A 72,089-nucleotide genomic window follows, 5' to 3' on the forward strand; every position below is an offset into this window, starting at 1 on the left:
TATCTTCACTTGAAGAACTCGTGCTGAACAATGAGTGACTTAACTAAGCATCTCGAGCAACCAAAGAGAAATCGATATGCCAAAAATATAAATGACATGAGGAGAGTTTCCTTCCTTATATAGATGTTGTGGATCACTTTTCCCTCCAATTCTTCCTCAATCATGGGCCCTCACTTAACCATATCCATGCAAAACTTAACCACAACCAAAATAACTTTTCCTAAGTCTAATCTCCTAATAAAATCGGATGGTACCCACTAACTCCAAAATTGGCTTAATAATACAAAAATTAAGCTTGTTCCAAAATAATTTAGGAAGGGACATGATAGCCCTCCCCTCCCAAATATTTCTTGTCCCCAAGCAACTTCAATGTTGAATGCTCGAGTATGTGATTCCCTTCCTAAGTGGCATCCTCATCTAGTAAATTCCTCCAACACACCCATACTCTATGATCACCCTACTTTTGAGCTTCCTCTCCTTGGTCTCTAACATGGCTTCTAGTTCTAACATCAAATTCCCCTCATCATCGAGTGGAGGAAACTCCATAGCTATTGTAACCTGCTACCCCAAGACCCTTTTCAGGCATGACACATGAAATATGTTATGGATCTTACTCCCTAGTGGTAGCTCCAACTTGTAAGCCACCTCTCCAACCTTCCTAATCATTATGTAAGGCCTAAATAATCTCAGCTACAACTTTTTGACCCCCTTATGCTTTAGCAGGGATGAATAGTAAGGTTGCAATTGAAGTTCGACCAAGTCCCCCTCCTTGAAATGTCTCTCTACTTGATGTCGGTCAACATACATCTTCTATTGGTTTTGGGTTGTTTGTAAGTTATCCTTAAGAGCCTTGAGGATACCTTGGCTCTCTAGGATCCAATCCTTTGTCTTTGGGGCCTTGCTGTCTCCAAAATAAATGTCAATAAAAGACAAAGCATCATAACCATATAAATCACGGAAAGGAGTCATACCAATGGACATGTGATGGGTGGTTTTGCACCAATACTCTCCTAGATGAAACCATTGAATCCAAGCCTGCTTCTACCCTGTCACATAGTTCTTAAGATAGCCCTCTAAGCACTGGTTCACCCTCTTTGTCTATCCATCAGTCTTTGGATGATAGCTGGTGCTCAGGGTGAGATTGGTGCGGACTAGCCTGAAGAGATCCTGCCAAAATCATCCCATGAATCAGATATCTCGTTCACTAACTATAGTATTAGGGTGTCTGTGTAGATGAAAGACCTCCACGGAGAACAAATCTACCACCTGTGATGTTGAATATCATGTTGGTATGGAAAATAAGTGTGAAAACATGGTCGATCAATCGACCTCCACAAAAATGAAATCCTTCACTTGCACCGAGGGAAGTCTGGCGATGAAGTCCATGGATATGCTCTCCCATTTCCCCTCAGGGATGGGAAGAGGCTGCAACAATCCTGCTAGATGGGTCAGCTCTCCATTTTTCCTCTGGCATGCTTCACACTCCTGCACATGCCTAAACACGTCTCCTTTGAGGCCCTTCTAAGTGAAGCATTCTCTCACTACCATATAAGTCTTCCTAAACCCCTAGTTCTCAGACAAGGGAGAACCATGAGCTGCTCAAAGGATGCACTCTCTCAATTGGGATCCTAGAACCAAAAATATGTTCCCCTTATAATAAGTAACCTCATCCATCACCCTGTAGTGCTCATCTGCATAACTACTCTCTAATATCTCGCACACCTAACGATCCTTGGAGTACTCTACCAATAACTAAGCCTTCCAATCATGACAAATTCTCATGAGTGAAAGGCTGACTAGTCTTCTAGAAAGTGCATCAGCCACCACATCACGCTTCCCATCTCTGTTGTCTTTCATTGAGGCCTTGCTGCCCCATGAAATGGCGAAGACTTTTGTGATCTGTCTTCACCCAAAATCAGTTCCCCATCAATTATTGTTTAAACTTGGACAATGCATGCATTATGGCCAACATCTCCTTACCGTAAATGGAATACGACATCTCATGAGGTATAAGCTTCTGAATCTTGAAAGAAATGGGGTGCCCTCCTTGGGACAAGACTGCCCCTATCCCCACACCTGATGCATCACACTTGAAAGTGAAAGGCTGATAAAAATATGGAAGTGCCAACACTGGGAAACAACTCATCACCTTCTTGAGGCAATAAAATGTTTCCTGAGCTCCCTCTATCCATGCAAAATTCCCCTTCTTAGTTAGATCAGTAAGGGGTGCCACCAACTAGAAGCCTTTCGTGAACTTCCAATAATAGGTAAAGATGCCCAAAAATCCTCTCAATGTTGTCACATCTCAAAGCTCTGTCCAATCGTGAGTGGCCCAAATATTCTCCTCATGCACCTTGACCCCATCTGCACCTATGATATGTCCCCAGTAAAGCATATTTTTCAGTCTAAACTCACACTTGGACATCTTGGCGTAGAATTGTTGCTCCTCCAATATACACAAGACTATCTCTAAGGGTTGCAGGTGCTCCCCCCATGTCCTATTGTAGATCAAGATTTCATCAAAGAGTACTAGTACAAACCTACCCAACTAGATTTTGAACACATGGTTCATGCATGAATGAAAAATAGTTAGTGTATTGGTCAACCCAAAAGGCATGACCAGGAACTCGAAATGCCCATAATGACATATGAAATTTGTCTTCGGGATGTCCTACTCTCTCACCTGAATCTGATGATACCCTCACTACAAATCTATCATAGTGTTGGCTTGTTGGGGTCTGACCCAGGTTTGGATTTAATTAGCCAAACAAATCCCTGTACTACTGGCCCTTTTGGCAAGAGTCCGTAGAGCGCGGACTTAGGTCTCACCCAAAGTAGTATGGGGGGGTGTTGGAACCAGGTTTCCGCACCCTTGAGATGTCTGAGGGTTTGATTTGGTCCAAATGTTAGTCCTTGTGCACAGGTTACTTTGCACACTTCCTTGGCCTTCATGGCCAGACATAATCGCCTTTGCGCAGCCCTAACTAGTGGTTGTAGGGCTTTCACACTGCTGGAGCAACATTCTGTACCAACTCCCTTATCTTCTTATACTAGTTAGTTATCTCGGCATAAATGGATGCCTTATGTTATATTTATTTATACATCACATTCATATGAGTTCACGCAGCAAATAAACAGTAAACTTGTAATTCATACCTAATAATACATAAAACAGGAAAAGATATACAAAAATATGGTATAACTTCTCTTTTATTAATTCTTCCCATGTTTACAGACTCGACTTGCCCTGTGCACTCAGCTGCAGGGGTCTGCGCACTCAGCTGTGGACTACTAGGCCTTTGCGCACTTAGTTGCACAGACTTCTCCTACTCTATGACCAAAAGACACAACTTACCCTTCGACTCAATCACTTCCTTAGACTCATCATGCTTCTATCTTATTAACTGTTTTCTACACTTAGAGCCTCACTCTATTTATACAATCCAATGGTTCACAGACCATAGGTGGATCTTTCAAGCCGACATTACATTACAAAAACAGGGGCGAACAACCCTGTGAATCTATTATGACTTCACGCTCTGCGCCCACAAATCGCGAATTATTTATAATGGACTTGGTCAAAACTTGGGCTTTAAGCCCCAAAACATGCCTTAGGGGGCATTCCATGCCCAACAGGCCCCCAACACAAACATCGTGACTCATCCTCGAGTCACTCTGTCGATGCAGAGATCTTCGCGCAGAGTCCCTCTAACCCTACTCGAACTGCTGCAAGGTCGGTAGTGCACTAAGCGACTGCCTGCTAAATCTCCTATACCCATTTTTCTGAGACCGCGGTGTTGTAACTGCTTCCCTAGATCTGTTCCTACGTCCCCTACATCTGTTTATAGTCTCGCACCTTCTTCCGGCTACTTGGAGCACAAAGACTGTGCTTTTATCGGTTAGCCAGATAGCTAGGCCACCCATGTATGGCTTCAATCGACTGCCATTCACTTTTCCAGGGAAAGGTTCTCCATTTAGCTTTACCAGCTACACCGTGCCTCCATCTGTGACCTCCTTAAAAACATATGGTCCCAGCCAATACATTCTGAACTTTCCCGGGAATTTATCAAACTTACTGTCATACAGTAACACTAAATCGTTTACCTTGAAGGTGCACAACTTAATATGGTGATCGTGCCAGACCTTTTCATGTTGCTTTTGTACCTGCTGATGGAAGCTAGCCAAGAACCATTCTTCTTCCAGTTCTTCCAACTACGTGAGCCTCTCTTCTAGGGCTCCGTGGTCTGTCATACCTGTGAGTGCTACAATGGGCAGACTAGGCATAATATACTCCATTGGCATGACAACTTTTAAACCATAGACCAACCGGAAAGGTGTCTATCCTGTTAGTTTCTTACACGTTGTCCTACAAGCCCATAATACTGCATGAATGCGCAGGTCCCAATCACTTCGCCGTGCATTGCAGACTTTGGTCAATGTGGTCTCTAGTATTTTGTTGAATGCTTCTACCATCCCATTGGCTTGTGGGTGATACGATGTGCTTTTCTGATGATACACCTGAAACTCTTCTGTTAGCACACTGATTGTTTTGTTCAGGAAACGCGTACCACGATCACTCATCAAGATCTTCGGACATCCAAATCGAGTCAATATGTCTTCGAACAGAAACTTCGCTTCCATGACAGTCATGCAATCTTTGACCGGCTACGCTTCTGCCTAATGAGTCAGGTACTCTGTCGCGGTGATAATGTATCTCGTGCCCGTTTTTCCTTGAGGTTTGATAGGTCCTACAAAGTCGATTGCCCACTTTTCAAAGGGCTGCAACGTCATTTACGGATTCAAAAGTATCTCATTCCTTCATGACGGTTTACCTATTCTTTGACATATATCACAGGCCTTATAGTGTGCTTTTGAATCCTGATGAAGAGTTGGCCACCACAACCTTGCACGGAGAATATTTTGCATGGTCACTCACTTTGCATAGTTTCCTCCTTCAGTGCTCACATGCGCTTCGATAAGGATCTAACTTCGTTCGAATTCAGGTACATACCTTCACAATATCTCGTCATTGCCCATCTTATATAGGTGCCTTGCGATGACAGAAAAATCAGCCGCGCGCACCACCAGTTCCTTCTTCTACTGGACAAAGTATTCTTTCGGTGCAATCCCCATTGTTAGAAAGTGGATTATATCTTCAAAGTGTCCATACGCTACACACACAACAAAGAGATGTGCGTCAAGTAGTCCTTCTTCCCCCATCTCAATGTGTGACAAGTGATTAGGTCTCGTGTTTAGGCATCCAAGCTTCACAAAGACCTCAAAATCATATTATTGGAACAATAAGAGCCACCTGCATATGCACCCCCCCGAAACAAGCTTATTGACCAAGTATTTCAACGCGGAGTGATCTGTAAACATCTTGAAGTGTCCTCCTAGAAAATAGTGCTGATATTTTTGGAGTGCGTACACCATAGCCAATCCCTCGCGTTCAGTTGTGGAATAGTTCTTTTCAGCTTTAGACAACCTACAACTCACAAACATGATAGGGTGATCCAAGCCCTTTCCACCCTCCTATGTTAGTACCACTCCCAGTGCTATACATGATGCATTTACATGGACATGAAACTCCACATCCCATTTTGGGAAGACCAGGATTGGCACATAGGCCAATTTCTCTTTTAGTACATCCAGGATCTTCATGCAATCATCATTCCAGCAAAATGTGACATCCTTTTTCAAAAATTTCTCCATTGGTGCGGTGATATAGGCATAGCTTTTGATGAACTTCCTGTAGTACCCTGTATGTTCTAGGGTAGCACGTAACTATTTGAAACTTTGCGGCACTTCCAAATTCAGACTCACTGTAATCTTTGCGGGGTCTACCATCAGTCCCTGTTTGCAAACCACATGTCCCAATAGGTTCCCAAAGGGAACGAAGAATGTACATTTCTTGAGGTTCAGCGCGATTTGGTGTCATCATAGGTATCAAGCGTCAAGTGTAAGCTTGCTATATGGTGCTTAACCAATCCAAATATAGTCCAATCATCCAACTAAACCTCCAGGAACTTATGGATATATTATTTGAATGCTACAACAACTATGCGCAAAAAGATGGCCGCCGCATTCTTCAACCCAAACGGCATAATGGTGTATTGAAAGAAGCCCCATTCAGTCACAAAGGTCATTTTACTCCTATCTTCCGGCATGATTTTGATCTGGTGGTACCCTGAGAATTAGTTAGTGAAAGAATATGTTTCCTGCCCCCCGACATTTTCCAGTACTTCATCTGTGAACGGAGTTGGGAATGGGTCATGCACACATGCGTCATTAAAGTTTCTAAGGTCCACGCATATTCGTATCTCGCCCTTCTACTTCTTTTCCTACACCACCATAGGGATTACCCAGTCAGATTCTTCCACTGGCTCAATGATTCTAGCTATGAGCATTTTGTCTAGTTCTATGCGGACCTTTTCCTTGTACTTCAGATTCAAGCAGTAAGGCCTCTACTTAACTGGCTTCACGTTGGGTTTTAAGGTGATCTTCATCATCCCTAAATCACCAACAATTCCCTTTAAATCTGTGATCTTGGTTGGGAATAAGTGTTGGTACTCGCGGAGTAAATCAACGACCTTATTCACAGTCGCGGCATCCTATTAGTCACTGAGCGTTGCATACTGAGGTTCAGCTTCCATACCAATGTTCACCTTCTTTGTCTTTACCATCACGATTATGTTAGAGTTTTCAATCAATGGCCCTTGAACCTCACGATAGCCTTTAGTTTCTGGAATTTTAACTTTTCGCGAATATTCGTCATGTTCTTCAATATTTACGTTGTAACACTCTAGCGCGCAACTCAGTTGGGTGGCCCATTTAGGCTGAATCACTTCTATTGGCTCCTGGGGTATTTTAAAGATAGTTGTTTTTATCTCTTGTAGTGCATCATCAACAGTATCCCACCAACGATCCTCAAACGTGAAGGTTAATAGGCACCCTTCGCGTAAGATATCCCATTCACTCATCCCATGGCAGAGATCCATCTCTATATACCAATTCATGGGTATAACATCTAGGGTATGATAGAACAGGTGCACCCACTCAAGTTGCGGCTCTTCCCCATAGACCTTTGTCCACTTGGCGAGGTGTGCATGTGGATCATCCTGTCCTTCATACTTGTCTTTCAGTCACCTCTGGGGCTTCCCAAACCATATGCAGATCATCCTCCTACATTCACACCAGTCCTCAAAGCTTCCTTGGTGCACACTCCACCACCTCGTGGGCGTAGCGCGCAATACCCATTTTAAAGACTCAAAGCGTTGTTGTTTCGGCACCTCCCTTTCGAATCTATTCAGGAAGTCATCTACCGTGCTTAACCCATCATACATAGGTAGATCCCTTACCTTCATTGATACATAATGCAATGATCTCATCATCATGTTGTAGTTCAGCATGGTTACCTTGTGTAACCTGCTCTACCATCATTCTATCTCCTCGTCAGAATCCAATGTGCAAGAGCTTTTGCGATCCCATGAGATTCGTCCATTCGTAGTTGGATTTACCCAATCTTGTTCTCATGCAATTATCTTGTAGATACAGTCCAAGTCATTGTCGCTTTCATAGTCGTGCACTAGCTCTGTGTAGTGTGATCCTTCTGCAGGGTCCAAAGGTAAAAGTACGCGCAGAGACTTTTTCTCAAAAATCATCTTGTGCTTCTTCACATTTATCACCCTATTCATGTTAGTGGCCCAATCTATCCCTAATAGCGTAGGGTAGGGATTGCTATCATCAACAATCTCTATCACTTCGAAATCTACTAGCACGCTTGCTCCTTCAATATCTACTGTGATTCCCTGCAATCTTCCCATAGGAAGGATATTTTGTTGGTTCACCATTCATAGATAGATAGGAGACCATTGCAGCGTAGGCCTCCCCATGTGCTCCCATGTCTGCTTCGGCAGAACGTTCGCATCTGATCCTAGGTCCAGAATCCCTTGGTCCATCTCATATTCTCCAATCTGTGTGGTCAATCTCATCTCCCTTCCCATCTTCGTCACGTGCTTTCTGAGCTTCCGGACTACACGCGATTCTCCTGGCGCAGTTGCAATGCATTTATTTATGAATTCCTGCAGCCCCTTTATAGCCTTGTTGTCACGTAGTAGCTTCATGTATGTTTCCAAAAACGTTGTGAGCATTGAGGGGTCCATTTCCAGCTCTAGTTTTCCTTTGCTTCCTAAAGTGGAGGCATCAGCGAAGCTATTCTTGGCTTCCATGAAGGTTTCGTTAGCGTGCTCCAAATCAAACTCTAGTTCTTTTGCCAGAGCCTTGAAAACCCAAGTACTATATTTAGGCTGCTTGCCTTTGTCATCCCCTATTGTAATTCCACTTCGGAGCACAATATTCACATTAGGGTCTTCCTTACGTAGCTCAGACCTCATCATTTGCAAGTTCTAAGTCGGGGGAGGTTGGAGCACTCCTTTATCGCGCAACCTCACTATTAGTGTGGGGAAATCCTCCATCTCATGATCAAACAATGTACAATATAGGCATGATGGATGTGTTGGATTCGAACAATCATGGGCATAATTTCCTGACCCTCCGCAATTGTAACATATTAGATTTTCGTGACCTCTTCTAGGTCCTCCTCCACCTCAGCCTCATCTGCACCCTTGAAATCCGGTTCATGCCATCCCTGCATTCTAGTCAAGGGGTTACGTTTTGGCCTGAACTCTGTAGGTAGGAGTCCTATCCATCATCATCTCATAACTTCTACAGGTGTGCTCATCATGTCCCACTGATCTACAAAAATTACAGAGCAACTGTTGTGAATTCTGCGTGTACTTTTTCAATAGATGGCAGTTGTCTGTAGCATACTTTCCCCCTATTTGACAAGTCGCGCACCATAATGCAAGTGCTACACTAGGTCTTGCTTGTGCCTCTGGTCTCAATGGCATTGGTCCTCCTCCCATGAGGTAATTCGTGAACACTGGGCAGTGGTCCTTTTCATGTCCCTGACCCTTGTACTTTACGCACCATACCTCATTGTGAACTTCTGGGTGAGCTGTCCTGTCTTGTTTCAGACTCTACATCTCAAAGCAATTTTTTTTCAACTGCACATGAATCTGCTAAACTCCTAGGTTGGGATCCTATATTAGGGTCTCGCGCAGTCTCATCGCGATCTCCAAGGCCTCGGCATGAGTTGTTAGCCTTTGTTGTGACAGTGCATTCCTTAGATGCGGCGTTAATGATGCTACAAACCATTCACGGTGTTGTCCATCCGTCAATGTCATGTTAGCTTCACAAATTGTGCACTTCAGTCTTTGATCTAGCTCCCAAGGGGTCTCGCTTGGTAGCATTGTCATTTCCTTTAACCCAATGATCGACTGTGCCTCTGACTTCAGCCTGCTAAATTATTTGTTTAGCGTAGTTTGGATATCGACGATCCCCACATTCGGATCATCATCGGAATGCTTAATCTACCAGGTCAGTGCGCGATCCTGCAGAGCACTGACCAACATTGTTTTCTTTATATTATCATCCATAACTCCCTGCGCTTCCCATACAACTTTTATCACGAACCAAAATTGGTCCAGATCTTCATTTCCTACTCCCTTGAACATTGGCAACTTTATCGTGCTTGCCATATTGACTCACGGTGGTGGCGGAGGTGGCATGGGTGAATATGGGGTTGAAGACGGTGAAATTGGTGGTGGTGTGGGTGGGGGTGGCATGCGCATAATCCTATGCTTATCAAATTGATCACACTTCTTGTTGAGATCTTCACGACCTCTTCCCCATCCCCTCGCTGAGGTGAAATCAAGGGGCTAGTTTCTATTTCTGCACTACCTTCCTTTCTATAAATTCTCCCACTTCGCATAGCCCCAAACATCAATTTATTTGCATAACCCGTTTTTCACACAGTAGCATTTTCATCCAAGTGTTCAAAGACTTAACATACTTACCTCGCGGTCCTTTGAGGAACTGTTGCTCTGCCTTACTATAGCTGACTGAAGTATCTACCGCGAACTCAGTGATGAATCCTTCTATAATTTGATTAAGCTAGTGATCAACAATGCACATGATCCTATCCTCTGATACTTCCAATCTGTGCACCAATTCTGGAGTCCACACAATAGGTCTATCGAGCTTGCACCTTCCTTGGCTATTTGTTAGCTTCACGATCCACTCGTATAGCTCAGTAGGTAAATATGCAAAGAAAATTTCATGGATCTCTACGTATAAGTAGTAGTCTAACCAATCTTCTTTTGATAGTCTCGGATTCCTGTTCTCCTGTGCCGCGAACTCATGGATCTTCCTATCCAACCAATCCTCAATTCCTTTCTTAGTTGGATTCCAATGATACGACATCAGACATCTCTACGCAGATCCCGATCTCGGGAATGGAACCATTTGTTGGCTTGTTGGGGCTTGATCTAGGTTCAGAGTTAATTACCCAAATAAATCCCTATAATACTGGCCCTTTTGGGAATATTCCATGGAGCGTGGACTGAGGTTTCACCCAAAGTAGTATGGGGTGGTGCTAGAACCAGGTTTCTGCACCCTTGAGATGTCTAAGGGTTTGATTCGATCCAACTATTTGTCCCTGTGCACAGGTTACTTCGCGCACTTCCTTGGCCTTTGTGGCTGGATATATCCGCCTTCGCGCAGCCTTAACCAGGGGTTGTGGGGCTTCCACGCTACTGGAGCAACTTTTTGTACCAACTCCCTTATCTTCTTATACTAGTTAGTTATCTTCACGTAAATGGATGCCTTATGTTATATTTGTTTATACAGCACATTCATATGAGTTCGCATAGCAAATAAACAGTAAACTTGCAATTCATACCCAATAATACATAAAACAAGAAAATATACATAGAAATCCGGTATAACTTCTCTTTCATTAATTCTTCCCATGGTTACAAACTCGACCTGCCCTACGCACTCAACTGCACGGGTCGATGCACTCAGCTGCAAACTACTAGGCCTCTGTGCACTTAGCTGCAGAGCCTTCTCCTACTCTACGACCCAAAGACACGACTTACACTTTGACTCAATCACTTCCTTAGACTCATCATGCTTCTATCTTATTAACTATTTTCTACACCTAGAGCCTCGCTCTATTTATACAATCCCATGGTCTGCAGACCATGGGTAGATCTTTCAAGCTGACATTACATTACAAAAACAAGGGCGGACAACCCTATGACTCTATTATGACTTTGCGCTCCGTGCCCACAAATCGTGGAGTCTTTACAATGGACTTGGTTAAAACTTGGGCTTTAAGCCCAAAAACATGCCTTGGGGGGATTCCACGCCCAACAAACCCCCAACACAAACATCGTGACTCATCCTCGAGTCACTCTGTCGGTGAAGAGATCTTCGCGCAGAGTCCCTCCAACTCTGCTCGAACTGCTACAAGGTCAGCAATGCACTGAGTGGTTGCCTACTGAATCTCCTGTTCCCATTGTTCTGAGACCGCGGTGTTAGAACTTCTTCCCTAGATCTGTTCATGTGTCCCCTGCATCTATTTATAGTCTCGGCCCTTCTTCTGGCTACTTGGAGTGCGAAGACTATACTTATCTCCTCTAAGCTCATCGTTCAACTCATAAATGCGTGGAATGGGATACATGTTCTTCAACATCTTCTTGTTGAGGGCCCTGTAGTCAATACACATGTGAAGAGTCTCGTCCTTATTCTTCATCAACACAACCAAAGAAGCAAATGGACTGGAACTCGGTCTGATGTGACCCAATGCCAATAACTCCTTGATGGCCCTCTCGATATCATCTATATAGGCCTTGGGATGATTTTAGGGTTTAGTAATGACTACCTTCACACCTGACTCCAGCTCTGTAGTGTGCTCGAACCCCCTGCCAAGTGGTTTTCCTGGTGGTATATCTCCAAAGACTACTAGATATCTATCTAGTACTACTTGTATGTCTGGATGTGGTGGCATGTTGCTCCCCCGAGCCCCTAAAATCCTAAGCTCTACTGCCCATGTTATGTCTCCATTCCTTAAATTGGCCTCCATCATGTGGGTCAAAATTGTCTGAGGGGGGTACAAGTGCATGCCCCGAAGAAATATTGGCTTTCCATCTAGTCCAAAAAACTCCATCCCAAGCTGCTTCCAATCGATGGTTAACTAGCCAAGGGAATACAACCATTGGACACCCAACACCACATTAGTTTCTGGTACATGCATGAAAAAAAAGTCGTATGTCATCGAATAGTTCCCCATACTCATTGTCAGAGTTGGAACATATCTAGTGCACTACATAGTCTTGTCTCCTAGTATTAGGACTGAAAACCCCTCAAACTTTGCAGTGCTTATGCCCCTCCTCTGGACCAAATGAGCATCAATAAAATTGTGGGTCCAACTATGTACTAAAACTGAAACACATTGCCCCTACATCGTACCTATGATCCTCATGGTAAAAAATTTGGGAATCCCACACAAAGAATTTATGAATCCCTTGGCTGGTGTGAAATATGCTCCTCCCTATGGTGGTGGTGGACCCCTCCCTGCTAGATCCTCTCTATCTCCTCCACCAAATTCCAACTCCCCATCATTCTCCTGGTCATTATCTGATAAGAACTCGATGTAATGGGCCTTGCCCGCTGTGTACCAATGACTTGGTGCCTAAGGCTCTCAGCATGTAAAACACAACTTCCTCCTACTAAGGTTTCTCCTCATCTCGTCATCCAACTTACCCCACCCTTAGGTTTCTCTCTGCGCTATGGGTGATCTAGTGTCACTTCCGTTTTGAGGGTAGGGAGTGCATGAAGGAAATGGAGCTTGGGTCTTGGGAATATACCCCTGTAAAGCTCGAGTGCAAGATACCACCTCCAGAAGAGTAGATGGTTTTCATGACCTCGCCAGTCCTCGCAATGGCTCTGTCAACCCCTCCACAAATGTTTATACTCTCCTCGCATCTGAAAAATTAGGTACCATGACTCATACCCACAAAAAAACTGAGATATAATGCTCCAGATTCCATGTCCATATGAGTTGGATCAACTCCCTTAAGTGGGCCTCTGGATCCCTCTGATCAAAGTTATCCACTACTCTCAGCATGAAGTCCTCATTGGAGGTCATGCTGGCATGCCCTAGAGTGGGAAAACCATGAAACCACCAATCATATGCCTCCTCCTCTAGGTGCAATGTGGGAATCTTGATGGCCTCTAACTCCATCATAGGGTTCAATTAGAAGTATGTTTCCATCTTCTCTACCCACGCACGTGTTGTGCACTTGGTAATGCCATCAAAGGTAGGAAAATGCATTTTCCCAATAGAACAATGTAGCTCATAGTTCTGCATTCCATAGCCCTTCCCCTTTTCATTCTGTTTGAGCATGCAAAAGCCTCTGAAGGTTAGAGCCTCTTTGAAGTCTTCCCTCATGGATTGTCACTCTCATAAATGCTCCCCCATCAATGATAGATCCTCTCCTCCACCAGTTTCACCATGCAACAAAGGTATAAAAGAACATAAAGCATCTTGAGTTGGATCACTTCAAGATGGTCGTTGTGTAGTAGGTGAAATGTGATCGAACGACTGGGAGGCCCCTAAAGTCTTTCCAAATATAAACTCCCAGTGAGTGCGCCGCTCCTGGTTCTGCATCTTGATCTCGTCCTGCATCTCCTTCTACCCTTTTGCCAAATCACTCAAGGAATTCAAGAGACTATTAAAGGCCATTTCTTCCCTACTCTTGGGCTCACCCATATATTATGCTACCATAGTCTTCCCATGATCCTATGTATCTAGAGTAATCTCCAACTCCCTTTCCCTCCTCTGGTACCTCTGCCCCTTGTAAGTAATATTCGGTTAGTCCTCCTCACTCATAGAAAATTTCTCCTATGTATGAACCAAAATCTAAGCTTTGAAACCAATATAATGTTTCAATATTAAACAAAGAGTGATATGCAAAATAAAAAACTGTTTATGCACTAGAAAAAATTAAACAATCAACAAATGCTCAATACACTCCAAAAATGAGAACGAGCTGAGCCATTTTATTAATGAGATGGAGAAAATATAATAGTATGGAGAAATACACCTAGGCTTACCTCAAGGGCAAGCTTGAAAGAGCCCAAGTCATAAAAAATAATCTCAAAGCTAGAAAATAACTGCTCCTCTAATGCTTTGTGCTATCCCCTAGAAACTACACTACTCGCTGAAAAGGAACTACTATAAATCTTGTCTTTGGTGCTCAAAAAATGTTGAAACTTTATATCTATGATCCTTTCCAAAACATAGAAAAACCAAGAAATGGTTTGGCCGGATTTTGACCTCCCAAATTTGGCCTCCAATAGGCCCTACGCCCTCAAAACTACTCAAGAATACGGCTTGTAAGGAACACCAACGAAATCCTCCTCCAAGCTCCGAAAATGCAACAATCATATCTCCAATTATATCCCTTAAAATCCAAGGTAAATTTCAACCTCGAAGATTAATACTCTACCCCTCATGTGAACACCTAGTGCTACCTCTACTCTGGCCCAGGAACTGAGAAAGTCACCCTACAAGGTAGCACACTCCTCCAGCTCCAAAACTCTCCCAAATGTCAATAATCCTCCTATGCCTCCTCTCCTGAAAATATCTCACCCAAACTCCATTGCAAGGAACCACAAGGAAACTCAGCCTCCTCTTCACTGCATCCTCTAGTAATACACAACACCTACAAATGAATGCAATCACTGGAAATAACAATGAGATCCTCCTCCTGAAGAAATGAGTAAAAACCTTCCTAGGGTGGCACTCGAGGTACCTTGAATAAAGGGTGAGATCTTCGCTTGAAGAACTTATGCTGAACAACGAGTGAGTCAGCTAAGTAGCTCGAGCAACCAAAGAGGAATCGATATGCCAAAAATATGAATGAGATGAGGAGAGTTGTCTTCCTTATATAGATTTTGTGGAGCACTTTTCCCTCTAATTCTTCCTCCATCGTGGGCCCTTACTTAATCATATCCATGAAAAACTTAACCACAAAGAAAATAACTTTTCCTAAGTCTAATCTCCTAATAAAATCAGATGGGACCCACTAACTCCAAAATTGGCCATATAATATAAAAATAAATCTTGTTCCAAAATAATTTAGGAAGGGACATGACAAATTGATAGTCTCTATACAGTCTTACAAACTTGAGGCAAAATTGAGGCAAAGGAATAACTTCTTGGGACATAAAAATGGCAGAGAACACATGACTTACTGGGCATAAAATGTGGGGTTGGCTGTGGTACCATGTCAGGCCAAGAGGTAACCCCATAATTTGAATTGTGCTTTGTATTAAGAAGGAACATGAATGTATACACAGAGAGGCAAACTATTGGGTTTCATCTCGCAATGTCTCTTCATCTTCCTATTCTCTTTATTTTTATATTTACAATATTTATATAGATTTACCTAATCCCAAAGATTAGGTGTCAGCAAGTGGTTTCAAATGCTAAAGCCTAGATCATAATTAAGGGAAATCCCGAGGAAATTCTAGTAAAGATTTAAGATCTTTTTCTCTATATTTTAATAGATATCCCTCGAGGAATTTAAGTCTCCTAAATTCTCCTAAAATCAATCCTCAAAACAAGTCAACATGGTATTCTTCCCATAACTTTCTTTCTGAGATGTTCTAGACTAGGAAACTTGGAGGAGAGAGAAAAAATATATTAAGGTACCTATGGTGTAAATTTTAGACTTTGGTCCTATATAATTTCCAGATTATACTATATGGAATATTTGGGTTTGAGTGAAATAAACAGTGCACACAAACTATTTGATGAAATTCCCCACCAAAATGTGGTTTTTTGGATGGTAATTAAATCATGTGTGGGAACTATTTGATAAAATTCTTAGATAAAATGTGATTTCCGACAACTCTCATGAAGGATTTGGGTTTGGGTGTGTTACATAGTACTACCAGAGGTAAATCGTGAAGAAGAAGAAATTTCATACCCCATATCATTAATCAAGCATTAAGGCACCATGTATGTTATGCTAAATTTTATTTTGTTAATGAACCTAATTGTGCAATTAATCAATAGATTTAATAAATTTTTTAGGAATTAAGTTACAAGTCTTAGGTTTGCAGGAAAATTAATAAATGACATAGATATGAATCCTAATAAAAGTTTTCTTAAAAAATTATAAGTTAAAAGAAAAAATCCATTATGTGAATAATAACAAGAACAAGATATTTTGGTAATGTAATTTGCATAAAATAAATTGTAGAATAAATATGGGATTTTGATGCCTATGCATTACTCCTTGTTGCATTTGTATTACCAAGGAATTTATATATGATTCGTCTTAATCTCCTAGAAGTGACTACATTTCCCCCAAAATCTGTTGGGATCTTGACAATATTGAGAGGGGGGGTGAATCTGTATTGTGCCATATGGAACATCTATTTCAACTTTTCACCAATTCTTTACAAATAACTAAAGTATGAATTAAATAACTAGTACCACAATATATGAATCAGGAGATGCATATGTATAATCACATGAGTAGAAAACAACACTTGAACAAATGAACCATGAAAGAAACACATAGAACATCATCAACATATGGACACCAAATATTAGATGGAAACCCCTTTGGGAGGAAAACCAATAAATTCTTCATCTTCTTATTCTTCTTATCAATCTTATTTTACAATATACTTCCACCAATGAGTATGAAAGCATTGACTTGTGAGATAAACATGCACCCACTCACTCTAGGCCAGTACCTAATGGAAGGGCCCACTTCCAAAAACATATGCAAACACCCATGTGTTCAAGGCATTGACCCACAAATAGTTTCTTATGCCACCTCCTAAAGGAACCCACTACGACTTGATTAGCAAGCCACCACTTTCTCTAAACCCCCCAACCTTCAATAACCACTTTGGACCATGATTTCATACATTTTCACACTATATCCACAAAATCTCTCTACTCAATAATAACATAAAGACACTAAAAACCTCTTTGCTGACACAAACCATAGATCAACAACTTCCTCTACACAATACATCTACATCTGTGTACTCCACTCAACCATGCCCTCAAAACATAGCAATAATACATATTACATGGCATCTCACAAATATATTCACACACACTAAAAATAACAACCTTCCTCGACCATATAGGACACTAACAACAACATCATAACAATAACATGACAATCTAATCTAGGAGCAACATAAACACATACTTAGATCAAGAATAAATAAGTAAATTCAGCAACCCTCTATGTATACTATCTCAACCCTAGCAACATCAAACACATTGATCATTCAACTCAACAACTCTCTCATCATCATACAAGTAGCATCTAGTCACATCATTAATGCATATTTTGTCCTCTTATCTCGACCTATAATAGTCATACAAGTAAACCCTGAAAATATATCAACAACACATGAAATATGAGAATCTACAACAATGCAACTATGTCATATGTCATCAACAATTTCATCATGATTAGCATATCTATAGTCTCTATTCTTCATGATAATAACAATCCAAAATCTAACAAATGCACTAGAAAACACTTGTCTTTGGTCCATATCTAATACATACAACAATAAAAAAATTGGTCCATCATCTTCAACATTTACAAAAATTAGCAGCTATAACAACTAAACAATGTGCACACTGAACCAATGTAATATACATCAATCAGATCCATATTTCCAATGATCCTTGCACATATATATTCAATTTTCCTTCAAATCATGCATCAATATATGCAACTAACATAGTCGTACTAGCATTCCATTTCTCTCTCCATACACGAAAAATGAAATTTGTAGCACACATAATCCATTACAGATCACATAGGTCGATATTCTTCTCCACACTAGCCATATTTATTACACAATCATATCACACTCCATACACACAAATACATTTCTCAAAATCGTGCTGCATTTTCTCTATAAGAAACCATTGATCAACATCACTTCCAAATCACTCAATGCATAGGTATAATTAATCATCCTCAAAATATAGTGTATTTAAGCTCTATCTAATCCACAACATATCATATTTAATATAGTTTCCCAACACACCAAAATAGACCAATTCAATACATTGATTATTTTCCACTACTTGATAAATGCTTTGGACCAAATCAAATGACTCCATCATACCCAAAACATTGGGAAATTTCCACGGCATAGCCCGAGGTTTTCCTTTTGCAATCTACAGGATATAGGCACAAATTACCCACTAGTAATCTGGGCTTCATACTCTAATTGATAACAGGAAATTTGGGCTACAAAATCTACAAAAATAGATTACCCATTCTTAATCAATGTCTGCTACCTAATTTGGGGAAAATCAAACTTTCTTTACCTAGATCTACTCACACCTTCAACATAACATCCATTGGCATTATGGATAATGTGTTGCACTTGATGGAAACTTGCTTGATAATTTTTTCCTATATGTCAACCTCGATGACTGGGGAACTAATGGAAATTGGTACATATGTTACATATGATATTGACAAAGAAATGACAGTTCAGTGACAAATGGATGATAAAAGTGATATTTGAGAAAGTATACACAGATATTATGAAGAAGGGTCATGTAAATAATATGTATTCTTAATAAAAGCTGCATGTAGAATCCAAACCATGGTAATCTAGATACCAGGGGTCATTACCATTGTATTGGCCCATAGTAATTGGAGCAACAACAATTATTTGATCCCGTCAAATAATTCTACCAACATTACCAAGGGATGTACCTAAGGTATTGGATAAGGCTAAAAATATAGAAGGGGATGGAGATCAAGGTGTTATGTGTGCAAATAAATGATCTATCTTCATGTGATTTGATTTGGAATAGGTGTGCGTCAGGAAGCAAGGAGATAGTTCAGATTTAACAAATATGAAAAGGTTGTGAAGACTAATGAAAATACTTGCTTCATCTATTTACACTTATAATGCTATATCTATAGCTATGATGCTAGTTTTATCTAAACATAGCGATGAATGTTGATATCTAGGGTTAAAAGATGTTTTGAATTGCAACAAAGGTTTGATTCAGGAATTTCAATATATGTACATAGGTTTGCTTCTAATTTATCGCATACATACGCAGACCTGGTTCAATAAAGTAGCATATAAATGTTACGATAATTTACTTAGTGTATTGAAACATATACGCAGATCTTAGGTTTGGTAGTCAGGTACATACACTGACTTGTTCTATGGAAGTCATGTATATGTGTTAGGGTTTGTAGTGCACCTTGATAATTACACTTAATGAGTTATGCTCTATTTTCTGTTGTTTGTCTATGATGTCTCTATCTTGATGATTTGTGTCTAATAGTGATGATTGGGTTGACTGTTTAGCAATGATGCTATAATGTGGGGATCTGTAATTGGTCCAGTAACCTATGATTGATCTATGTATGGTCAAGCGATTGATTTTGTATTATAGTCATTCATGATTCAAGCTTTTAGTAGTTTAAGATCTGTACACATGTGTTATTCAGAAGAAGCGCGTACACATGCGAGTTTTATTCAGTACAATTGCACACATATTCTGATATATATCTTTTTCTATTTGGTTTCTACATTTACTGGTTTGATCCTTTAGAAATTCATTTGATTTACAATGCTTCAGTGATTCAGATTCAGTATTTCAGTTTGTCATGTCAGTTTGGGTTTATTAATGATATGGGTCCAATTTGAAAATATGATGAAAGGTGGTGTACATGTTGTTTGATTATTGTTCTACAGGTGGATCCAATTTGAAACATTTTGAAAAGTGGTCCACAAGGAGCTAAGGGTTGCAACCTTCATAAAGGTGGTAGGAACTCCCTTCCGGTAGAAGATGATAAAAGAGTTTAGGGGTCGTGGCTTCCTTCTAGGGAGTTCTAGGGAATGAGTGGAGGGTGTAGCCTCCTGCATGTGGGCACTTGTGTACTAATAAGAGTCTGAATTAGTACAAAAATGTAATGAAGAATTTCTTTATATTATAAGAGAGAAGAAAAATACAACGATAATGGTGGTTTTCTTCCACATTGGGTTTCCACCTAAAACCCTAGTGTTCTATGTATGTTACTTATATGTTGTCATTTTTTTGTTTCTTACTACATACTAGAAAGTTATTTATTTACTGATGTGATGGTTAAATATAATCATTTGATGAAAAATTAGTAAACTGGATATATGTTGTTTTCCTTCTCTTGAGTTGTCTACATACAGAGGTTTCTCTAAGAACAATAGCGTACATAATTCAAAATATAAATTTGAAATTTAAAGTAAATTAATATACGGATTCACAAACCCCACCCCAATTATTTTTCCCAACAATTGGAATTAGAGAACTTCCCTTAAAAGACCTTCATTTCTTAAAGGTAGATCCATCGATATGAGCAACCAAGAGGGAGTATCTTCTATTATTCCACCTTTGTTTAATGGAAGTAACTTTGTATTTTAGAAAATCAGATTGAGAACATATTTGTAGGCACTAGGAGTAGATGTATGGACAATTTTTGAAGGTGGATATCAATACTCGGCCTCCATTCCTATAGATGATGCAGAGAAGAAAAAGTATGTGATCAATGCAAAGGTTGTAAATGTTATTTTGGGAAGTTTGGGTGAATAGGAGTTTGTGAAAGTCATGTAGTTGAACATCACAAAGGCTATATGGGACAAGCTTGTTCAAAGCTTTGAAGGTGACACTAAGGCAAAAAGAGCTAAACTTCAAACATTTAGAATTCAATATGAGACTCTTAGAATGCATGATGATGAAAGTATTACAAGATTTTTCCTTAGAGTAGACGAAGTTGTTAATTCTATGAAAAATCATGGTGATGAAATAAAGCATGCTACTATTGTTGAAAATATTTTGAGATCTCTAATTCCAAGGTTTGATTCCAAAGTTTACACTGTTGAAGAAATGTAATATTTGAAGAATCTTACTATTGGACAACTCGATGGCATCTTAATAGCTTATGGGATGAGAAAAGTAGCTCCATTAGATATCACAGAAGAAACTTTCAAAGCCACAAACAAAGGGAAAGAAAAAGAAGAGCCTAAGAAAACAAGTCATGTTTCAGACGAAGAAGAAGATGAATTTGTGAAGAAACTCCAAGTAGGAACTAGTAGTTTCAAAGGTAAGTTTTCTTTTAAATGTTTTTCTTGTGGACGGGTAGGTCACTATGCTGCTAAATGTCCTTATAAAAAAGAATGTTCCAAAGAGGAATCTTAGAAGAAATTTTGATAACAATACAAGTTTTTATACTCATGAAGATAATGAATATTCCTCCAATAATGAGGATGATCAATAATATCAGGTGTTGTCTTGAGGGGGTCTCAACCCAGGTTCAGAGTTAGCTGTGCCAACCAACAAAACCCTACACTGCCGACCCTTTCGGCAACAAACCGCATAGCATAGGCTGCAATCTCACTCGAGGAAGTATTGGGGGATGAAAGAACCAGGCTTCTACATCTAGAGATCTATGTGATGTGTTTCCGTCTCTTCTAGGGTTTTCTTCCGACCTTCATGAACCCTAACCCTTAAAATGTGGAAATTACAATAACTTACAGATAACAGATTCTAACTCCATGTTGATTGATCTAAACATTCATAACATCAAGTAAGCTAACATATCTACTATTTATGCGCATCTATTAAGTATTTTTCAAGATAAATCCAGTAAATAGTGTGAATACATAGTAAATGTAGAAGTAAAGAATAATACACAGATACAAAAGTTCTACTCCAAAATATCCTTTTATTATTCTTTGATATTATGTTACAGACTCTTCCTTTCCTACACACACAGCTGCAGGGGGCCCGCGCACTCAGCTGCAGACTTACCAAGGTCTCCACGCACACAGCTACAGGAGCCTTTCCCTTTGCCTAAGTACAGAAAATAGACTCTTCTGACTTAGGTTACTTGCTTAGAGATTCATCTATTCATTATTTTATTTCTCATATGACTCTCTATGACTTCTTTATATATTTTTCTTTTACAATACCATGCTCCGCAAACCATGGGCAGGTCATAAAACAACTTTACTCTTAACAAACTAAGGGGATTTGAGATTCCTAAAGCCCCTTTGACTCCTATGGCCTTCGCGCTCCACTCCTCAAAATGCGGAGGCTTTACAAAAAGGTATTTTCAAAAAATTTACCCCAGGGGACCCTGTCCCAACATCAAGATTATCCTTTACTTATGGAATTTGAAGAACAATGTGTAGCTGAATCCAAGGATATATTTATGGATGCTCTATAATAAATTGATAGACTTTGGTTTATAAACAAGAACCAAGAGAAGGAAATTAACATGTAAAAGGAAAACACTCTTGTTGAAGAAATAACTCAGCTTAAAATATGTCTAGAAGAAGCTAAATTATATGAACAAGTTCTAGAAAAATAAGGGCACTGTGAAAACTTAGAGCTTGAAATTGTGGGTCTAAGAAAGGAACTTGAGAAAACAAAGGCTCTAAATATTAGATTTGCTAAAGGATCTGAAACTTTAGAAGAAATCATTAAAGTGCAACACTCCCCTCTAATCAAGATAGGTCTTAGATATAATTCAAATGGTGAAACATAAAAAATATGAAATATTCTGAAACAAGTATAGGAAGTTACGTCAATGTAGCAAAAGGAAGGAATGATCAGAATGATAGACCTCAACAAAAGAATGAATGATCAAATCCTTCCCATGCAAAAAAACTTTATCATGGAAAAAAGGTTAGTTACTCAAGAAGATATTATACCTCCCAACATTCTTACTTTAATGGTCAATGCTTCACTTGTCAAAATTTTGGTCACAAAGCAGTTCATTGTGTTTCTTATAAAAACATTATGACTAGAGAAGCAATAAAAAAAAGAATGAGATCGAGGCAAAGAAATATTCTTATAATTATTTCTCACATATTGAGAATGAGATTGAATGTTCTATTTGAAATAAATTTTGTCATGAAGAAACTTAATGTATAATTAGGATGAATTCATCTTACCAGCATGAACAGAAGACAATACCACCCAAGGTATGGAAAAAGAAAATTATTGTCTCTAAAAATTGCGGTCTAGCATTATATGAAGGAGATCAAGAGAATCTATGGTACATTAACAATGGATGTTCAAAGCATATGACAGGTGATAGAGATAAGTTTGTTTCTTTTAATGAAATAAAGAAAGAAAATAATGTAACTTTTGGTAATAACTCACCTACTGCTATAAAAGGGAAAGGAACTGTAATTTTAAAGAAAAAGGTAAAGGTTGGAAATGTATTATGTTTTGATGGGTTAAGACATAACTTGTTAAGGGCATGAATTTATTTTCAGATCAAGGATTTGTGTGGTAAGAAAGTTTGATACAGGTAAGATCATAATAAAAGGTATGAGAACTCCAGAAAATGTCTATTTCCTTGAAGGTGGCCAAGAGCATTGTTATTTAAGAAATATGAAGCAATATGGCTTTGGCACAAAAGCTTGGGGCACCTTAGCTTTTATCAATTATAAAAATCAACTAGGATGGTAGAAGTTCATGATTTCCCCAACATCTCTCCACCTGAAAATAACATTTGCAAATCATGTCAATTTGGTAAGAAAACTAGAGTTTAGTTTAAATCTAAATAAGGTACTTCAAGTAAGCCACTTGAACTTATTCACACCGATTTATGTGGTCCTATGAGAAATACGTCTCGTTGTGGTGAACAAAGTTTCATATTATTCATTGATGACCTTACAAGGATGTGTTGGATTTGATTAATTTGATAGAGGAGGACAGTTTATATCAGATGAGTTTTTCAATTTTTGTGAACAACATGGCATCAAAAGATAGTTATCCATAGCTAAAAATGCTTAACAAAATGGAGTGGTAGAAAGAATGAACATGATAGTTCAAAAAATGTCATGTGCCATGCTCAATGAGTCAAGAACACCTCACACATTCTAGGGAGAAGCAGTACATACAACCGTGTATATACTTAAGAAATATCATGTTAGAGTTAACAGTAATAAAACTCCACACGAACTCTTGGTAATCTTGCAACTGTCAAAGACTTTACAAATTTTGGAAGTAAATGTTTCATAAAAATAAATTAAGATAATATTCGAAAATGTGAACCTAGAGTTGATGAAGGAATCCTCCAAGGATACTCCTTTAGAAGCAAAGGATATAAATGTTACAATAAAAGGATTAAAAATATTGTTGAATGCATAGATGTTGTGATTGATGAAGCATCCACATGTAACAAAAGAGAAGCACAATTAGATGATTAACCTCTCCCTACTACAAGTCATGAAGTTGTAGGAGAAGAAAGAGAAGCATCACGGGAAGGAAAAGTAAATACATGTATGTCAAAAAAGGCACCATCAATGTATGTTCAAAAAATCATCTTGAATCTCAAATTTTGGGTAATAAGGATGTAAAGATACAAACTAGAAGAACCTTTGTTGGGACTTCTAGCCACTTAGTCATACTATCTACAATTGAGCCTCAAAATGTGAATCAAACAAGAAACGATGAATTTTGGGTTAAAGCAATGCATGAAGAACTTGATCAAATATAAAATAGTCATACATGGGAAACTGTACCAAGGCCTCATGATAAAAGTGTAATTGGGACAAAGTGGGTGTTCAAGAACAAACTAAATGAAAATGGAGAAATAATTAGAAATAAAGAAAGACTTGTATGTAAAGGATATTCTCAATGGGAAGGGGTAGACTTTGAAGAAAAATTTGCACTTGTATCTAGACTTGAAGCAATAGTAATGTTTCTTACATTTTTAGGCTTTCATAACTTTAAGGTATATCAAATGGCTGTTAAATCTAAATTTTTAAATGGGGACTAAAAGAAGAAGTTTATATTGAACACCCTGAATGATTCATCCTTTGAAATGATAAAAATCATGTTTGCAAGATTAAGGAAGCATTTTATGAGTTGAAACAAGATCCTTGTGCATGATATTATAGTCTTCACACGTATCTTCGGCAACAAGGGTTCAAAAAGGGGTTTGCAGATAGAAATTTATATATCAAATTTGATCAAAATAAAAACTTTTGATGGTAGTCGCTTATGTAGATGACATCATATTTGGAAGCAATGAAGAATCTATGAGTCAAGGATTTACTTTAGTTATGCAACAAGAATTTTAAATGTATGTACTTGGTGAACTAACATACTTTATCAGTATTCAAGTTCAATAAACTAAAGATGGTATTTTTCTCTCTCAAACCAAGTATCTCAAACAAATTATGAATAAATATGGAATGGAAGACTACAAGCTTGTATACACACCAATGGTAACAATCTGATGCAATATTAGTCAAAATGATGATTCTCCTTCAATTAATCAACCAAAATACATATATATGATTAACAACTTGATGACCAAACATTATGCATGCAGTTGGCATTGTTGGACGATTTCATGAAAATCCAAAGGAATCTAATCTTCAAGTAGTGAAGAGGATTTTCAAGTATCTGCAAGGCACTAAAGATTTTTTCTATGGTATCCCAAAAATGCATACTTTTCACTTCATGCTTACACAAATTAATTTTGGGCAGATAATGTTGATGACTGCAAAAGTACTAGTGGAGGAGAATTTTGTTTTGGACCTCACTTAGTTTCTTGGTTCAATAAGAAACAAAGTTCTCTCACCTTATCTACTATTGAGGCATAATATGTTGTTGGTGCATCTTTTTGTACTCAACTTCTATGGATGATCCAAACATTGCAAGGCATGAAAGTAACATTTCCTCAACTAGTACCTATTCACTGTGGCAATACTAGTGCCATAAGTATATCAAAAAATCTTGTCACGCACTAAAAAACCAAGTATATTCCAATCAAGTGACCATTTTCTGAGAGAGAAGGTGCTTGAACAAAAGGTAAAACTGGAATATGTTCCTTCAAAGGAACATGTTGTAGACAAATTTACAAAGCCTCTTCCATGTGATTCCTTTGAATATCTCAGACAAAAAATAGGAATGATTCTTTCCTCTTCACTCAGCTAATTGTTCTAACGCATATGTCATGTTCAAGGGGAGTTGTGGTTTTAAACTCCTATAGTTTACTTTTTGTATGTGGTTGGTATGGAATACAATCTCGTATATCTGTTGTTTTTTAGTTAGATAATCATGTATACATCATTGTAATGGAAAATGAGTTGAACAAATTCAAGGGGACATTCCTACATGCTTTCATCATTTTATTATTGGTATTATGGTTTTGACATTGATTCGCTGCATTTTGTTGGTGATACTCTCATGCTGCTTAGGAATGATGATTGGTTCATGATATTGCTACAATGGTTGTTGTTTGAATATTTGTTGATTTCCGATGAATATAATGTGATCAAAATTGGATCAGGTTTAGGGGGAGCATCTTTTATTCCTCTACCAGTCCATTTTTGGCATTATAGTCTCTAGAGCATAAGGATGTTTATGATTAAATTTATGTTTCACTGTCATTACTTCTTCGTACTAAGGAAGTTCATGCTACTGATGTTATGAATTCTATGATGTTTCTATCAAATGTTTATGTTACAAATTCCTATATGGTGCATGGTGGTTTTTTATCACTGTCACGGTCTTGCTATCTCAATATTGAGGTTCCTGTGTTTGATTATAAATGTCATGTGTATCTCTTGATGTAAAGGTCATGAAAAATCCCCATGTTGTAAAACATTGTAAAATTCAATCATGTATGGGCTATTGGGATCAATTCATCTCATGTATGTAATCCCATGATTTTGGGATATTGATGTAAATATTTAGTGAACTATGTAAACCCAATAAGTTTGGTTTCTGATGTATTCATATTGTCAGTGGTGATAGGAAAAGTCATGTTTTATTGGGCCATAAAGTCTTATACTCTATATCCTCAAAAGGTTTAGCATATGCTCAGGGTAGCATGGTCAGTATGTAGATTCCATGATTCATACTCAATAGATCAAAACTACAAGGGAAGTACTTCATTCAGCCTAGTTTAGCCCTTTTCCCTTGATGTCAAAAAGGGGGTGAAGCTTGGTGCTTTGAGAGAAGTGTTTATAATATTTGGTGTTTGTAGGTGTGTTTGAAAATTTTTGCAGGTGATGGCCAAAGACCAAAGTGGTTGCCATGAAGTCCAAAGGGGGAGATTGTTGGAATTATGGCTAATGTGTTGTCCTTGATGGAAACCTTCTTAATAAAGTTGTCCCTGATATCAAACTTGATGAATGAGGAACTAATGCAGATTGGTACATATGCTACAGATGTTATGGACAAAGAAATGATAGTTCAGTGATAGATGGATGATAAAAGTGAAATTTGAGAAAGTATACGTGGATCCTATGGAGAAGGGTAATGCACATACGTGGGTCTTCTTAATGAAAGTCGTGTATAGAATATGAACCATGGTAACTTGAATATCAGGGTTCATTACCATGGTATTAGCCCATATTAATTGGAGTGAAAATGGTTATTTGATCCCATCAAAGAATTCTACCAACATTACCAAGGGATTTACCTAAGGTATTAGCTAAGTCTTAAACTATATAAGGAGATGGAGAACAAGGTGTTATGTGTGAAAATAAATGATCTATCTTTATGTGATTTGATTTGGAACATGTGCACATAAGGAAGAAAGGAGATAATTCAGGTCTAACATATATAAAAGGGTTTTGAAGACTAATGAAAATACTTGCTTGATCTATTTATTATTATACTATTAGATCTATAGCTATGATGATGGTTTGATCTAAACATAATGATGTGTGTCAAGATCTGGGGTTAATAGATGTTGTGAATTGTAAGTAAGGTTTCTTGTAATTTTTTTCATGCATATGCAGACCTGGTTAGTAAAGTAACGTAAAAATTTTGTGATAATTTGCGTAGTATACCAAAATATATACATAGATGTCAGGTGTGGTAGTTGCGTACATACACTAACTTGTTCTATAGAAGTTGTGTATATATGTTATGGTTTGTAGTGTGCCTTGATAATGACACTTAATGAGTTCTGATCTATTTTCTGTTGTCTGCCAATGATGTCTCTATCTTGATGATCTGTGTCTAATATTGATGATTGTATTTAATTTTTGGCAATGATGTTGCAATGTGGGGATCTGTAATTGGTTCAATAATATGTGATTGATCTATATATGGTATAGTGATCAATTCAGTATTACAATCATTCATGATTCAATTTTCAGTAGGTTAATATTTGTACACAAGAGTTATTAAGAAGAAGCACATACATACGTGAGTTTTATTTAGTACAGTCAAGTACATGTTCTAATATTTATTTTTTTTGGTTGGGTTATACATTAAGTGGTTTGAACCTTCCTAAATTTAGTTGATTTATAGTGCTTTAGTGATTCAAATTCAGTATTTCATTTTTTCATTTCATTTTGGTTTTATTATTGATATGGGTCTAGTTTGAAAATATGATGAAAGGTGGCCTATAGGTTGTTTGATGATTGTTTGATAGGTGGATTCAGTTGAAACATTCTGAAATGCAGTCCACAAGGATTTAACGGTTGCAACCTTCAAAAAGGGGGTAGGAGCTCCCATTCAGTAAAATATGGTAAATGAGTTTAGGGGATTGTGTCTCCCTTCCAGTGGATGCTAGAGAACGAGTGGAGGTTGTAGCCTCCTGTAGGTGGGTGTCTGCGTACTGATAAGAGTCTGCATCAAAACAAAAATGTAATGAAGAATTTATCTATATAATAAGATAGAAGACATAGGAAGCAACGACAGTGGTTTTCTACCACATTAGGCTTCCACCTAAAATCCTGGTGTTTTTTGTGTGTTGCTTACATAGTGTGTTTTTTCTATTTCTTACTACATAATGGAAATTTATTTATTCACTAATGCAATGGTTAAAGATAACCATATGATGAAAATTAATAAACTGGATATATGTTGTTTTCCTTCTCTAAAGTTACGCACATACACAGGTTTCTTTAAGAAAAATAACGTACAAAATTCAGAATATGTAATTGAAGGTTAAAATAAATTAAAAAATCGATTCACCCCCGCCCTCTCCCACCAACACCCCCCCCCGCCCCTCTTATTATTTTTCTTGAAAACATCTTCAAGAACCTCTACAACACCAAAACACATCAAACATGCATTAGACCATCATGCACACATCCTATAGTTGTTGTCAATAATGCCAAGACAAGCTGACTCAAATTTTAACATCAACCCCAGCATCATGCAACCAAAAAAATTATTTATAAGGTTCTCCATTACAATTACCACAGATTTCATAGTTGTTCATTCATTAGGTCAATATTTTTAGAAAAGAAAACTTACTCACAACAAAGAAAGTAATTATATACATTTTTTTCTTCAAATTCATATCCATCCACCTCGCTAAAATACTTAAGTGAAATGCTTCCTTCACTATGTTTGGAAACATTAGCTTTACTCACTTATGAAAGTTTACATCTTCAAAAATGTTGGGTTGTGTTATATTCTTTCCACGACTAGCCGATGTAGAAGGGGGGCAGAGTGTTATAGACATTTTTGGGCCCTAAAAACCCAAACATGAAATGTCCATAAACCAAGGGCTCCTAAGTCCATAAAAGTGTTTTTCTAACCCCTAAAGGAACAAGGTCAATAGATTACAGCTTCTCCCAGAAGTTCTCCATGAAAAACTGCTCAGAATTGGTCAAAACAGGATCATTTCAGCTGCTCCACTGGCTAAGTGCGTTGCATCTCACCTAAATACACTGTGAGGGTGCGCTGCATTTTAGAAAGCCCTTCTATGGGGTGCGATGGGTGAGAAATGACAAATGGCAGTGTCATTCCGCGAGGTGGAGAGGCAATGGAAGCTTCCGGAATCTTCTCCTGTGACACTTGCCTCACTGAATTCGACCAAGCATGAGTAAGAGATCATCAATCTCCAAGTGGAAGCAAGAACTATTAGAGGGACGACCCTAATGAAATCACAAGCTGACTCATCTCCATTACAGATATCTATATATGGATCCCTCATCCCAGAGATCCAGAGGCTGGAATTTTGCATATTGTAAGGAATTGCTGTTGGTTTCTTGAGACAAACATCAGATTGTTGGGTGATCTAAGCTTTGTTTGAGGTGAAGAGGGGCTTTTTAGCTAGGAGGTTGATGCTGGGTCAGAACAACTGGTTGTAACTCTTCTTGGCTCTTTCTTGTTTATCAATAAAAGCTATTCAAGTTTTCCTCCATGCTTTTGTGTCATTGATGCTTGCTACATTTGTATGGTCAATTTACATCTGATCCTAGGTTGTTTATGATTATAGATCCATGTCTTTGTATAGTGCTATGCTACTGTGATCTTACAGGTACTTTGTGAAGCTGGGCGTGCAAGGGAGCAGGTAGACAAAGACTATCAAAGAAGAGAGGAATCAAATGAGGAGATTAGCGCAAGATAGAGGTTGGTCTTTCTGTTCTTCTCTATCTATAATTCATAAAGGAAAAATGAAAGTAGCTTTTCTTTGTTTGTTTCTAAGGCAACTGTCACACCTTAGTGGGATAGAGCAGTTCTATATAGACACTTTTCCCTGTAACAAAATGGCGACTCCACTGGGTACGAATTAGTTTGTTTGTTTATCATTCTTTGTTGTTTGTTTCATAAACTTACAGGTAGTATTCTAACTGCATTTGCCATAACAAATTCAAAGTAGATAAATTCTACTTCAATCCATCTACTGGATCTGTTTATGATTTAAACAACTGATTCACAAACTATCTGATTGCCCTTGTGATAGCTCTTAGATCCTCCTTAGATCTACCCCTGATTGTTGCATTACTGATTACTTTTTGCTCGGCCAAAACCCAAGAACTGAACTGCAAACTGTGACCCGGAACACAAACAGAGTCTCGTTTCTGGCCCAGCGCAGGTACTGTTCAGAGAATCTAAACTTCAACGCACTTCCCGAGTGGACAAGGTGCGCTGCATTTCAAATTCTCTGTGTTACAGGTGCGCTTATCAGACTAGGCTCTGTGGAGTTGGTTTCTGTGATTCATTCTTTTCAGTTCTATTCCTGAATTTTGCTGCCTATGATCGGTATATGTCTGTTTGAAACCCCTTTTCCTTGCTGTTATTCCGCCTCCTTTGTACAAAAGAACTGTAAATGTTTTTGTGTGTTTGTTGAGTCATTTTCAGTTCTCCTTTGCAAAAAGTAGCATAATCGTACTGTCGTCCTTTGATTTGAAACTGTCGCAAGTGTCGATTTCAATCGTAGGAAAGAGTTTGATTGCTGTTGATGGTCGATTATCCTGTTACTATTGCTTTTGGTCTGAATTTGTAATTTTCTAGTGCCAAGAACAAGTATTCATTTCAAAATCGTAAGGTGTTGTGATCGTCTCCATTTTTGATTTCGAAAAGAAACTTGTTGATATTTGTCGCTTGAAAAGAAATTCAGATTTGTGCATCAACTTTCTTTTTAGCATTCATATACTAAGAAAGTCGAAAACAAATACATGCATGTGCATTTGCATGTAGACAGTCTGATTGGCTTGATTTAGGAAAGTGCATTTAGAGTGTTCTCTTTGCTCTTTGTGAAAAGATTCTGTCTTTCTTTTCCTTAGTAGCTAGGATTTTCATTGCACAAAGAAGATAAAAAGTTTGTTTATCATCTTAGATTGCATTTTAAGAATTACATCCACATCTCGCGGTGAACCGGAAAGGCAAACTTCATAAGCAAGATCAACTTAAAATAAATTCAATGAATCTAACAACGCTTTGGAACTTAACGCACAACATTTAGAAGTCTAGGCTAGAGATGTATTTCGGCGTCGTAAAGCCTGGTAACTGTTGTTCTCACTGATGGTTGGGTGATTCCTCCACTTTGAGACGATAAGTGCCAGTACGGACTTGTGCTCCCACGTACCGTCGAGTATATTTTGGGAGACCCCAATAGGCTTAATCCTTTATCCATAGGAAGCCGTGTCTACCGCCCTATCGATCGGAATGCACTGAACACAACATTCAGGAAGATTGACTGCCGTACCGTAAAAGGTATTCTGTAGTTTTGCGATTGGTTTGGTAATCCCTCTACCTAGATTTCCAGAGCAGTCCATTTCGTTCATTTTCAGACTCCTTAACAGAAAAGGTCCATCTGAGCACTTGCCACTTCAGGCTCATTAAAAATCGAAGGAGACTAGAGTCATCTTTTGTTTTTTCTCGACTCTTAAAAACTGAAAAAACAAGTTGTGTCAAAGCGTCTAAAATTCATTTAATTCGGAAACATACTTCCCCTTTATTTTAGTTGATCGAGTAATCTGCAATCGTGGAAGAAATTCAATTGAAACCCCTTCGTTTACGGAGGCTTACGAGTCAACCGTCTTTGTCTCCGTAATCGAAGATAGCACAGACAAAGAGAACTCGTTTAACCGGTTCCAAATCTCCTGTTAAAGTTAGAACAAGTGTTCCAACAACATCAGAGACTCCGTTACTCCAAACATTTCTAGAATCCCTGCCTCTACAGAAGAAGTTCAGCAGCCACAGAAGGACAGTAATACTAATCCTAGTCTGAGAGTAAACACTTGTGTTACCGAACAAGTTCCATTTACAACCGGTTCGGAGAGTCTTGCTCTTCAAACGTCTGTCGTTGCCAATTCCATACCTTCTTCGGCACCAGAAATATTCTACGGTCCTGACGATCTTCCCCTTCCACCTGGTCTGATTGCATAGAGATTTCGACACTACGTCCTCTTTTGAAAAACTACCATTCTGTCAGATTGCAACCCCATGACTTATATATTGTCGCGACAGTTGCTGGGGGGAAAATATTCAAAATGGATAGCAATCCTACAAGAGTTTGATTTGGAATTTGTAAAATCCAAGTCAAAGAAAGCTCTGGTTTTCGCAGAATTATTATGCGATCTCCCATTGTCGTCCAACAATTAAACATCCGATGAAACAATCGTGGACGAGAGTTTGTTTCTGATATCTAAAAGTAATCAGTGGTATGGGGATATAATCATTTATCTCAAAACCCAAAAATATAGGCCAAATACCTCTCGCTTTGAACAAAAATGTATTCGATACCAAGCAAAAGACTACATTATCGTCAGTGATACACTTTACCGTCACGGTATTGATATAGTTCTGAGAAGGTGCCTCACCTATGAGGAGGCCGAAAAAGTCCTGAATGATTGTCATTCGGGCGCGTGTGGGGGGCATCAATCCGGTTATGCTACAACGCAAAAAGTCTTACGAGCAGGATACTTTTGGCCAACAATGTTCAAAGATTGCTTAACCACAGTCAGAAGTTGCCATGCTTGTCAAATTTTCGATAGCAAAACCAGAAGACCACTCGCACCTCTGCAGCCAATAGTTGCTGTCGGGCCATTCGCCAAATGGGGCATCGATTTCATGACATGTAACCCCACCTCAACTGGGGGGCATGGGTATATCATAGTCGCAGTTGACTATTTTACCAAATGGGTCGAGGCGATGCCTACATTAGACAATACTGGTGAAACAGCTGCCCTCTTATTTTTCAATCATGTAGTCGCTAGATTCGGCGTACCACAAGCTATAGTCACAGATCATGGATCACATTTTCGCAATCACATGATGGTTGAATTAGCTGCCAAACTAGGGTTGTCTCACGACAGCTCTACTCCATATTACCCGCAAGCCAACAGACAAGTTGAAGCAATCAACAAGGTCCTGAAACGCATGCTGCAAAGGATGATTGGAGTTCACAAAAGAAGATGGCACCTAATCCTGTACTCAGCTTTGTGGGCTTATCGAACATCGGTAAGGAATGAAACCGGGTTTACACCTTTCCAACTAGTATATGGCCTGGAAGTAGTCTTACCAATCTAATGCGAAATCTCGTTGCTCAAACTCGCAATTGATCTCCTCCCCAGAAATTCAGAAGAAGAAGCTTGCTTCTTGGAACTAATCCAATTGGATGAAACCTGTCGTGATGCCGCTTTGGCTAACGAAGCCCATAAGAAACGAGTCAAAGCACAGTTCGACAAAAATGTCAAACCCCGTGTCTTCTCAGAAGGTGACTTGGTCTTGCTTTATGACTAAGAATCCGATAAATTGGGAGCAGGTAAATTTAAGTCTTTATGGATGGGCCCCTATATTGTTAAGCGGGTGTTAGCAAAAGGAGCTTATGAGTTAATGGATTATGACGAAATTCCACTGGCACAACCTCGTAACGGGTTGTACCTCAAGCGTTACTATGCGTAATGGTAACCTGTATGCTTTTGTTATGTTTTTGTTTTCGCTAAAGTGTTTATTTTGGTAAAGTAATCCACTTTTTACATTTATTGCAGATGTCAAACCTATTGGAGTCATGTGTTGGATATGCCGACGGAGCGAGTCATAGTTCGCGGAACCTATCTTCCGCGGCCTGGGCCATTTTTGATCCAAGCGGTGAGTTAGTAAGTTTCAGAGGGGTATGTATTGGTCGATCAACAAATAACATCGCTGAATATAGCGTGTTGATAGAACTTCTCTCTGATGCCATCACACGTGGTATACGCTGACTGATTGTCAGGCTAGACTCACAACTCGTCATACTACAACTCACTGGTATCTATTCTGTTCGAAATCCAGCTATTTATCACATGTTCCTAAGGGTTAAGATTTTGGAAAGACAATTTGATTTTATTCAATATCAACATATTTCCAGAAACTTAAAAACATTAACTGACTCATTGGCAAATTATGTGTTAGATAGACATTTGCAACATTTATAAAAAGAAACATACCATCAATGTTTACATTTGGATCATGTAACTTAACCAAAATAAAACTCCGAAAATCAAAAATATATATAACTGTTTATGGTTTACACATAATGTTCTGTAACCAAGACAAAATCGGTCAATTGACCAAAAACTCAAAATGCTAGGGGGCACCCTAGTCTAATGATGCTCGTGATAGCAAGTCACAGCCTGTGCGATCATGCGTAAGAGACGAGTCCATCGTCTTGGCACACCAGTAGTATGCTGCTGTAACCTCAAGGGCAGCTTGTCGGTCCTCACATCTGGAATACCAAGAGTAAGGCCCTCAACCTGCTCCTGTAATGCTGTGAGAGTCTCGGCCACATCGAGGTCATGAAGGCTAGCCCTTCCAACAGCCTCTCCTGCTGGGGCGGCAGCTGGCACTCTCAGGCGTACTACGGGCCGAACATGACCAACCTCTGCGTGTACACACGAGTTTGATTAAAGTGTTGATAGAATAAAGCACAAGGACATTATAAATGAAAAACGATAAACAGGAATATGGTCAAAGAATTTACCAGTGGCGCCCCACTGTTCGCCATCTGACAGTACTAAATCTGGATCACCCCGGAAGTCCATGCCAGCATATGGATACTCGGAATAAACCATCTCCTGATGATCAAACCACCTGAAGAAGGTATCAGAAGATGAAATCTGAGACTGACCGGCATGCCTAGACATATGGTCAACCCATCTCTGCATACGTGGTTCAGTAGGTGAAGGTAAATCGAGTGCAATATACTGCGGCTGCATCAGTGGTATCTTCTCCAAAGCAAAGGCGGTCAAAATAGAACCATACCCAAAGTTCTTCAACCTCCCACTCTTTATCTTGGTCAACTGTTCTTTCATCACAAGAAGTACTGCGTCGCACCAGTTGAACACCTTCGGTTGGAGGCATTCCAAGGCATACTGCATGTAAGATCGGTTGGCTACATGAAGAGCCGCACCACCAGCCATCCTACCAAATGTAAACAGAATAGTCTTGAGGGACCTGTCAGTGACATCACGGATGATGATCTTATCGTCTTTACTCGGCTGAGATCCCTCTCTGCAATACCGGCGAACATAATCTCTCACAGAGTCACCTCCTCGGGCCGAACCCGATAAGGAGATGGGGGCACCCTGCCTCGACAAGCCAGTCAAGAAATAGATGTCTACTACAGTCAAGGGGATATATTTTCCCCTGATCTGGAACACCTGGTTGGTAGGATCCCAAGCATCAAGAAAATACTGCAGTAAGTTGATCTGTTGTCTCAATCTAGAAATGCGGAAAAACTTCAGCAAGCCACAGGTCCGCAGTGCGTTTACTGTAACCGGATCATGTAGGGCAAGCATGTCCTCTTCTTCATGTTCACGTTCTCGCCATGTAATGGTCATCTTACTCCAAAGATCTCTGAAAAACAAACAAGAGAAGAGTTAGATCCTGATTTTGGTAAGAAACAGGCAAAATTTCCATCAAAAACTGTGCATAAAATTCCTTCTCTGCGCCCATCACACCTACAGTAGTGCTCTGGGTGTGTTGCATGTCAGATGGCCGTTAGACAGGCCAACATCCAACGCACCTTTCAATACACAGAGGGTGCGCTGAAGGCAGAACGAGTTTTTCAAACCCCAGAGGCTCAGAAAAACCAGGAATCAAGCTCAGAATGTAAAATGGAAAACATGAAATGAAAGAGCTCAAGTTTAGCTCCTACCTGGTCCAGACGGCGCCGAGAATCGTCCACAGAATCTCCAGAAATCAGCTCATGAAAATCAAAGGGGGAAAGCACCTCCAAAGCTCCAACAAACCAAAGTTCAAATGAAATGGTAAAATGAGAGGTAAAAACACTTTTTCATTACTTTTTACGTAGTTCAAAAAATATTAGTGTTCTAACTCGTTTTTCAACCATATATTGTTCGTTTCTAACTAGTTTGATGAAGCATTTGAAAATACAGTACGATCTTTGAAAGAACAAAGCTATTTATGGTAAAGACAAAAAGAGACCATTCAATCGAACAGTTTTAGCACATAGTTCAAGCTCGTTAAAAAATAAACATAAGCCATGAGCAAATGTTTCCCCCCGCGTTTAAGCTCGTTAAAAAATGAACTATTCCCCGATAAATAACCATCGTGAATGTAGTACTTTAGCCATTAAAGCCTTGGTCGTGTTTGCACCGTCACCTCCACTTTTGCATTGGCCGATCATTCACCTCCATTTGATTGTTTACCCATTTTGAGGAATAGTTGCGAAGAGTGATTTCACTAGCCATCCTTGTAACACTGCCGTGATTGGAAAATTCCAAACCTTACCTGGAATCAGTTGCTATCCATTTTATCACTCGTTCCTCAAAAGACGAGTCTCCTTTAAGCTCTTTCCAACTGACTCATAAAATATGAAAAGATTGCTGAGCCATTGGCCTCTCCAACTCGTTAAAGGGATAGGAAGTGCTATCCCTCCTCTAAATTTTAATCTTTTTGGACCTGAGGGATTATTACACAAAAAGATCGAGCGCTTGTTTTTTTCGGCTCGTTAAAACTATCGAAAATTCATCCCTTCTGTATTGTTTTATACTTTTTCGGACTTAAGGGATTAGATGACGAAAAAGGAATTTTGGAGTTACCTTTACGTTCCTTTTCAGACTCTCTAAAATTGAAAAGGACCAAGTTATCTTTGTCGTTAAGCTCGTTAAAATTTTAATAGCGACAAACTTGTCTGTAGACGAGAACGAGTTTCACTATCGCTAGGCTCGTTAAAACATAGCGATGGGTTTGCCCGAAGGGAAAATTATAGAAGAAGCATATGTTATCCTCCTCAAGCTTGACAAAAATAAAGAGGTACTGGTCAGCAATGACTGGGGAAAATTGGGAAGAAAACTTGAAGAAACTTTGTTGGTAGCAAATCGCTCTTGAAAATGACACTTCCACTCCGTGTCTGAGTTGAGTTGGGTTGTTTCATTCACCAGTCACATCACCATGGTCCCATCATACCATCCACATTTGGGGTTAATGCTACCAATCCATCACATCAGTGTCGCCGATATGTTCAAGAGAAGTCATTCAAAGAATTCACCTGTGTCTCACCCACTACCATACATTTATACTCCATTCTTTCATGACTGCCACCTTGAACCTTATATCACCAAATCGTTTTCACCGCCATTAAAATCATTTGCTCCGTTCCATGTCATTGATGTGGGATTCATTAAGGCCCTCCTGTGACGGATCGCTTCTTGTCGACATCAGCTCATTATCCAAGAAGTTGATCTAGGAACACCCCATTCAGTACTTTGAAGCTTGCATGCCCCAATGGCAAGTTTCTCACTTTCGGCGATAGGTTCACATCAATGGCCTTTGACCAAAAGATTTTGCGTGGTGTTCGATGCCAAGTCCTTTATTCACACCACGTGAATTGTACTGTAGTACCTTGAGGGTCATTATCATTATCGGTGATTCCTCTCACGCCTGTTAACAGCTTACATCATCGGCTGGTAATCAGGCGATGTCTTTCCATGTTCGACTCCAGAACAACTTTCACATGGATCGACTTGTACTTCGAGTGAAGGTCGAATCAGATTGAAGACCCCGTATCTAGTTTCATCCATCCGGGATGCGATATATATTCAGGGAAATAAAGACATCAAATGTACATCATTGCTGCACAGATAATCATCCAATCAAAAAGATGATGGCTCTATCAGAATCATCAGTCTACACTCAGACGATTCTCTGTCCTCTGTACATGAAAATGAATTTATAAAGCTGAGCATGGGAATGCCCGCCTCAGCTAGATCATGAAAATATTATGAAGATAATGTATTGTATTGTATCTTATTACAGGTCTCCTCCCAGCTTGAAAGAACTTTGGATCCTCATAATAAAGCATTTCACCCGACATCAAAAGATTAACGACCTCATGCTTTAGGGGGAAACTGTTATAGACATTTTTCGGCCCTACAACCCCAAGCATGAAATTTCCATAAACCAAGGGCTCCTAAGTCCCTAAAAGTGTTGTTCTAACCCCTAAAGGAACAAGGTCAACATATTACAGCTTCTCCCAGAAGTTCTCCATGAAAAACTGCTCAGAATTGGTCAAAACAGGATCATTTCAGCTGCTCCACTAGCTAAGTGTGTTGCATCTCACCTAAATACACTCTGAGGGTGCGTTGCATTCTAGAAAGCCCTTCTATGGGGTGCGATGGGCGAGAAATGACAAATGGCAGTGTCATTCCGCGAGGTGGAGAGGCAATGGAAGCTTCCAGAATCTTCTCCCGTGACACTTGCCTCACTGAATTCGACCAAGGATGAGTAAGAGATCATCAATCTCCAAGTGGAAGCAAGAACTATCAGAGGGAAGACACTAATCAAATCACAAGCTGTCTCATCTCCATTACAGATATCTATATATGGATCCCTCATCCCAGAGATCCAGAGGCTGGAATTTTGCATATTGTAAGGAATTGCTGTTGGTATCTTGAGACAAACATCAGATTGTTGGGTGATCTAAGCTTTGTTTGAGGTGAAGAGGGGCTTTTTAGCTGGGAGGTTGATGCTGGGTCAAAACAACTGGTTGTAACTCTTCTTGGCTCTTTCTTGTTTATCAATAAAAGCTATTCAAGTTTTCCTCCATGCTTTTGTGTCATTGATGCTTGCTACATTTGTATGGTCAATTTACATATGATCCTAGGTTGTTTATGATTATAGATCCATGTCTTTGTATAGTGCTATGCTACTGTGATCTTATAGGTACTTTTTGAAGCTAGGCGTGCAAGGGAGTAGGTAGCCAAAGACTATCAAAGAAGAGAGGAATCAAATCAGGAGATTAGCGCAAGACAGAGGTTGGTCTTTCTGTTCTTCTCTATCTATAATTCATAAAGGAAAAACGAAAGTAGCTTTTCTATGTTTGTTTCTAAGGCAACTGTCACACCTTAGTGGGATAGAGCAGTTCTATATAGACACTTTTCCCTGTAACACAGAGCCCCCCCTTTGTTGCGCTGATTACATAGCGCCGGGGGGGGGGGGGGGGGTCACAGGGGGTCTGAGGGGTGCAGGTAACCCCACTCTATGGAGTTCATGCGGCACTCCAGAAAATTTTGGTTTTGGACCCTATGTTAGGTTGGGCGGACCCACCTATGGTTTTGTGCATGATTTTCGCACATGGTTTTGGACGTGATGGTTTTCGGTCCATGGTATTGGATGCTTCGGCATGTATAAATATGTATTGTAACATTGAAAGGAAAGTAATGAAAAAACAAATTGGTAGTCCCGGTTTTGGGATCCAGGGGAAATCTTTGTGTATATGTGCTTTATGTGTTATTCTCTCGCATTGTTTATTTTTTGTGTTTTAGAATTCGTATGCAGGTAATTTATGTACTGGGTTAAAACCTACAAAAAAACACGTCAGTAATTGGTTTCTTCCTAGTAAGCATTTCCACTAACAAAATGTCATAGTTATATATATCTACGTTAGTAAGAACTATCTCACTTAATCCATACTCTACATTGAAGTCAACCTTAATTAAATTTTACTTGACTAATGCGTAGAAAAAATTTTGATGATAAAAACAAGTAAAATTAATGTTGTAAAATGTCATACTTGGGACAATTTATCCCATGGATTCTTTCAAAGAAAGGTTAAAGTGATTTAGTAGGGGTTGCATCAATTAATTTTGCAAAACCAAATTCCATTAGATGGCCCATCATGCCTTCATCCAAAAACACATTATTGTGCTTTAAATAACACAACACCACTTGAACAAAAGAATCATGATGAAAGTATGCCATGGAATGTGCCACATATGTGGAAATATCCAATTTTGTTTTCAATGCCAATTCACATACCTATTCAACGTTGTTGTCATCTCTACAAATGCTTCTCCAAGATTCTCTTAGACATAGATTGGAACACTAATCCTTTAAAATGGAGATTGGAACATGAAGTTATGATTCTCACCAAATTTCAATTTTGAAGCTTTTGTAGAACATTGTATTCTGATCTAGAACTCTTGTCAGCCTTGTCTTTTGAAACTGGAAAGCTTCCATAGCCACAATTATGTCATCACTACAAGTTCCTTTATAAATTAACTAAAAAAAATTATTCCTAACATGTTGCCTTTGGTAAATCCATTAGTTGGTATGTGAATATCTTGATATGAGATCCTTTTCTACTCTACCCTATAGACAATATGTTACATTGAATTAATAGTTTACATACACTTATTTCATTTCCAAATGAATCTTGAATGTATACAACATAGTATAACAACAATAACTCCACTCATTAGAAATAATAACCTTTCACAATTGAAAAATGACCCCTTGTTGTTTCAGAGATAGGTAATTTGGAATTTTTGTGGCTTTAAAAGGCTAGGATTACCAATGAAGGACATGACAATTGTTATTTTTGGAAAGAAAAACCCTCCTCTAGAATTTCCCAAATTATATTTTTGAAAGATAATTTCAAATTCTTGGGTAATTGGAATTATCCTATGATAGGGAGTTGGAAGAAAGATCTAAGTTCATAGGACTCTATAAATTTCCAATTGAATTTGGAATAGGTCCTAATAAGGTATTTTGAGATAAATTCAATGCGAATGCCACTAAGACATTTGGAAAAATGAAATCTATAATTTGAAATTTCTAAATAATAACATATTTATACTATATTCACTAAAATTCTACCCATTTGAAGCTAGAGAGGTGGGATATCCCCTCAGTTGAATCTATTATTGTGAATTTGTAAATATGGTAAAGTATGAATGTGTCTTGATTTTGAAATACACACTTGAATTATTTGAAAAATAGTTTCTTACTGTGATAAATTGAAAAAGTTAAATGCAAACTTTTATTTATAGTGTTGATAATAAAAATAATCATTTGAAACTTATGCTGGAATTACACATGGTTGAAAGCATTATTGATGTTAGTTAGATTGATGATATTTATTACCACTCATTAAGTCATGGGGATTTAATATAAATGGTTAAATTATTAATGATCCTGGAAGTAATTGATCACTTCCCTAAAAGACAAGAACTTGTCTTGGAAAGTGGGGAAGTGGAGCTCATAAATGAGCTATTAACTAACTACCACCTGTGGGATGAGATGGAGGTAGTTACCAACTACCAACTAAATGGTAGGAAGGGTAATCTACTTTTGGTCACTTGTTGGAGGAAGAAATTAGACAGGGTCAATCTATTGAAAATCTAAGAAAAAGATAAAAGTAAACTAGTAGAGGTATTTGCTCGAGGGGATATTGCTAAAGCGTGTCGGAGGTTAGGAGAAGCCCACCAATTCCTTTGTCAGTTTCAGAATATATTAAACAAGTCAGTGTTTGGAGTTTTTTTTTATTTTAAATGTCTCAGTGGTTACTCTAGGAAATTTTCATAAAAAGAAAGCTATGTAGAAAATAATCAGAAGTAAAATATGTTATTATTTTAGTACATTTATACATGCATGTACACTTTGTTTATGTTAGTACAATGATGTATGTGTAGGAAATATGTGTGTGTTGTGTGTGTCTATATATATCGAAGTGAAGGAAAAATATATTGTTGTAGATCAAAATTGTTGTTGTATCCATATGTGTAGATATAAATGGTTGAAATTATAATAAAATATCTATTGATGTAAATAAGAACATAGAAAATGGCCAATACAAATATATAATTATTTTTATTACCAAAGTAGATATTACTCTAGCATTGACAATGTGTAGGCTTGTTACACAACATTTTGTCACTGTCCATGTACTCCCCATTCCTTGATCCTGGAGGACCTCTATAGTGAACCCTACATGCTTTCCCTTCATGAAGAAACTCCCATTGTGTCCCTCTTCATGAGCAGAACAATTCCCTTTTGCACCATTTCCCCAAAATATTTTGTTTTTCTTAGTTTACAAGACCGACACTAATGACCCTTGTCCTCCTTGCACTGATATGCAAGGGTTAACACTATCCCTAGCGCTGACCAGAGCCACTGGGATTTGTTTAAATCACGCTGATCTTGTTTTGGAAAGTTTTTTAAATAAGGAGTTGAAGCTTCCAACTCTAAAAGCTTCATAACGGAAGTCTGGTAAATGGTTGAGTCGGATGGGGTCGAGGATGTCAGTTTGGGATCCTTTCGAAACTACCTCAACAAATAAGACCTGCTCCCATGAGAAGAGGAACCATCTCCCATCCATTCATGCTATATAAAGCTCCATTTTTCCCAAGCACAAGCTAGTTCTAATTAGGCTCTGGTTGAGGTTTTGATTTTGGAGTAATCAGTGAGTTATTCATAGTTGTAGCTCTCTAGTTATGTGTGAGGGATAAATGTGAATTTGGTTTAGTGTGAAGCCTAAAGGGAAGAGCCTTAAAACTATCATTGTTGAGGCCATCATGGAATGCTAACGGAAGTGTGTGGGAACCAGGTTTTGTCAGAGGAGAACAGCAACGTCAAGACAATGGTTGTAATCTCTTCTTGATTCAATATATGTGCAACTAAGGATTGAATTCCTACATAATATGTCATCTCATATATTTATGGCTTAATGTTTCTTGAATTGTTAAGTAGGTTGAATTACAATTTGTCTATTATCACGGTTTTTGTTTGCTGTTGTTTACTTATTTCAGTTGTTCGAAGAAGGAAACGGGAAATAGCTGGAGCAAGCAAGCAAGGTCATTACCAAACGGGATAAAGTACTAAGAGGTAGGCCCTCTTAATTGGTTCTAACCTAAGGGAATATTCCATAGAATGTATCGGTTGTGGCTAGACCCATTATCGGGCTAGAGGAATTGTTTGTGTCCGCACTCATAATGTTACTTCACCACAAATTGGCGACTCCGCTGGGAACCCAATCCTTCTGTTTGTTTGCTTGGAATTTCATGGTTTTGTGTGGACTTTTCTAGTTTCACCATTTCCCTTTAGTTCTATTTGTTTTGCTTTGCTTACTGCTATGGGTTTGAAATTCATAGTAGCAAGTCTGGTCCCAACTTCTAATTTTTTTTATATTTTTCTTAGCATCCTTGCTCAGCGCGCTTAATTCGCTAGCAGTCGGGCCAATCAGTGTGATATGTTGAGAAATAGTCGCACTGACCCTCTTCTGGCACTTGTTGTCAGTTAGGCAGTTACGTCGATGCTTGTAAGTGAAGTTTAGGGTTTGCCCCAAATCTTGGGCAGTGTGTTTTTCTCTCATGATTTCGACCCTGAAAGTTTTTTAGATCATCTTCTCCGTGACTAAAAAGTTGCTTTTCATTTCGTTTGTTTCCTTGTTGATTTGTCATCTTTTCGCTTGATTGCTTTGGTCATTAGATGGTTAGTGGCGTTAGGGCATCTAGATTGTCATCCATTCAACTGATTGTGAACTCAGTGAGTCAAGTTGTTGGTGCATTTACTCCTTGCATTTCATTTATGGTCCTTCTATGGCTTTGAACTCCATTACACAAGTTTGAAAAGTTTTCGTTTGCATCTCTAAATGTTTCTTTTTTGGCATAGATCACATTTCTTGTCTTGTTTTTGGTAAAGTCATTATTTCATTAGTCTGAAAGAGATTCTCTTTTCATGTTTTTCATTTGCTTGAGAATTGATTGTCTCAAAAACTTTTTCATTGAAGTATTTTATGAGAAATTCATTTTTTCATTTCATGAAAAGTAAAAAATTATAGTTTGCTGCATCAATATGTTATGATAGTTAGCATCATTGGAGGCTAGGATTGCATTGGAATTTGAAAAGAAAAAGAATTCTCTTTGATTTTGAAAGGACTGTTAGGGTGTATTTGTTAGGAAATTAGGAATTGGAATGTATTTTTCATTAGTTTATTTTCTCAAAAAGTGAAGTAGTGAAAAATCATTTTTCTTTTAGTTGCTTGGTTGTTTGCATTTGATTGTATTTTCTACCCTCTATAGTGTAGACAATTCATCGAATTGAAAGGGTATTGTCTCATTTCGCTGCATTTAGGGTTTTTCGAGTCACATCGCTAAGGCCTGAAAACTAAGACATAAATCAAGATAAAATTTAAAATGAACTCAATTGACCTAAGGTGCATTTGAAACCTAATGATCACATCTAGAAGGTCTAGGCTAGAGACGTGTTTCGACATCTTTTAACCTAACGATTGTCATTAGCTTGGGCGCTAGACAACGCTAGTGTTATCACTCATTACTTTCTCAAGGTTAAAGAAAGAAATTTCTGAGGTAACCACAAACCAATCTTTTAGGGTTAGGATCTAGCCAACCTAAGTCCAGAGAGGGCTCTCTCTTTATAATTTAACTTTGTTTTTTATGGGATTTTAGGCTAGTTCTTAGTGCTCATGGGTTTTGGTTTTGATATTGAGTTTGGGTGGTGGAATTTTTGGAAACAATTGAATAGAGTAGGGTCTTCAAACCATTGGGCTATGGAGTCAAAGAAAAGGTAGTAATGCTGGAGTTGACTCACTAAAGGGAATGTTCAAAGGGAAAGGTAGTAGAGTGGAGCACAAATCCTTGGGCTAAATGGTGAAATGAGTCTTAAAGGAGGTGGGAGGGCAATTAAGAAATCCTCAGACCGAAATTAAGATGGGAGAACATCAATGAATCATGAGTAAAGGGTAGCTAAGAATCCTTTAATATAGGCCAGGGGAGAAACTACGGAAGCTAAGGAGCAGTAAGAATTCCCTTGCTAAGATAGTTTAGTAGAAAATATTAAGAATGAATTAACGGTTAGACAGAGTGCAGTTAAGAAAATTCTAAAATATTATTCAAGTTAAAACATTCAGACTTCTGAAACATTTAAGATTATGAAACAAATTAAAGAGAGATAAAACATCACAAGAAAATTACTCATTTGTACTCTGCTTCACACATGAGTCCCTTGAAACATCTGATCTTTATTCATCCATCCAGCATGCTAGCCCAATTAGTGATACAAAAGCTTTTACAGTCTTTGAAAAAAATTCTATTGAAAATATGAGAATCCACCCCAAAATACTTCAAATGAACAAGTATTTATACAAATTCTAAACTGAAATATCTTGAAAAAATATCAAGATTGGTTTTACAAATATCTCAAACTATTTTACATTAATATAACTCAAATAAAGGACACTCAAAACTAATGAAATCTATTTGGAACTATATTTATGGATTGAGGGTGATGAAGAAGAGAAATTTGAATTTTATAGCAACTCTTAATTGATGATGAGGCTTCCAAGTCACCAACTACTTCCTTCCTTTATGCATTCTGCCCCAGAAATTCTGCAAAATTAGGGTCCAATGATACCTTTGTATATCTCAATCTGAGATAGATATGTAAAAATTGAAAGAGGTTATTGTAGATAAGTATGTTTTTGAGATAAAACTCTCTCAGTTTCCCAAAATGCAGCTCCACATGTTCACAATATCCTCTGCACAATGATGTCACAAACAGGACTTTGCACAGTCTGAAAAATAGGCTCTGAAGATATGCATTTATCTCCCTTTTTATAATACCTTTGTAAAAAGTGAGATAGGGTTTTGTAGAGTGACCTTTTAGGAACCCAAAACTCCTCCAGTTTCACAAAATACATCTTGGATTCATCATAATAGTTTCTGAAAAACTATGACTTAAACAGGAAATTTCTAAAAAATGTATCATTTCTGCTCTGTTTTCATCCTTTAACCTTAAATTTGTTTTAACTATTTATCACTTTTAGTTTGGATAAACTTCATTGTTTCTGGTGAACTTGTTTCCATCTCTGTTTAATCCTTACTGCCTTTATGTTTACTTTAACATTTTACTTTTACTGTTTACTTTTACCACTTTGTTTTTCATTTATCTTCACTTTGACATGAATTTGTATGCTTTGTAACTGTCTTCCCTGCTATTCGTCTTCATGCTAGCTGCTTTACTTGACTTGGTCTTCAATCTGATACTCTTTAACCCTGATACACTTTGACTATTCTTTACTGTGTCCTTTTGCCTTCATTGTATATTTTAGGTTTTTACTATTTATTTCAACAGTAAATCATTTAATTTCATGTTTCCTCTTCTTGTCTTTTAACTGTATGTTTCTTTTCCATCTCTGTTTCAATAGTTTTGATATCAATCTCGGAGTAAAAATGTCTTATGACTAGTATTAAGACTGTTTATCCAAGGCTACGGTCTTTTGATCACCTGTAAAATAAAACAAACTGTTAGGAAAACGTTGGGTTGATAGGGAGGGTTATTAATGGCTTTATTCTTAAAAGTAAATTTGGTGGGTACGAGTGTACAATGGTTGTTTGTCATGTACCAGGGTGAACAGTGGTTGTTTTAGCATGTAGCGGGTTGGCGGTAAGTGGTTTGTTTTGCACAGCTTTTGGGCGCTTGGCGGTATCGGGGAGAGGCCGCCTGATTCCATTAATCGAGCGCTACCTTGCATCGAGGGCCCAACGGAAAACAACCCATTTCAGGCTGGTAATGTTTAGGTTTCAGGACCTTCTGAAATTGACACGGGCCGTCAGATTTTGAGGGGGGTGATTGTGTGGTGATCGATCAATGAAGTTATTTTCCCACTACTAGATATTTCGTGACATCTGCGTACCACAATGTTTTCAAAGTTACAGCAAATAGGTACTCATCAGGGAACTGGTCTTCTACTACTGTCGAGTCGTCTGTCTTTGGCACTTGTGAGAGGAAGTATACCACTAGATTTTCCTTTCCTGGTCGATCCTTAATTTTTATGTCGAATTCCTGCAAAAGGATTAACCATCGTGTCACTCTTCCATTCCTAAAGGGTTTATTAACTAAATATTTGATAGTAGTGTGATCAGTATACAAAACCACAAGGTATCCTATTATATAGTATCTGAATTTGTTAATAGCATAGATTACAGATGGAAACTCTTTCTCGGTCATGGTGTAATTCAACTCAGTAGGAGTTAAATTTTTGCTAATGTAGTATATTGTGTTATCACAAAATCAAGCACTGAAGGCTGCTAATCAGTAAGACTCTGTGTAACTATTTCAAACCAGACTTTTGACTAAGGCTTAGCCTCCTTAGCCTGAGAGGGCTCGCTCAAAGGATTATTGATTTTAATTATTGATGAGATGGCTAACTCTTGCAAAGTAAATTTAACACATATGTTGGCTGGACAGACATTACAAAGACTTCCATTGGGCTCATGGAGTTAATCATCACTTCAGCAAACTATAAAACTACTCATTCATAGAAGTCAGGGCATGTAATGTTTAAACACTCAAAATACCTCTCATAGAAACCTCAACTTACAAATACACACAGGAAGTCAGAGCAACAATGTGAATTCTGAGTGATTGTGTATCTATACAGCTGTAAAACATAAAGGATAAAACAAAACCACATATATCTTGAGCATTTGAAACACTGTATGAATCCTGAGAAGAAAAAGCAGTCATTTGTATTACTGAAAATAAGTTTTTACACAAGCCAAAATAAACTCTGTTTTCTCAAGTCTCCAACCCTCATTACATCAAAGTTTCCTCTATATATAGAAACATATGCTTAACTACTTTGAGCTTCCTCCTCCAGCATGAGGGGAGCTCGATGACTGCTACTAATTACCCCTATCTGCTATTTAACTGACTCATTAAATACAACAAGTGCTAAACTGGAATTTTAAAGAGTCCTAATTAAATTAAAACTCTAATTCTATCCTCCTCGTAGAATGATTCTTTCTTGCTCCTTGACACCTGTCTCCTTTCAGTTTGGTCGAGATAGCTGAGAAGAGGATTCAATGTTCCATGCTAGCTTTGGATGCTGGATGCGTTGATGGTTCCATAATGTTAGGAGAAAAACCCCTCTTTTTCCGGTCTCTGTCTTCCATCACCTATTCGAAAATGTAGCAGCATGTTTCCAACTCTTTAATACCCCAAAAATGTAGAGCACCATCATGATACCAGATGCGCTGGAGGCTTCGTTGATGAACAGGTGTGCAAGCCCAAAAACTCCTCGTATGCAATTCTTTCCAAACCCTAATGACCGGTAATAAAGTGCCTTTACAATAAAACTTTAATTTGAGACAAAAACACTTCACTTTACAAAAAAGGTACACCTGTCATCACTTGAATGGTTATGCTAGCTTTATGTGATCTCCTAAATGTCCCTTAGATGTTTCCTTTGAAAATTTCCGGTCACTTCATCAAACTGTTTATTTGTTTTGAAAAACGCCACCTACAGCAGTTTCGTAGCGCGCTACGAAACTGCTGTTTTTGTTTAAACAGCTTGTATTTGCTCTGAGTTTTTTACTGCTTATACCTCCAATTGCTAAATCTCCTTTATATATGGCAGGGGTCTGGATGCCTTCACAATAATGAAACTAAGCCAAAATTTTACAAAACTTAGAACAATATCTCTCGTTGAGCAGCAACTTTATTTATCAGCTAATTGATCTAGCTGAGCCTTTAAGTCTTCCACCTTCTTCCACTGACCTAGCTGTGATTCCAAGTCTTCAATCCTCCTCTTCATGGCTTTGTTCTCGGCCTTTAAACACATGTTTATTTTTCTGAGGAATTGGGCCTGTTTGAGAGCTGGAATTGTCCATGTGTAGACATCAGCTACTGAATCCACCTGGCTTACTAGGTTTTTACTCCCTTTCAACACAGCTTTCCGATAGTTTGCATATCTGACTGCAACCTCCCTAATGGATTTCTTCACTTTATCAATTTCAATCTTTTCAGCCTCCAGCTGGTCCTTTATGGCTATAACATTACCTCCTTGGGAAATAATAACTGTTCTACTGGTGTGCTTTTGCTTGATTTTCTCTGCCTCCTCTGTTCTAGGCAATTTTTCAACTTCCTCTGTTCTAGGCAGTTTAGAGGCTTCCCTCACTTGTTTTCTTGTAACAGGTCTTCTTGGTTTGAGGACAAATTCATCACCTGGTTCCTCAAACCTCAGTCTTTTTGAAGCTTTAGATTTCTTAGTGCTTTTTGGTGATGATTGAGTCAAATCAATGTGCATTGGCTCAATATGCACTGGCTCAACCTGCTCAAACTCAATGGCCTCAAGCAAATCACTCAAGCTGGCTTTAGATGTTGGGCTTTCCTCAACAGCCAATGCTTTGCCTTTTTCTTTGCTTACTTGGCTCCTTGTCCTAGCTCTAGACATTGTTTCAGATCCACTTGGTCCAGGTACAACTTTCTTATGCTTAGCTTTCTCTTTTGATGATGGCTGAGGCTGCTCTTCAATAATCAGTGGCTTTACTGATTTACTCAACTGTGACTTGGCCTTCTTTTTATCTTTGCCTCCTTTCGAAGCTGGGCTATTGTGGGCTCTTCATCAACTGATTTTTCTTTTTCCCTAACTGGCTGTGGAGTAAGACCTGTTTTACTTTGGAAACCAGCCATGAAGATGAAAGAGTTCCAGTCTCTACCAATTTTCTGAAGACCATCCAGCACTAGCAATTTAACCAAACCATGGTGAAATAATGATGTTTCACAGTCATCCTTTCTTAATTGCACTTTGTCACACATTTTGCTGAGACTACGAAACAAATAAAATGGAATATCTATGGATGCTCTACCAGTAAAATGCAACAACAACTTAAAGTGATAGGAGTAGACCTTGTTATATCTACCCTCACAGGTTAAGTACTTCTGAATACATGTGAGCATAAAAGCATAGTGCTCCTTAACATAGTTTCTAGGTACTGCCTTTGTTAGATCCTCATTCACATATGCTTCTTTTAGAAATTCTTTGCAGGGGTTCATATCAAATTTAAAGTTCTTAAACCACTCTTGCCCCCCCCTTGGAATCTCAGTTACAGCAGCAATTGCCTCCGGGGACACTTGAACCTCTAGCATAGCAACTTTAGAATTCAAACCGGTGAAATTTAAGGCAAAATCCTTTGTTACCTGAGCATGGCCACCCTGCAGCTTCTCACAGAAATTCCAACGGCCGGCATCCTTGAAGGCTTTCTTCACGCCCTCATCTCTTAGTGAAAGGTCCAAACCTTCAGGCTCCGTTCTCTGACATTTCCCAGACCTATGCCCCTTCCTCTCCATTTTGCCTTTGAAATTTCCGCACAGTCAATTACCAACAGCTTCAACTAAACTGATGTTTCAATTCTTTTTCACTCAGGCTCGCTTGCAATTCAGGCTCACTTGAAAAACTCGGGCTCGCTTGCAATTCAAATATCTCATTACCCAGGCTGGCCACTTACGCAACATTTAAGATCATCATGAAAAATCTATGCATGGCAAAACCAATTTGAATAATATTTATGTGCATGCCTACAAACCTATTGGTGGAGTGATGGTTTATGAGTATTTGGGAGGTACGCCAACTGACGTGAACGGACGGAAACGATGACTCAACAACAGACTTGACCCTTTGAGAAATATTCGCTGCAAAACGCAGGAATCCGTGATTTCGCAGCGCGGCTAGTTTTGAATTGTCATAATGTGCTGCGAAACGGCTTGATGGTGACATGCTGCGGAATGGCTAAACAATGATTATGCTGCGAAATTGACCAATAAGAAACTGCGCTGCAAAATTACGGAAATACGCTGCGAAACTGACCAATAGGAGGCTGCGTTGCGAAACTATGGAAAGGATTGGTGATATGAATGAGACAAGACATGACTTATGAAACCATGATGGCGGAGAATGACCCATAAATTTAGAGCACAATTTACATCAAACCCCTTTAAAACTCCAATCCTAAGTAAGAAACATAGAATAAAAACAATTTGACACCAACTTTTGACATTTAACTTGGACAAAAGACTATATATACAAATGTTTATAGTTCTAAGTGATAACAGTGGCTCCACTTGGGATAGTGTGCTCCTGTAGTACACTAAGAACCTGTAGACCCAGTGCTTTTATCCATTCCTTAAAAACACACACACAGAATTGACAAGCATTCCTTTCTAGCTTTATGGGCCTTCTCCTCGGGCTAAAGCTTTTCTGTTCAGCTTGTCACTTATTTTCAACAGGAAACATTCATAAAACGGTTATATACAATGCTTATGAGATACTTGGCAGACTTTCATTGATTATAATGCTTTAGGAACCTGCCATTAACAGGTCCTCCAGCATATGGTGTTCCATCAACCTCCTGCAGAATGTAGGTGTTATTTCCATGGAAAGCAGAAATCTGATATGGCCCTTTCCACAGATTTTCAAATTTACCATGTTTACCTTTCTCTTCAATTCTGGCTTCCCATTTCAGGACCTTATCACGAATCTGGAATGTAACCTCTTTGATCTTCTTGTCAAATGCTCCCTTGACCCTATTCTGGTTTTGTTGATGACTTTCGAACACTTCACTTCTTTTCTCTTGCAAAGCTATTAGCTGATTGATCCTTCGCTGTATAGCATTTGGTTCCTCTTCTAATCCTTGAATCAGCTTCATTACTGGTACCCCAAGAGATGTTGGGAATATAGCCTCTGCTCCATACACAAGTTCATATGGTGATGTTCCAATGGACCTCTTTGTGCAAATTCGATCAGCCCACAAGGCATACTTCAGCTTCAAATGCCAAGCCTTTTTATTTTCTTGCAGCAGCTTTTTAATAATTCTCACAAGACTCTTGTTTGAACTTTCAGCTAAGCCATTTCCCTGTGGATAATAAGCAGTGGAATGACCAAGGGAAATATGATATTGATGACAAAAACTTATCATTCTTTTGGACTTAAAAGCCTGGGCATTGTCTGTGATAATCTTGATTGGGCAACCAAACCTTGATAAGATGTTATTTTCTAAGAAGGAAATTATTACTGAATCATTTGCTTGCCTGGTAGGTATTGCCTCTATCCACTTTGTGAAATAATCGGTGGCTGTGAGAATCCAGCGATGCTGTCCTGATGAAGGAGGATGAATTTCCCCTATAAAATCTAATCCCCACTGCTGGAAAGGTGCTTCAACATAAATAGGAACCAATGGCATTGGCATAAGTTTTCTCCTTCCTTCAAATACTTGACATTCATGGCATGATGCTATCTTTTTATAAATGTCTCTGAACATAGTTGGCCAAAAATATCCAGCTCTCAAAACTTTGTTTGCAGTGGCTTTCCAATAGTGATGGCCTCCACAATCTCCCTTATGAAATTCATCAATTACCTTATCAGCTTCTTCTTCAATGAGACAATTCAATAATATTCCTCCTGCATCCTTCCAAAATAAATTTTGGTCATATACAAAATACCTGAGAGATTTCAGCTTAGTAAACCGAGCTTTAGATTTTGAAAGGTTATCAGGGGCTCTATTGTGCTGCAAGACAAATGCTACATCCTTATACCATTCTGAAATAAAAAAAATTTCACTGATTTGGACCAATTCTTCTTCATTCTCAGAAATTTCTGAGATTTCTGTGCTAAAATTGATACCAATGCAATCAAGATTTGACTGAGTCAACAACTTTGCTAAGCCTTGACCCTTCACCAACTTGGTGGGCTTGATCTCAATGTCATATTCCAACAGCTTTGCTATCCATTTCCCTCTTTTTCCATCTGGGTCAGCTTGTGTAAGAATATCTTTTATAACAGCACTTGGCACATATGCAACAATATGAGAGTGCAACACATAAATTCTGAAATCCTTAATTGCTTTCACCAGTGCATATGCTTGCTTTTCTAAGATATTATATTTCAATTCAGCATTAGCCAATGTCTTGCTAAAGAAAGAAATGGGCTGTTCAATACCTTGGCTTCCTTTTTGCAATAAAACTCCAGCAATTGTATCTTCAGAAGCAAATGTGAAGACCAGAAACTCCTTGGTAAAATCCGGGCTGATAAGGACTGGTGCTTGAGAAAGTGCCCCTTTGATCTCTTCAAATGATTTCTTGGCTTCAGCTGTCCATTTAAAATCTGCTCCTTTCCTTAACATTTTGGTTATATTCTTGACCACTTCAGCAAAGTTAGGGATAAATCTTCTAACAAAATTAACCTTTCCAAGAAAGGATTGAACCTCTTTCTTACTCCTTGGTAAATCTAACCTTTGAATTGCACTAACTCTATTAGGATCAATCCTAATTCCTTCTTCAGAGATAATATGTCCAAGCAATTTACCAGAAGTTAAAGCAAAGATACTTTTGGTTGGGTTTAAAGAAATACCAAACCTCCTACACTTTAGAAGGATCCTTTCAAGGTGCTTCAAGTGATCTTCTTCCTTCTTTGAAAAAACTGTGATATCATCGAGATATACCACCACTGATCTATCCTTTTCTTCAGCAAAAGCAATGTCCATAGCCCTCTGGAAAGTTGCACCTGCATTCATGAGGCCAAAGGGCATCTTTGCATACATAAATGTGCCCCATGGTGTAGTGAAAGCTGTCTTCTCCTGATCATCTGGATGAACAAGGAGCTGATTATACCCTGAGAAACCATCCAGCATAGACATTCTTTGGGAACCAACAATATTTTGCAAAATGAAATCCATTTTGGGAAGAGGATAATTATCCTTCAGTGAAGCTTTGTTTAAGTTCCTGAAGTCTATACAAATTCTAATCTCCCCATTCTTTTTCCTGACTGGTACCAAGTTAGCAAGCCAATTTGAGAATCTGATTGGAACAATAATCTTGGCATCAAAAAGAATTTTCACTTCTTTTTCAATTAGTGGCATCAAAAGAGGATTAATTCTCCTTAATTTATGCTTAAAAGGCTTCTCATTTTGCTTAATTGGGATGGTATGTTGTATGATTAAGGAATCATACTGCTTCAAATCAACATAGCTCCATGCAAAAACATCAATAAATTTCTTCATCATTTCAACATATTTGACCTTCATATCAGCTGATAAGAACTTTGAAATTTTAACTAATTTGGGCACAACTGAGTCACCTAAATTACAACTTTCTATTTCCTCTTCATTAGCTTGCAATCTTGGTGCTTTAAACACATCATTTTGATCAAATAATTTTTCAAGTGGAATAAGGCCTTTTGGAATTAGGTTGTTTTGTAGCTGCAACACTTCAGACTTTCCCCTTGTCTCTGTTAACATATTCTGCTGATCTATTTGATTATGCTCAAACAACTCTTTCAACTCAAGAAAGTTTCTTACCTGCTGATCATCTTCAAAGACTTGCCAGTTTATGATATTATCTGGGATGACTGGCCTATGGCGAACTTTCACTTCATAGCTATCAGAAGAATGTTTGGGAATAATAAAAAGACTGGCTGCAACAGCAAGAGAATCTGCAATAGAATTCTGATCTCTGGTTTTTATAGTGAAGGAGTAAGATTGAAACTTTTCCAACAACTCCAAAACTAAATTTCTGTAAGCTCTCATCCTAGCATCCTTTGTTTGATATGCACCTTCTACTTGCTTAATAATCAATTCAGAATCTCCACAAACAGCAATGTTTTTTGCCTTCAATTCTATCAAGGTTTCCAGGCCTAACACCAGAGATTCGTACTCAGCCATGTTATTGGTACAATCAAAATTTAGTTTGTATGACAAAAACCTGCTTTCTTCAGTTGGACTAGTGATCCAAACACCAGATCCTACCCCTTCTTTTCTTGCTGATCCATCAAAGTACAATGACCAACAGCTCATGATATCTTCTCCTTCTCCTTGCTGCTCTTCATAACTCTGATTTTCTGCAGGTTTATCTTCTAATTCTCTCCCAACTGATTCATTGAAGAGAATAGCTGAACCAAGACCAGTATCACATGAGTAAATAGGAAAATTCTGAGGCTTTTCTTTGCTACTCACCATGTATGCCATCCTTGTTTCACGGTACAACCTCCTTTGCTCACCAAACACTGGAATAGTAGCGTATGTAAGATCCATCTGCATTGTGCCCTTGATTTTGGCTGCCCATGACCTTGAAAGAAGCATTCCAAACTTAGGTGGAATGTCTGCAACAACAATGTCCATGACAGTGGTTTTTGCTGGAATTTGTGTAAGACCCACAACAACATCTTTTATCAACCCAATGCAATGAACTCTCTTGGAATCAAAGGAGAATAAATCCTTATAAGGCCTAGTAATCTCCAACCCCAATCTTTCCATAATTACCTTAGGCATAAGATTATGTGATGCCCCTGAATCTAACATAGCATTATGTAGAGTCATGTCATGGATAGTAATACTTATGTAGAAAGGAGGAAATTCTTCATTTTGTTCATCCTCCAGCCTTGGACCCAAGCATATAATAGGATTATCCTCTTGTACATTTAGGATATCAGCCACTCCTGGTTGTGAATTTAGAATTTCAACAATTTTGCTTCTGTACCTATCCACCTTGAGAATCTCATTAAAAGGGACTGATATTTTAATTTTTGCAATCTCATTCTCAATACTAAAAACAGAGGCAGACTTATCACTTTCTTTTTGTTCTTTGGGAGGAGAAGAAATCTGAATGTCCTTTTTGTCAAGAGGAGGGTCATCTTTACTTTCTCCTACCTTTGCTTTTCCCTTTTTATCATCAGCTATCCTTGAGGTATTTTTCTTAAACTGTGCTTTGTTAGCTGTAATAGGAACCTCTCTATTCCTGAGATTATACTGCTTTTGCATCTCAAAAATAGCATGCTGATATCCCTTTAAGAAATCTGAAGGTTCTTCCTCTGACTTCATCATGCTAGATTCATCATGTTCCTCCTTGGTCAAGAAGATTCCTGACCCCTCTTCATCAAAACAATGAATTGATTCTTCAGGAACTTCAGGTTCATCCTCCTCATCTACCAAATTTTGCTGGAAAGGAGGTCTTACTGGAGGATCTGCCTGTTGATCTCGGTTATCTCTTGGCCTTTGCTGATTTTGAGGTCTCCTGAACTGTGGGTTTCTAAACCGAGGTTCTTGCTGTGCCTGAGGAGCAGAAGCATTCCCAAGGGCTAATCTATCCATCAATTTCTCCATGGTTTTCATCATTGTTTCAAACTTGTCTTCTTGAGCAGATGTAGAAGGCTTCTCTTCCTCCTTTAATTTAGATTTTTCCATTTTTGATTTCTTAGCAGCAAGCATATTCACCTCTACTTTAATTGCATCATTTTGCATATCAGCAAGAGAGGCTGATTCCCTTTCTCTGAGTAAAAGAGAAAAATCTGAATCAAATGACTCAGCATATCTCAACTGTGCCAGAGCTCCAGGAGGCTTCAAATGAGCTGGAATAGAATTATAAACTTTGTTGAATCTCTTAGAAAAGCTTTGAACAGTTTCCTCTGGAGCTCTCCTAAGACCGTTATACTCAGTAAGGGCTTGGACAGGGTTAGTTCTGCTTCCCCATTTTCTTAGAAAACTGTCTTCAAATTCTACCCAACTATGAATGCTTCCAGCTCCAAGGGCTTTATACCATTTTCTGACTTCCCCAATGAAAGTCTGAGCAAACAATCTTAGTTTTACATCTTCATCATCCACTTCTTCCCTATCAACAAAATCATTAAACCTATCCACATGTTCTTCTGCTGTAATATCTTCATCACCTCCCCATGTTGGAATCCTAGCAGCATATTTACTAGGAAGATCATGCAAAACAGCAGGGAGAGCTAGAGGAGCATACCTAGCAGGTACAACCATAATGAAAGGGGGAGCAGGGATAATAGGTACTGTATGACTAATGGAACCAGGACTAGTATAAGATATTGTCTGAGGACTATTTGGACTAGTATGAGTACGGAAAGGGCTATTGGGACTTTGTAAACCACTGACAAAAGAACTCCAATTTGGGAGAGGTAAACCAGCTTTAGATTTAATCAAAACCTCAAAAGGGTCAAGCTCCTTGAGCTGTTTCAAATCCTCCTCCTCTAATAACAATTCAGAAGTAACAGTTTTCCAAAACTCTTCTTTATCTTTTTGTGACACTAAAGATGAAGTATCAATGCCTTTCTTTTGTAAATCTAAAATGATTCCAATGAGTTCTTCTTCGTTTTCAGACCTCAACAATACTTCTTGAATTTTATCATCAACAATTTTATCTTCAGGGCTTCTAGAAAACTCAGGAAACAAAGATTTTGAAATGTTTGAAGTACCTGGTATATCAGAAAATCTTTGTCTACTCCTTGAGATGATGTTGGGATTATCCACAGGACTAGGTGGGTTTGGATCAGGATTACTCCTTGTATATCTTCCTCTCGAAGCCACCCTTTAAACTTTAAGATTTAATGGAGTCACCAAGGTAGAATGCAGCCTCGAAAACCTTTTTGAACCTCTGCTACCTTCAGAGGTTCAGTCTTATACTTTCAGGAGTGAGTAATCTTCAGGTCTCCCGCAGACGCACCAAAATGTTATCACAAAATCAAGCACTGAAGGCTGCTAATCAGTAAGACTCTGTGTAACTATTTCAAACTAGACTTTTGACTAAGGCTTAGCCTCCTTAGCCTGAGAGGGCTCTCTCAAAGGATTATTGATTTTAATTATTGATGAGATGGCTAACTCTTAGAAAGTAAATTTAACACATATGTTGGCTGGACAGACATTACAAAGACTTCCATTGGGCTCATGGAGTTAATCATCACTTCAACAAACTATAAAACTACTCATTCATAGAAGTCAGGGCATGTAATGTTTAAACACTCAAAATACCTCTCATAGAAACCTCAACTTACAAATACACACAGGAAGTCAGAGCAACAATGTGAATTCTGAGTGATTGTGTATCTATACAGCTGTAAAACATAAAGGATAAAACAAAACCACATATATCTTGAGCATTTGAAACACTGTGTGAATCCTGAGAAGAAAAAGCAATCATTTGTATTACTGAAAATAAGTTTTTACACAAGCCAAAATAAACTCTGTTTTCTCAAGTCTCCAACCCTCATTACATCAAAGTTTCCTCTATATATAGAAACATATCCTTAACTATTTTGAGCTTCCTCCTCCAGCATGAGGGGAGCTCGATGACTGCTACTAATTACCCCTATCTGCTATTTAACTGACTCATTAAATACAACAAGTGCTAAACTGGAATTTTAAAGAGTCCTAATTAAATTAAAACTCTAATTCTATCCTCCTCATAGAATGATTCTTTCTTGCTCCTTGACACCTGTCTCCTTTCAGTTTGGCCGAGATAGCTGAGAAGAGGATTCAATGTTCCATGCTAGCTTTGGATGCTGGATGCGTTGATGGTTCCATAATGTTAGGAGAAAAACCCCTATTTTTCCGGTCTCTATCTTCCATCACCTATTCGAAAATGTAGTAGCATGTTTCCAACTCTTTAATACCCCAAAAATGTAGAGCACCATCATGATACCAGATGCGCTGGAGGCTTCGTTGATGAACAGGTGTGCAAGCCCAAAAACTCCTCGTATGCAATTCTTTCCAAACCCTAATGACCGGTAATAAAGTGCCTTTACAATAAAACTTTAATTTGAGACAAAAACACTTCACTTTACAAAAAAGGTACACCTGTCATCACTTGAATGGTTATGCTAGCTTCATGTGATCTCCTAAATGTCCCTTAGATGTTTCCTTTGAAAATTTCCGGTCACTTCATCAAACTGTTTATTTGTTTTGAAAAACGCCACCTACAGCAGTTTCGTAGCGCGCTACGAAACTGCTGTTTTTGTTTAAACAGCTTGTATTTGCTCTGAGTTTTTTACTGCTTATACCTCCAATTGCTAAAACTCCTTTATATATGGCAGGGGTCTGGATGCCTTCAAAATAATGAAACTAAGCCAAAATTTTACAAAACTTAGAACAATACCTCTCTTTGAGCAGCAACTTTATTTATCAGCTAATTGATCTAGCTGAGCCTTTAAGTCTTCCACCTTCTTCCACTGACCTAGCTGTGATTCCAAGTCTTCAATCCTCCTCTTCATGGCTTTGTTCTCGGCCTTTAAACACATGTTTATTTTTCTGAGGAATTGGGCCTATTTGAGAGCTGGAACTGTCCATGTGTAGACATCAGCTACTGAATCCACCTGGCTTACTAGGTTTTTACTCCCTTTCAACACAGCTTTCCGATAGTTTGCATATCTGACTGCAACCTCCCTAATGGCTTTCTTCACTTTATCAATTTCAATCTTTTCTGCCTCCAGCTGGTCCTTTATGGCTATAACATTACCTCCTTGGGAAATAATGACTGTTCTACTGGTGTGCTTTTGCTTGATTTTCTCTGCCTCCTCTGTTCTAGGCAATTTTTCAACTTCCTCTGTTCTAGGCAGTTTAGAGGCTTCCCTTACTTGTTTTCTTGTAACAGGTCTTCTTGGTTTGAGGACAAATTCATCACCTGGTTCATCAAACCTCAGTCTTTTTGAAGCTTTAGATTTCTTAGTGCTTTCTGGTGATGATTGAGTCAAATCAATGTGCATTGGCTCAATATGCACTGGCTCAACCTGCTCAAACTCAATGGCCTCAAGCAAATCACTCAAGCTGGCTTTAGATGTCGGGCTTTCCTCAACAGCCAATGCTTTGCCTTTTTCTTTGCTTACTTGGCTCCTTGTCCTAGCTCTAGACATTGTTTCAGATCCACTTGGTCCAGGTACAGCTTTCTTATGCTTAGCTTTCTCTTTTGATGATGGCTGAGGCTGCTCTTCAATAATCAGTGGCTTTACTGATTTACTCAACTGTGACTTGGCCTTCTTTTTATCTTTTGCCTCCTTTCGAAGCTGGGCTATTGTGGGCTCTTCATCAACTGATTTTTCTTTTTCCCTAACTGGCTGTGGAGTAAGACCTGTTTTACTTTGGAAACCAGCCATGAAGATGAAAGAGTTCCAGTCTCTACCAATTTTCTGAAGACCATCCAGCACTAGCAATTTAACCAAACCATGGTGAAATAATGATGTTTCACAGTCATCCTTTCTTAATTGCACTTTGTCACACATTTTTCTGAGACTATGAAACAAATAAAATGGAATATCTATGGATGCTCTACCAGTAAAATGCAACAACAACTTAAAGTGATAGGAGTAGACCTTGTTATATCTACCCTCACAGGTTAAGTACTTCTGAATACATGTGAGCAGAAAAGCATAGTGCTCCTTAACATAGTTTCTAGGTACTGCCTTTGTTAGATCCTCATTCACATATGCTTCTTTTAGAAATTCTTTGCAGGGGTTCATATCAAATTTAAAGTTCTTAAACCACTCTTGCCCCCCCCTTGGAATCTCAGTTACAGCAGCAATTGCCTCCGGGGACACTTGAACCTCTAGCATAGCAACTTTAGAATTCAAACCGGTAAAATTTAAGGCAAAATCCTTTGTTACCTGAGCATGGCCACCCTGCAGCTTCTCACAAAAATTCCAATAGCCGGCATCCTTGAAGGCTTTCTTCACGCCTTCATCTCTTAGTGCAAGGTCCAAACCTTCAGGCTCCGTTCTCTGACATTTCCGAGACCTATGCCCCTTCCTCTCCATTTTGCCTTTGAAATTTCCGCACAGTCAATTACCAACAGCTTCAACTAAACTAATGTTTCAATTCTTTTTCACTCAGGCTCGCTTGCAATTCAGGCTCACTTGAAAAACTCGGGCTCGCTTGCAATTCAAATATCTCATTACCCAGGCTGGCCACTTACGCAACATTTAAGATCATCATGAAAAATCTATGCACGGCAAAACCAATTTGAATAATATTTATGTGCATGCCTACAAACCTATTGGTGGAGTGATGGTTTATGAGTATTTGGGAGGTACGCCAACTGACATGAACGGACGGAAACGATGACTCAACAACAGATTTGACCCTTTGAGAAATATTCGCTGCAAAACGCAGGAATCCGCGATTTCGCAGCGCGGTTAGTTTTGAATTGTCATAATGTGCTGCGAAACGGCTTGATGGTGACACGCTGCGGAATGGCTAAGAAATGATTATGCTGCGAAATTGACCAATAAGAAACTGCGCTGCAAAATTACGGAAATACGCTGCGAAACTGACCAATAGGAGGCTGCGCTGCGAAACTATGGAAAGGATTGGTCATATGAATGAGACAAGACATGACTTATGAAACCATTATGGCGGAGGATGACCCATAAATTTAGAGCACGATTTACATCAAACCCCCTTTAAAACTCCAATCCTAAGTAAGAAACATAGAATAAAAACAATTTGACACCAACTTTTGACATTTATCTTGGACAAAAGACCATATATACAAATGTTTATAGTTCTAAGTGATAACATATTGCATAAGGTTTCTTATCTTCCTCTTGGCTGAGAACTACTCCAATGGCTATATCTGATGCATCAGACGAAATCTAAAATGGTAAATCCCAGTTCGAGCCCCGTAATATTGGGGTTGTTAATACTAGTCGTTTTAACTCTTCAAAGGCAATGTCACATTTGTCAGTCCATAAAAAATCAATATTTCTTGTCAAAGCATATAATGGTGCAGTAATTTGGGAGAAACTCTTTATAAATCTTCTATAAATGTACCTCAGTTTGTGTGCAGGGGGTAGTTATTAAGAGGATTATCTGAATTTTTGCTGGATCTACCTGAATTCTAGCTGCTGAGATGTAGTGACCCAGGATAAGGCCCTCGGTCATCATCATGTGGAATTTCTCATGGCTTAAGTAGAGCCTAGTAGTAATGCATCTTTGTAGGAATTTCTCTAGCATTTGTAATGTCGGCTCGAAGTCATCTCCATAGGGTGTAAAATCATCCATGTACACCTTGAGTCCCTCGTTTATCAAGTCTGAAAAAATGTTGAGTATGGCTCTCTGGAATGTGGCAGGTGCATTGCACAGTCCGAAAGGTAATACCCTGTAAGCAAACGTCCCCCAGGGGTAGGTGAAGGTAGTCTTATCCTGGTCTTCAGGGGCAATTTGGATTTGGTTGTAGCCACTGAAGCCGTCTAGGAAAGAGAAGAATTTTTTACCTGCCAATGTGTCCAAAACCTAGTCGATGAACGGGAGGGGAAAATGATATTTTTGGGTTGCTTTATTAAGATCTCTATAATTGACACATATACACCACTTCCCATTATCTTTAGGAACCACAAATAATGGAGAAACCCATTTGCTATCATATATAGGATAGATGAAATTTACATCTGACAGTTTTTGTAGTTCATCTTTAACAACATCTTTTAGGTGAGGGTTTAACCTTCATTGAGGTTGTCGAATGGGTCTTGCATCTTTCTCAGTATAGATGTGGTGCATGCATAATTGGGGATCAACCCCTTTCATATCTGGGTAATCCCAAGCGAAAGTGTCTTTATATTTTCTAAGGAGTTGAACAAGCCTTTGTTGTTGGTCATTAGTCAGGTTTTTATTAATGTTTAGGACTTTCCCTAGCTCAATTTCAATGGGTTTTTTGTTATAAACTGTTGTTGTTAGTATTGTTTGGTCATTGATATCTTTTAAGGTATCTTCTTCAATTTTGTTATCCAAGGCTGCTTCAATCATGTGACATTTTAGATTAGATACAACATCTGGGTGGTTAATGTAAGTGTTGATAATGTCATATTTTGTTTTATTCTTAAATTCAAGAGAATCTGCTATAGATAGTGGTAATCGAATATTTTCAGTTAAATATGTTACAGGTTGTTTCCTAGTTTTATTATTGTTAGGCTTGGTTGACCTGGAGGATATAAAACTAGATTCTTCACATTAATTCTTCTTTCTATAGTCATACTGCCTGTTCAACAGCTTATATAAGAATTTGCGGTCACTAGCCAAGGTCTTCCTAGAATTAGGGGATGTCCATCTAGCCGGTTTCTAGGATTAATAATCAAGAAATCTCCTGGGTATTCCCAAGAATCTATAGACACCATTACATCCTGTAATGTCCCTTCTGGTTTGACAACTGATCAGTCAGTAAGTTCCAGCAAGGTCGTAATTGGATCTAAGGTTGCAATGCCAAGTTTTTGACAGGTTGTTGTTGTGAGAATATTAATGGCTGCTCCTAGATCAACTAATGCATTGGGAAAGGAACATCCATTTATTTGTACTGTGACTATAGGGTTTCCTGGGTCCTCATATTTCACCGGTGTTTCTTTGCTTGATAATAAATCAGACAAAGTTCCGACTATGTGGACAGTTGGGGTTGTTTTTATTTTCCTCTTAGGCCTTTTAGTACACAATTCCTTAATAGTTTTTTCATAAATTAGAATGTCCTGAATATCCTAGAGGAGGGGTATTTTTACACAAATATTTTTTAATTCTCCCAGAAGATCGAAATCAAGATATTCTATTGGGCGAGGTATAATCAACCTTTCTGGGAATGGTGGAGAAGAGGTAATAGTTTGATCGTGGATTTTCTATTTAACCATATTATCCATTTGAGGTGTTTGTTCTACAGGTAATGTTTCTTCTAATTGTATATTTTTATCCCCCTCTAACTCAATTATCTGTCCAGACCTCAATTTGAGTTCATTACACTCTCTCAACTTAGTTTCTGGCTCTATCCCTTCAATAATTTGTACTGATTGCACTGGTCTATTGTTGGGATTCAGGTTTGGCTAGGTTGGGAGCTGTGGTCGTGGATTGGTTTGAGGGTTTTGCTACAATGTGTAAGGTTATGGTAGTGTAGGTTGAGGCAGGGGGATTGTTCCTGCTGGCTGGTTTGTAGGTCTTTGCCAGCTTGACTGCCAGTTCTGGTTTTGTGAAGTGGAGGGGGGCCATTGGGATGGATATGTATTGTTCTACCAAAATGGTGGAAAGTAAGAGGAATTTGGCCAACTATTGTTTTGATTTGATTGATTGGACCAAGGTGGCATAGAGAATGCTTGCGGTGACCAATTAGGAAAAGGTGGCTAGTTCTTCCATGTAGCTCCTGTGTATTGTTGAGAATTATATTGCGAGGGCTGAAAGAATGAGGATGGGTCGGTAGGCATACCTGTTTTTCATGCTTGCCATTAGCAACACTGATTTAACAGGTAGACTAGTTTCATTTCTTCCTCTGCCTCTTTGAAGACTAATTTTAACCCTGGGAGCTATGGGAAATTTTCTGTGGCATGATCTTTAGTGCATATGGCATAAGTCTATATGATATCCAGTGGGCATTCTTTATGACTATGTTTCTTCCTGCATCAAGGGCAAAAAATCATGAGGTTCTATTATGCTTCAGCCTGCTTCTGCTTGGCTTGCATAATGTCTAATTGTGTTGTCAAAGTTCCCAGGATATCTGTTTTGAAATCTTCCAGTAGGTTGCCGATTTCTGCACGAGTAATGCTTCCGCCAGAGATTTTGTTGTCCCTAGTGGTCATATCATGTTCTGTTGGTTTCAATCTCATACTGCCTCTTGAGCACCAGATACACAAATTAATAATGTTAGCATAGTCTTCCAGATATATATCCCCTTTACCCATAGTATTTAATGTCTCTATCCATTGGTCTTTCATCCCTTTAATCAGTGTAATTTTTAGCACATTATCAGGTAGAGACAGAGTTGCGTAGGGATACCTTTGGACGTTATATTGGAAATGCTCCACATACTCTTCCGACATTTCACTAGGTATTGTTACCATTTGGAATATTTCATCCTTTAGTTCCCTAGATCTGCAATAATCCTAATATTTTTTAAGGAAAGCAATTTTCATTTGATCCCAATCATTTATGGTGCTCCCACCTTGTCCCATAAACGCACGTAGGGCTGCTCCCTTTAACGTAGAGGGAAATAGCTTCAGTTTCTGGGGATCAGTGGTGTAATCATAAACTTGACATCATACATCGAATTCAAACAAAAATGCATCCAGATCCTCTGACGTGAGTCCATGAAAGGTGGGGATATTTTGTAGAGGGATAACTTTTATGGGTGCATTGACAACTGTGTCAATGATAAGATACTATAATGTAGAGGTCTAGGGTGCTTGTGGATTATTGGTCATTTGATCAAAGATAAGCTAGTACCCTTCCGGGATCTCTGGAGCTAGAGAGTTGTCCCTAGGATGTCTAGAAGAAGTGGGAATGATCCTAACAACACTCCATTGATTTGGGACACTGGATGTCCTTTGCTTGATTACTACCTGAGGGGATCTTGGTTCCTCTGTTTCCCTTGTTTCTCCTCCTCCATGAATATGGCACGAATTCCCTTCTTGTGAGGGAATTGGGAGCGAATTTTCAATATCTTAAAAACTCTGCTCAGTCCCTTCTGTTTTACTGTGGACCTCAACATAGGCCATACGGTGACCCTGTGGCCCAAAGGGAGATAGTAGGTTGTCTGGAAGCAACGGTTCGGGGACCTACTGATGGCTGAGATTCAACTTTTCTTAAGATGCTGTCAATAAAATTTGATCGTCCAAGGGTCACCGATCCCTTAGATTTTTCAGATTTGGGATGTGGAATTGTATTGTTTTCTCGTCTTTTCTTCTTAGTCATTCATGCAAAAAAATTCAAATGTTTATTTATACCTTAAGTTCCTAGCAATTCTGATGGAAAGCGGGTGGGGGAGCATGCATTTTACTTGCTCCATATGCAGGTTCTTACCTTCCATTTTTAATACCCATTTCTCTCTCAATAGACAAGCATCAAACACCTACTTCACTTTTCTATAATTGTGCTAAAAAGCAGGTGGAGGAGCAAGCACTTTACTTGCTTGTTATGTAGATTCTTACCTTCTGTTTTCAATACCCAATTCTCCCCCAATAGCAATTATAAGATATACATCATTCTTTGTAAAATGGCTACACTCTCCCGGGTAACGGCGCCAAAATGTTGGCTAATAAAAGGTGCCTTTTAAAACTCCTAATTATCCCACATTAATCATCAATCCAGGAAAGTCCTCTTATTTCAAGAGTGTACACAGTATGTGCGTGCTATAAATTCAGAGAGTAATGTTTCTTAAATTGTAGTATAGATCTTTGACACAAGAATAAATGGATGCATATAATAAACTCAAATTGCAATTATTAAAGGAAATATGACATCTAGCTTCAAAACTCAATCTCCTTCTGAAATCAAATTTTACAGCAATTCAAGTAACAACAGCATCAAACGAGAGCACAATAGCAATAACTCACCTCTTCCTGGCTAATTCAATCTAAATTATATTCAATCTCTATAAAGCAATCAAAATAGAAATGATATCAATCTGAGAGTCCAATAGCGATAACCAAACTCTTACAGCTGATTAAATCAATGCGATTCACTGTCTAAGTAATTTACTCTTTAATAAACATAACTCGAATCAAATGACAGTGCTGTAAAATATATAAAGAACATACACTACTTCAATACAGGGAAGAGATAAACAGCGAATAAAGTAAACTCATAGAAGCAGGAAAATTATCAAACCAACCAAACTTTATGAGAATTAGAAATATAACACAAGAAAGCAGTTCAATCCACCAGAGGCTGGGCCCTTAGCCACCAATGAACACTACTGAGCTACTTCAGATAATGCAAGGGAACAAAAAATTCAATTATATATTAATCATCGAACTTAAGTAGCATTGCAATATAGTCGCGTTCTCTCAATAGTGAGAGTCTGTAATTAAAATTACAATTCGAAAAATAACAGAGATTCCTCCCCTTTCTTCCTATAATCGCTTTCTCTTATAATTAGAAAGGGGTAAGGGTTAAATGGTAAATGTGATCCCTCAGGATCTCTCGATCTTGAGGGTTTTGCAACCGATTGCTAACTTCAGACACCTTTCCTATTTCGCGTTGATCCCTCTGATTCGCCCTTAGCCTTGTCCACAACTGACGTGTTCCTTCCTTTGTTTGTCGGTTTTTGCTATTCCATCGTGAGGGAACAACAATTGTTCCTTTTGTCGCTTTCCTTCATAAAGAAGTGTAAAAGTTAGCTAAATCACAACTGCAAATAATTCATCTGTTTCTTACCATAATTACTCAATATATTAGCACATTAAGATATGGAAAAGATAAGAATCAAGGAAAAAGATGATGAAATTAATAGTAAGTACATACCCATTTCATAATTCAACATTTGCTAGCTTCGTGATCCACTCGTATAACTCAATAGGGAAAGAGTAGAAAAAGATCTCGCCGATCTCTGTATACAGGTATTGGTCCAACCACTGTTCCTTTGTCAATTGTGGGTTTATGTTCTCATGTGCTGCAAATTCATGGATTTTTCTATCCAACCAGTCTCCAATCTCCTTCTTAGTTGGATTCCAGTGATACAACATCACACATCTCTTATGCAGATTCCGGTCCTGGCAACTGAACCATTTGTTGGCTTGAGGGGGCTTGACCCAAGTTCAGTTTTATTTAGACAAACAAATCTCTACACTACTAGCCCTTTCAGCATTAGCCCGCAGAGTGCTGACAGAAGTCTCACCCGAAGCAGTATGGGGGGATGTTGGAACCAAGTTTTCTCACCCTAAGATGGTTGTGATGTCGTTTAATCTCTTCTATCCCTACCTTCGCGCAGGTGATCTCACTCTAGGGCTTGTAAGACAAACCCTCTATTCTGGCTTTCAATAAATTCATGAAAGTATACGATCAACCTTCACGCAACCCTAACCTGGGGCTTAGTTACTTTTGCGCTGCTATGGCAACATGCCGTGTAGATTCCTCTATTACCCTAAGTGATTTGTTTATTTTTCTGAATACTTAAGTTTATCACCGCATAATCAGATATTCGTAATTGCTTTTAATTATTCAATGTAATTGTATTCATTCGTGAAACATAGAAGCATAACAAAGGAAATTCATACATATAATATCCAAACCCATCAAAAAAACAAATAAACAGAAATTGTAGAATAACTCCTTTTATTAATATCTTCCAAGTGTTATAGACTTTGTTCACCCTGCGCACACAGCTGCAGGGGTCTGCACACTTAGCTGCGGACTTCTACCCTAGGCCTCTGTGGACTCAGCTACAAATCCTATACCTGTGCTACAACCCAAGATTTAGACTTCTTGCTCTAAAGTTACGACTCTCTTACTTCTTCGATATCCCTAACTACTTAGAGCTTAACTCTTTTTATAGAATCCCATGGTTTGCGGAGCATGGGTAGATCTCTTACAACTGACTTTGCTTTACAAAACTAAGGGCAGACTACCCTTTGTGACACATAATACCTTCGTGCTCCGTGACCACAAAATGTAGAGTCTTTACAATAATATTACAAAAACTTGGCTTAAACATGGGCTTTTAGCCCCAAAACTACCCTTGGGGGATCCCGCTCCCAACATCATGAAATGAGAAATACCCTTCCATCAAATTTAATCATCTATCTATGATGTCTGCATCTATATGTCCTTCAAATATAGGAATGTCAAAGTTAACTTGTACCTTAAAAGGAGAGGTGCCTCTAGAGTGGCTGATGGATGAAGATGTGTTGCCTCTGGGTAGCCGCCAAAGGATCTAGGAAAGTTTATCCATCATCGTGTTCCTTTGTCACTCCAAGGCTTCCTCAAGCAATATTTTTAAAGTATATCCTTCCCCATCGTCTCGCAAAGGTTCAACTAGTTGGAGCCCTAATTCCTTATACCCTAACCTCATTGGGGGCATAAAAAGAAAAGAAGAGAAAGAGGAGACCACTCTGATACCACTAATCCAGACTTATGAAGGAACACAAAAAAAATATATATAGACAAATAAACATAGAGATGTAGTACAAACAAAACTTCATTTCATTAATATAAAAAAACTAAAATATGCTTACATACAGAAATGGAAATAAACTAGCTCGGGCAATGGTAGCTTATCTCTGAGAAGAAATGTGGTAGCTACATGCCTCTAAACGGTGTTACAATGAGGCTCAGAGGACTATTTATTATTGAGAAACAATGGAAAACCCTAAACATCCAAAAACCTAACCCTATGAGATGAAATGCCAAAATTGTGGGCCTAATTTAGGTAAATTGGTACATCAACCTCCCAGGGTCATAACTTTCGCATGCGATCTCTGTTTGGCTATAATAATACCTTGTTTCGAAGATCTTGAAGAGGACACAAAAAATAAGTTAATAATATAATTTGGGATTTTTCTACTCTCTCTGTTTCCCCTAAAAACGTCTTTTAGTCCCTCAAAACGACTCTGGAAATTTAGGACCAAAAAAATTGCCAAAAATAGTAAGTTGTGCTACAATTAAGGAAACTAAAAAGAAACGATGGTGGGGTCCAAGTGGAATAGGTGGGAGGCCACCAATATCCACCTAGATCAACATGTATTCATGTCCAACGCACACCGCCTATCCAGTCCAAGGGTTGAACCATGCTCTGGCACCACTCGATAACACCTTCCTCACACATTTGCCCAGGTTAACTGGTTAGCTGAGGTAAACATGTGACAAGAGCCTACTATGATCTGATTCAAATCCCCATGTATAGTTAAGGAAGTGGACTTGACAAAACCAAACCAATCTAACCTTCCTCAGGAGCTACAGACCCTTCAAGAGGTAACCAACCCTTCCAGGTGCTTAACCCCTAAGACAACTTAACATTTTACCAATTTAGACCCTCATCCTCTCCCATGAAAAACTATGCATGTGACTGAGGCCTTACAATCGCTCCCACAACAAGACATGACAACGATTGTGGCCTTTTTCAGGTAGTTCTGAGCCAATGGCCCTAGATTTTGTGCCACTTATTCAAGGCTAGTACTTAAGCCATTCCCTAGAACTTCATAAACCTTTAGAAATGATAAGTAAAAAAGGAATAAGGCTACTAATGAAATCATTGGTACAAGTACTTGAACTGACCCCTACTATCGATGATAAACATTTTGTCAAACATGTCACAAACATGTAATCTACAGGTCATAAAAACAAATCTGAGCATAGGGGTCTAATACTTATCTGAGATTCATAAAGAAGCATAGTTGCCTTATCACAATAGTTACTTTATCATCTATTAGGTCATATAATCATTATACATTAATTTTCTAATCAAAACATGATGAGATCCATATGTCAAGCTTGTCATAAAACATAATCATACCCAACATATAGCCAACAAAAATAACAATGATACAACAACCATAAAAATCACATATGATCCAGTACATTTACATATGAATTACCAAGGAAAAGGAGCTCTTATTAATGAATGCATAAGCCAACCAGGTCTGGGGCTTCCACGAATCACTCGGCCATAGATTAGGTTGAACCAAAAGTTTCTTTCAGCCAGTCACCCCCATGCCATATTCCAAGCATGAATGTGGGACTCACAATAAAACCAACTAGGGCTTCCCGATGCCAAGCCACCTCGAACATCATCAATAGAACCAAGTTTTACTGCAATGCCCATGAGATCACTAGGCCCTAAACAAGCATGGATGCCTCCATATCTCTCCACCTAAACCATGAGGAATTTGTCTAACCCAACCTCTCGTATTTACCATGTATCCCGTCATTATCGGTCAAGGGATTCCTTAGTATATGAGGTCACCACCCTCTGGGATTTACCATGTATCCTGAAATTATTAGTCAAGGGATTCCTAGGCCCGACCAAGAGTATTCACCACATAGATTTACCATGTTTCATGCCATTCACTAGTCAAGGGATTTGTAGGATCAATCAAGGAGTTCACATCCAACCTTTACCAAGTATCCCATCATGGGATTCCTAAACCTTGTGAATAATCATAAGACCACCCCACTCAGCTTTGATTTCATCCAACAATCCAACTCAACCAAATACGAGAGAACCCACCACATCCTGTCTATTTGGAAATGACAAGGTATGGCTGAAGAACATGGTCACACTTGTAAGTAATCCCACTATAGCTTCTTGATTTTTCTCTTCCTTGCTTTATCTTTTCTTCCATTGTCTTCATTGTACTTCCTTTTCTTTCCTTGATCCAATGCTAGAGTGCTCCAATAATTCTATAAGTGGCCAAGAGTGAGAGAGAGAGATAGAGCTCCAAAACTGAACTGACAAAAAGCTACAAACTTATCCTCAAACACCTTTTTATTAATGAGGTATATATTTTCTTCATTTTTCATTATTTTCCTTCATTTTCCTCCTCACATGAAACCCGTGACCTTTCACTTTCCTTTTCTCCTAATTTCCATTATTTTCATTAATAACATGCCAATTAATCCCTTATGCCTTTCCAAAGCCTTTTCCATTTCCTTTGCCATTGCCTTTTCCAATTTTCTTAGCCATAATAAACAAAATGAACACGCACACTAGGATGTTTTTCCCAACATTCAACTTGGAATATGTGTTCCATGACCTTGGTTATTATTTTTTCTTTATTAACTGTATTACATGGAAATTTGACCAGGGCTGTTACATAAAATGACTAGATTCTCGACCACATCCCTTAGAATTGTCTTCATGCTCCAACAAAACATTACTATCAGAGATTCAAAGATCCACAAAATTGAAAGCCTGGTATTATGGAAACCTTTTCCTATTGTTCTAAATAGGTGATGGCTATAATCATGATAGAATATTCCTAATAACAATATAAACTTGTATGTAACATCAAATAATTTCAACATAAGAAAAAAAGATCCAGGCTCACCCGTCTCCTTGTGCCACATGATGCTTTGTTTCTATCCCATCGTTCCTACTATCCCTACATCTCTGCCATGCTTGGCCTTTTTCTTTCAAGGTTCAATATTGGACCATACCTATCTAATGTTAAATAAGGAATAATAACTAATCTTTTCTTGTAAAGCTACCAGGCCACTATTGTTGAGTCTTTCCTGTAGAGTTTCTACCCTAATGTCTAGAGCAACCAGATCCTTCTAGATGTCAGCCTAAAACTACTTGAGCTTCCCCTATATCAATTCGAGCTCAGTGTCTATAAGTAGTTTGAAATTTTTCTGTT

This window comes from Pinus tabuliformis, chromosome 7 (genome assembly GCF_031772625.1).
Source record: "Pinus tabuliformis cultivar Carrire ecotype Pingquan chromosome 7, CPIR1, whole genome shotgun sequence".
In the NCBI taxonomy this organism is placed as follows: Eukaryota; Viridiplantae; Streptophyta; class Pinopsida; order Pinales; family Pinaceae; genus Pinus; species Pinus tabuliformis.